Source organism: Nicotiana sylvestris, chromosome 9, assembly GCF_000393655.2.
Source record: "Nicotiana sylvestris chromosome 9, ASM39365v2, whole genome shotgun sequence".
NCBI classification, from domain to species: domain Eukaryota; kingdom Viridiplantae; phylum Streptophyta; class Magnoliopsida; order Solanales; family Solanaceae; genus Nicotiana; species Nicotiana sylvestris.
The window spans coordinates 62,753,798-62,825,886 of NC_091065.1; the positions used below are offsets into that span (position 1 = coordinate 62,753,798).

The window sequence follows — 72,089 nt, forward strand, 5'->3', positions numbered from 1 at the left end:
GGTCACTTATACAGAAGGGGTCGTTAAGGGATCCTCGATCGAAACTAATTACAACCACAAAAATAATTCATTCCCCTAAAGTAGGCTCCTTATCGGGAGACGTTCAGAGCCGGTATTAGAATTTGAAGTTTATGAGTTCTTAACTTGTCATCAAATTTATACCTTGTTTTAGTTACTGGGTTTGCAATTAAAATATTATTTATATTTAATGAATTTAATACAAGTACATGGATTAAAACAAAAACTATTGCATTTGTCCAAACCCGCAAATAATACACGTCATAATTTTGCAACTTGCAGTCTGCAGAAGAGTTTACGTGGAATCTCAAAGGATACATGCATGCTCTTACATTTTTATCCCATCCAGGTGGTATAACATTAATGCATGCAACCATACCCATTGACTTTAATTAATTTATATTAAACTATACAATAGTTTTGTTTATTCTTCAAAACTAAACAACGCAGAATTCGAAAATGTTAGGTTCATTGTTTACTCTACTTACAAGAAAATTATATTAAAACTAATACTATAACGGGAGAATTAATGGCGGAATGAGTTTGAAAAGCAAGTGAGCACATGGCATCGATGCAATAGTTGAAATATAATGAATCGTCTTTTTTATGTGGTTAACACGGAGAATTTTAAGAGCAGGTGATCGAGCACATGCATGGGCAGTGGCCGATCGCGGCGTTGGTTAATTACAATTCGAATACAAATTTTACGTGTAAATGCATGTTCTTTCTTTGCTTAATTAATATGATTTGGACCGTCCATATATAAGTTTTAATTTCCTTGCAAATGGGGTCTTAACCCTATCACTTTCTTAATTTAGAAAGTCAAATCCTTGTTCTAGTTTTTCATTTATGACAAATTGGTGAATATATGTGGTCAGTATCATAAGTACGTAAAAGGGTCAGGAAGTAGGGCATATTTCCTCTTTGGTTTGTTGCATATAGAGAATTAATGTAAGCGCGGGGCAAAATGAAATAATTATCGTTCAAAGTAGTTAAACCTCCTGATTTCTCTGTAGTAATACAATTTAAATATCTCTATGTTTAAGTGACACACTATAACTCTCACCATATGATTTTAATTATTCTAGAACCTAATAAGTCAAAAAGACAAAAATAGTGTTTGATAGGGTGTAAATATAAATATTTTCATATAAAACCTTAAAGAAACTTTATATTAAACAAGTAAATTCTTAAGTGAAATTTTAATTCGAGTCTGTGGTTTTTTATTCCTGCGTCAGAATCACCAATTGATTTGACCAAGGTATTTTCCTGTTTCTTTTTTCCCCAAACTGGGAAATAACTGAATCCTATTTCGATGAATTAATCCACGACGAATAGATTCCAAATCATTTTTTATCCAAAAAAACAAAGAGAGATTCCATATCATTAATGCAGTCAAACTTAATTTGTTTTTTTTTTAAAAAAAATTCTTACATGAGAGAGAACTGAACCTTTCATTCTAAACTTACCACAAAAATAAAAATAAAAAACACAAAAGGGAAAAGGTGCATAACTAACAAGATAACTATAATAACGGTAACCACATATTATACCAAAATGCTTAATTATTTTGGAACATGAAGAAAAGTTTGACCAAAATTTACAAAGGAATTAAAAAAAAAAATGAAACAACACATGAGACCACATGGAAATGGCATTTAGACTTCACAGCGACTATTAGCAAGAAAATAAGTCAACCTAATTATGGTATTTCTGATATACCAAACTATGAATCTAATAATTAACATGTGGTATAGCTGAAATAATCATTATGAATCATCTTAATTGTTTCATTACTAGTTCTACTTGTAATTAAGTGTTCTCTTGACCAAACCCCTTTTATTTCTTTAATTCTCCACCAAGACTCATCATGTAATATTATATAGAAAGAATTACAAGAAAATACACATGACTTTACATCATAATAAAAAATGGCCCATGTTTTTAAGTTTTATCTCACCTAGTCCATATTGTACACATTTTAAAAACACTAGCTCTTGCAAGTTCAAAATCTATGTTCTTACAACCATTGCTTCTAAAAGTTATGGAGTTAAATCTGTGTTCTCGATCACAACCATTGATTTCACTCTCTCTTCTTCTCACATCTTTTACATATGCGTCAAGGGGCCGTCCGCCATTGCTACTTCTCCCCATATATCACATGGTTGCAATGTAAAAAAATTGAAGAGTAAAAGTCCACCAATAAAGGCCATTCAAAGTTTTGCTTTAGAGAATAGAATTTTTTAAGTTTGTTAATTATTTGGATTGGGTGTTGTTCCAATTGATTAAAAATATCAAAATGAGTTCAAAATATAAATTTGAAGTGATTTGGAGTAGATTTGAGCAAGATTTGAGTTAAATTTCAGAAAAGACGCAAGGAAGAAGACGAAGTCAGTTTTTTGTATAATTATGTAATCTTGTATAATAGTGTATATGAGTGTATAAACACATCTTATACACTATTATACACTTTTATACACATTTATACAAACGTCTGTAGATGAACTTCTTCCACGATTTTCAGTTGCAATTCTTGTTCAAAATCAGTCCAAATCTCCATTAAATGACTTCAAATTTTATATACAACATCCTTATACTATTTCTAACAAGTCTAAATAACACCCACTCCAAATTTCTCACAAAATCAAATCCGGAATTTAAACCCACATATTTAAGCTTGTTAAAAATTTAATTTTCACCACCTAAATGGATTTGGTTTGTTGAACTAATATTTGAGCCACAGTTACTGATTCAAAAATTAACTTAAAAGCTTGTGAAAGCTTTTTTTAAAATTAAATAGTAATTTTAAGAACCTATTGGAGTTGGATGTTGAATCTTAGCCTATTATTTTTGGGCGAATTAAGTGTAAATTAAAATATAGGCTATAAAATTGAAAAGTGGGGAACTCAGTTGTTCTTATGTGAAATTTTCCCTAAAAATAATAACTGTAGGGCATTGTTATTTTTTTTCCTCTAGTTGATTAAGTTTTTAAAAAAAACAATTTAAGTTGCTTTCCTAATATTGACCAAGAAGTGTTTTTGGACGGTTGTGCTGGATCAGATAAAAATCCAATTTTTAATACAATGCCTATATAATCTGTGACTGGACTTAATTCTCCACAAAATAAGGAAAAGGACAATAAATATCATAAAAGAATTGGGGGAAAAAAAAGTCACCTCTTTATTGTTTCAAATAATACCAACTCAAAATTAAGAAGAATTAGGGAAACGCGGTTCGGCTCCAAACTTGGTTGGTAATGCATAGATAAGAATTAAGTGTAGATCCAAAGTACTCTAATTTAAAGAATTAATTCCAATTATCAGCTAAATCCTTTCACAAGAATAAGGTCAAATATAATAAAAATTTATCTCCTGTCAATTACATTTGAAATCAATTGGCAAAGTTTGCCAACTACAAATAAACAATGACTAGGTAGAATAATATCGACTACCTAAACTAGCTAACATCAAAATTAAAGTCACATTTATAGTACTAACAAATCTCCAGGTCCTGAAATAGAAAAAAAATATCCCAAGTCTCATTCGAAATATAAACACTTTTTGCGTAATAGAATTTTATGAAAATGTAAATTTTACATAGATGGGAAATAAAATTAGCAAGGGTGAATGTGAAAGAAAGCACACATCAATTTCGAAACAGAAAATTTAAAAAATAAGTACTTCTCAAAATAAGCCAAACAAGATGTCCATACGTCTCAAAATGTTTTGTTTTGTTTTTTTTTTTTAATTTTTTTGTTTTTTTTCTAGTGTCTTTAGTTTTTTCAATATTTTCACTGGGGGATTCGGCAACTTGGATTAATAACGAATTGGGCCCTGATACTTGACACTATAAGGCCATTCAAACTGAGGCCTACGCTGACTCTTGGTCAAGTTCTTATCAACTAATCATGATTAAGCCTAACACAAAAAGGAAATTAGGGATTAATTACACAAATAGCCAATCGGATTCACTTTCTACATTTTCTAACTGGTATACATAGATTATACATGGTTATATATTTATTATATATGAATTATACATATATTATATCTCCGCCGACTATTTTTAATTTAAGCGGCCGGATGCGGCAACTTAGGTTAATTCTTCAAGAAAGTATATAATCAGCTTTGGTTAATGGGCTTAGACTGAATTCTCTTTTGAGCGCATGACCCTAATAGTTTATGAAAAATTTTAAATTATGACCAATTTCACTAAAAATGTGGTTAGAGAAATTCATACTTTTGGATATCTTTTGTATTTGTAAGGAACGGAATATAGCGGCGGTGGATAACTAGTTTTTTGTTGTATTATATTAATCATATGGTCCAGATCCAATCTTAATGGAATGGTCCAGAAGAGCCACATATTTCCACACGAATGTGATAAAATCCTATTTTTTATATGATGAGAAATATAGTGCAGCAGATTAATTGGAAAATGACTAACCCATTTGGGTATAGAATCATTTTCAACGTTCAAAAGCCATCAAGTTAGACAAATCTCAACTCTTGTGTCGAATGCACATCCATAGGCACGAGAACAATGTAATTAATCCAAGCAATTTGTTAGCAAATATTGATTTGAAAAATCTAGTATTATCCACAGAGAATCTTTAAGTGCATTCAAAGAAGAAATTGTGGTGTGGATATCCTATCTTTAATGGGAAATGGACCTTCAAAAGCAGGACCAATTACAGGCTGTTTTGGATAACTCAGTCAGGTGAAATTCACAAGCCTTAACCCTATGGGCCGCCCCTCAATTTGTCCGGGAGAAATTCAAAAATAGTCACAGTTTCAAAAATAATTAAAATTTAGCCACTTTTCATGTAAAGATAAATTTGAACGAAAACACTGTTCAAAATCCGAAAAAATACTCCAGCATAATATACTGGAGTTCCAGTATAATATATCGGACCAGCATAATATACTGGAGTTTGGAGCACCGGTGCTCCAGTCTCCAATATATTATACTGGAGCCAGCAAAGTATACTGGTCCAGCATAATATAATTATTTTTAACAGATCAGGAAAATGTATAACTTGCCCAATTCTTTTTCATTGCTCAATGCATGCTATATCCGTTAACTAGAGATTGGCTAGTTTGTGCCGCATTGAACTGTCGACAAAGTACTAGTTATATCTTTGACAAGTATATGCTACAAGAATGTCAATTTACGATATATATATATCACAAATATCTTCTTAACGCTTGACAGAAAAGAAGCTACTCTCCACTAATTTGTAGATCGAGTGATGTTATTAGTCATGCTAATAGTCTATGTTAACTAACTCTCTTTATTTCACTTGCAATCAAATACCTTTATCTAGAGTAGGGTTTTTGTATGGGTCAAAATTAGGTCAAGTTTAGAGAATGCAAACAGACAAGCGGAGGCCGAGGTCGAAACCAAGCACAGTCCAGTGGCGAGGAGTCGCCCAGAGAGAGAGACCAGTGCTATGGTCGAGTAGAGAGCAAACAGCAGCAACTGTTAGAATATTCCTAGGATTATTAATAGGAATATTCCATTAAATATTCCCCCAATTGTACTTTTTAGGATTTTCTAGGAATATCCCTTATAAATAAGAGGAGAGAGGCAACAAAAGTGGGCTCCTGAATTTTTATGAAAGAACATCTTGTAAAGAGTTGACTATTAAGAATATATAAAAAACTTGTCTTGTCTCCTTTGTTTGATTCCATTACAAAACATTCCACTTTTATTCACAAGATCCAAGAGCACTTTGTTCATTTCATTGTCTATTGTCACACGCTATAGTTAGAAGAAGGAATCATCCATCTCATCCAATATTTGGGTGACAAATTACTTCTTATTACATTTAATGTCATTTGTCATATTTACTGCATGCTTCCATTCTCATATGTATTAATAGTCATTGAGCATTAACTTGACATTCGTTGACTTGAACACGGTCTCATACCCTCCAAGTTGTTGAACTTTAGATTTGGGATTTATTACTTTTAACTTGGATTTAACCTTTGTTTATTTATTAAATTAATTTAACAAAAAGGGCTTAAAACTTTTTGGTGAAACAGTTTTAACAGTATGTAATTAGCATTGAGACGAGAACAGATTAAGTTTTGAACTCGACTATGTTTATAATTTCTACGTTGTTTTCTTGATTGTGGATTGAAAAACTAGGAAGGTGGTCCAGTAAGTGTAGCAAATTAATATTAATTAAGGTCCCAAAACCCTCAAGTGAGGGCATGGAGTAGTGTGGTTAATTTTAATAAAAGCATGTGACACATCCTCATGGGGACCCAAAAACGCCAAAATGTTATGTGTACTTTCTTCATTTTCAGATATGTCAATTTTTTTCATTAAATTATATTGCAAATTCAACCTTGTCCTATCCACCCAATGATTATGCGTGTTCTTATAGGCAGGACCCAGGGTCTATTTGTAATCTGTGTCGGTACCGCATTGTACTAATCCCAATGCGCGGCTTATTAAAGTGGAAGCACTTCTCACTATAATTTTTTATCGCTCGAACTTGAGACTAGGGGTGGCGAACAAGCGGATCGGGTCAGATATGAGCGGGTTAAATCGGATAATTTAAAAAAAAAACGGATAAATTATTCGATCCGACCCATCTTTGAGACAAATAAAATACAGGTTTATCCGGCGGATAATATGGATATCCATATTATCCATGGCTTCTTAAATATGATCAATTATGAGAGAATTCTGAGTCTTCCAAACTTGAGGAACTCCAATTTTAGGCTTTACAAATTTAAAAGTTAAGCACATTAGTTATCCATTTGGTTAACCATTTTCTAAGTGAATAATATGGTTTTTTTCCATATTCGACCCGTTTTTAAATAGTTCATTATCCAGCCCATTTTCTGATCGACAATGTGGGTGGATAACTGTTTTCTTTTAACCATTTTGCCACCTCTACCTGAGACCTTTAGTTAAGGGCGGAAGGATCTCATCCATCACATTACAAAACCCTAAGTAGTTACCTTAATTTTTTACTTGAGCAATGATATAAAACATATAATCTACTGAACATTACTACAACTAAACTAGTCATGACTGCTTGGTTATCGATTAATCATATTACTTTATCATTTTAGTTGGGGTTTCTCCTTGGTTGGTTAATGAAGTTAATCATACACGCAAGTATAATTGGCAAAAATACAAAATCCCGTTTTAGGAATTTTAATGAATAAAAGTAACGATAAGGGCAAGAGATGAAAATTTCTACTTGTCACCCGTTACTCTTAATTCCTCCCCACCTAATCAACGAAGCCTCAACACTATTTGGGCATTTTACAAATGAAATACTAGTGGCAGTTAAACTATTTATAATATCAAAACTGTTTATAATATTGGAATAAATGAAGTGACATCAGACATGGACAGTGAAAATTTATAAAGTCGACGGGATCTTGCTTGAAATGAGATGTGACGGAAATCTGAATTAGTTTAGCCATTAGGTTCCGGATATCAAAACAAGGATGTATGTGGTTAACTAGCAAGGCTGAGAAATGAGTCATAATAACCAGAGAATAACATCCTTACAAATAAAATTGCAACACAATGTACAATAAAATCAACTTTGATATGATTCTCATAACACAATAGTTATCTGTTTCATTACATAAATGAAATTTAGATAGAATACAAAACTTTTACACCCATCACTATCTATTTTTTCCTAATAAAAGAATGCTGCTGCTCTTTCCACCAAAACGAATACAAAACTCCCACTACTTGCTGACTGAACCTTTATGCTATTGAAATTTTACAATTATAAACAAACAAAAAAAATATTATTTTACAGAAATCTATATTGGGTAAAAAAATTGAAAAGGAAAAGAGAAGAATGAATGTACAACAAATTGAATATATCCACCACCTAGGACATTTCAACAAATCTGCAACGATAATGCAAGCAACCCTCGAGGTTCCTAGGCCTCACTCGTGTAAAAATTGGAAGGCTGGATTCTCGAGAAGTTGTGTTGCAGCTTTAACATCTGCAAAATCCTTCACTTGAAGCGATTCTGAGACTTCGTCAATGGAGAATGGGATGCTGCATTAAAAGACATGTATTCGTTATAGCTAACGTTTTCACCTACTTCACATTGTTCAAAAAGGTTGCACTTGAGGATTTAAGTTGTCCATATCATGTCCAATCCAACACTGAACTGAAGGAAGGAATTTAGTCATTAGAAACTACACACTGTTCATAAGGAAAAGAACTCGTCACTAAATCTAAAATTGGTGATGTGGCAATTGTATCGATATATTTTAATTAAGATCAGTATATTAGATATCAAAAAGCCAATCACTTTTACTTCTATTGATACAAGAATACAACTAAATTTTGCACTCAGTAACTTGTTGGTACTTAAAATTGATTCACTCATATATTTATTGGAACAAAATTTAGCCTTCCATCTGCTCAAACTCAATAGCTAGCGAAAAAAAATTGACAGAAATCTATGCTTCCTTAATCATCCCATGTAAGAAGTTTTAAAAGGCCAAATACCTATACTGCCCCTTAAACTTGGCTCCAGTTTTCTTTGACACCTTAACTAAGGCTAGTACCTATTCAACACTTAAACCTTGTCTTACGTGTGCCTATTAAACACAATAGCTGACACAGCAAAAAATAGTGTATTTTACCACTCTTAAGCGCGTGAATGGATCTGAAATTATATTTTTCCTTTTTATTTAAAAAACCCCCTTTTTCTAAAGCAACCGCATCATCACCTTATTAACTCCATACTGCCACTCCTCCGTCATTAGTGCCACCATTCTCCTTCGTTCTTCTTTCTCCTCACACCACCCTCCACCCTTCCCCTTTTTCCTCCTCTCCCTACCACTGCCACCACCCTCAATCCTTTCCCTTCCCTCCTTTTCTCCCCGCCACCACGTGCCATAGTGCCACCACCACTCCATTATTTGAGGTTGCACGTCATTTGCTACATAAATTTCTTTCTAGCGCCATTCGCTACATAATTTGTTTCTAGCATCACTTCATCAAAAAAAAAAAAAATCTAGCGTCTGCAAACTTTCAGAGCTCGCATCATTGGTAATAGTTAGATAAATAGGTCCTTTGTACAAGCTCATTCAAAGTTTTCCGGAAAAAATTCGCCGGAAACTGAGATTGGCATCAGAGAAATCGAGCTAACATGAAACGGAGAGGAAAAAAGATTTAAAAAATCAGAGATGGAGTACAAGTTGACTCGGGAGGTTGAATCGATGAGATACTTAAAATTGATCAAAAATTGGATCAAAGAAAATTGGTGAAGTATGAGCTTGACGAAAAAGAAGACGACGGAGAATTTTCCGACCATGAAGCACCGCAAATTTTCCAGGAACTTCAAATCATTCTTTGTATTCAGATATTTATTTTTTAGTCAATAGAACCAACCTCATACGTCGTCAATCTGCTGCAGAGTTTGAAAGAAATCAGATTCCATTGAAAGACTCTCCCCAAATACTCGAGTTTGAACAGTTAGAATGAGACCCATTTCTCTTTCTCTTTCTTTTTTTTCTCCAGATTTTTACCTTTCTTTTTCTTTTCTCACTTGTCTTTTACTTATTGGTGTCATTTGTTCGGTCAATGGCACAAGTGGGACAAGTTAGAGTGCTCAATAGGTACTGATCTTAGTTGAAGTGTCGAAATGAAAATTGAAGCCAAGTTTATGGGTTGTATAGGTGTTTGGCCTAATAACTAACTTTGACATTTTTTTTTCCATATTTCGAGTTTAATATTAATTAGGCGAAATACATAAACGGCCCCTTTAAGTTGTCCCCAACGACCAACTGAACACTTCAACCGAGCCTTTTTCAATTAGACACTTCTAAACAATAGAACTATGACTTTTGAATACCCTTAGTTGACCTGGCAGACGCGTGTGTTCTACCAAAACTTTTAGCGCGTAAGTGTCTTTTTGTGGCCTAGAACACTTTTCTCTTTCCCTCCTTCCATGGCCGATGGACCATCTCCTTATCCATCATTTATGCACCATTTCATATATGTAAACACACCCAAAACACCACTAAACTCATTCACTGCAACCTTAATCATTAGACGTATTTCCAAGTCAAAAATCTTTTAAAAAAAATAAAAATTGAAGCTGAAAATGAAAATATTTTGACTTGCACTCTTTCTCAGCAGAAAATATGGAGATTTCACTCTTTGTCAGCGAAAAAATTTCTGGCTTGCACGCAATTTTTTTGTCTCAGATGAGTTGTGTATTTCAATAGCTAAAAAAGCAACTAAATCAAAAGTTAAAAAAAAAAACTGAATAAAAAGAAATGGGTTATTGTTGTTTGTTGATAAATTCTTGAATAAATAGTCATAAGCTCAAGACAAAGGTGAAGAGGGGAAAATGGGGTAGATGTATTGGAGAAAGAACAACAAGGTTACGGGCGGTGGGGGAGGACTTGCAAGAAGAGAAATGAGGTGGGAGGGGGGGAGGGACAAAGGGTTTAGACAAAGGGGTGAGAGGTTCTATTTTCCTTTTAAATTAAATATGGTTTAATTTTAATTCTTATTGATCGCCACGTGCCAAATATTAATTGGTTCTTAAAATAGTCTTCGAATGTGTATTACACGCGATGTAGGCTGATTGGGTCGGTATTTACTTGATACACTTTATAGCCAATAGAAGTGTCTAACTGAAAATGGGCTAAGTTGAAGTGTTCAGTTGGTCGTTGGGGACAACTTAAAGGGGCCGTTTATGTATTTCGCCTATTAATTATTATAAAAGGAACAAAAGGAGAAACTAGAGGATCATATGGAAAACAAAGAAACAGAAGAACGAACATTATTAGTCAAAAAGAGAAAAAGACAGATGTATGTAGAAGCGCTGAAAGATATCCCATTTATAATAAGCAGAAAAAGAAAATGCAAGGACTTGCTTATGCCTCAAGGATAAGTACGGAGCAGTAAACTGACATAACAGTGAATCTGCCAGATTTCAAATGCAGAAAGTTGTCTTTGACAATTAGAAGATAAGTTTAAAGAAGAAAATAGAAAGTCCCGGATAGTTTCGTAATAGAAGCTCAGAAAAGCTGTGTAAAGCACAATTTGCAAGTCAAATGAGTGGATGAGTTAATAAATTTTTCAATAGACAAAAGAAAATTTTGCCATACACATAATGGTAGTAGAGGTCGAGAAAATATAATGGTGATCACTGTAACACTTGCACACATTTATTTGCTAGGGAAGCAAATAATTATACTTATGCTTTAATTGCACAGAATTTGAAAGATTGAAACAGGTTAATTGTCAAATGAAAATATCACTAGCCGCAGAAGTTTTCAAATAGGGATGATAAGGGGAAAAACTTAATTGAATTATTGGAGAATAAGGGTTATTACCACCCCAATAAACCGAAAAACAGATTTAAGTTGGGCAATGTAACTCCACGCACTGCCACCTGTTTTTCCACATCATTTTTCCTCTTTATTTTTCCAAGACGTGATTTTTGTTTCATTTATTACTTTTCCCCCCACCATCTTCTCCTCATCATCTTTCCACTGTAACCACCTATTATTATTATTATTATTATCAAAAGACTTAAATCATCTTCGCCCCTTATCTCTTTTAGCATTATCAAAGGACCTAAATCATTTCATCAAGTTTTTGTTTGAAAATTTTGATGATTTCTGCAGATTGAGTTGGCTGTGATGACAGGTAGTATACAAGATTTGAGTTGGTTGGGTGTTCGAATTCTATACAGAAAAGGAGGCAGCGTTTACTGGAAGTGGCTCTGACACAAGCTGAGGAGTTGGATTTGAAAAGGACGAATGACATTTGCCCAACTCTTGTTCGGAAAATATCACTTTTGATGGAAAAAACAGCGTTTGACCAGAAAATATGGTGTATTCCGGCCATAAGCTGTACTCTTTTGCCCTGTCTTCCATTAACGCGCCTCAAATTGAGTTAATACACTCTATTTGCCACATCAGCAAATAAGGGGGTAATAATTCACTTCGCACAAGTTTAGGCGGTCATAGGACCCTACAAACCTTTTTTTTTTTTTTGATAAGGTACCCCTACAAACTTAAGGTGTGGAGTTGGCAAAAGAGGACAAATATTCACAACACAGAGGACAATTGCTTACCTTGAATTATCATCCAATAGAAAAGAGTTGCTCTCGGCATTGTTTGAGTCCTCTGTCATTAACACCCTCATGCTTGATATGACCTGTAACAAAAGAGAAAGGAATTTCTCAAAAAATTCAACTATGCTTGGGTAAAAACACACTGTAGGACTTCAATAAGAAAAAAGCCATCACTATATGCATATCTTACATCTGGGGAAACACTCCGTGTGTTATAGTTGTCATCCCAATAGAGCGTACAGATTCTGTAAAGTTGCTGGACACTAAGAATCTGCAAAAGAAAGAAATTCAGAAAGAGTACGTATGGTGTTTTGTATTAAACTCAAGTGGAGAATTTGACAAAGAACTCTTTCAATCTAAATGGCAACAGGAAAAAACCCAATTTTAACTCTTACTTCAACATATGAATTTCGTGATACAAGATTATTTACAGAGCTAATGCTGATTTGAAGAAGAGAGACTTACAGGACACAAGTCATTGGTGATCTCATCATAAGATATCCTATACTTCTGATGTATAACCTGCGGACAAGTAACAGGAAAAGGAAATTTTATCAGTTGTTGTAGCAATATATAAAAACAAACCGGAAAATTGATATCAATTCTGTGCTGCAATTTACATCCAAAAAGTAGACATGAACAAATTCTACTAAAGGAAAAAATGAACAATAATTATCTGGCAACAAACAAGTCATGACAGCTGTGCAAGGAAACAATAAGAACTAGTGATTAGCTAAAACACCTCGAGAAAACTTCAACAGCTAAGTCCACCACTATACATTCAATTCTTTAAGAAAATGTCAGGGGAGTTCTGTTACAGAATTAACCATGTCTACTTGCTGGAAACTTTCATCAAACTACATTGAAAGAAATTAACATACCAAGAACCCAACAGCTTGTCTGATATGTTTGAGTTCATCCCAAGAAGAACCTGCATACTGCAAGTAAAGAAAAAAAGGAAATGGGTTCCAATTTTTTTTCAAAAATAATGAGCCACGACTAGCAATGTGTAAAAGTAAAGACATGAGGAACTTACCTCTTCTTTTGCTTGGCAGCACCACAGCTCTAGCTCAGCTAAACCAGCTTTAACATATTCCCCATTACTGAATGTACAACACTCCCTTCGGAGAAGAAGACTGCAAATTGCAAATTTAGCTGAATAAGTATTTGACAACTAACATATAATAAAAACACAAACTTAGAATAACAAATTCACACACCTGTTAAAAAGTTGTACATTGATATAAGAGAAGGTCTGAGTAAATATCTTTTGAACAAGAATTGGAGGCACCTGAAAAATAAACAATAATTAGTTTTAAAATTTTATTTCACGCACCCATAGACATATATAAACTGCAAGCATTAGCTTTTCTTGGAAATATGATAAAAGAAAAAGGTTATGAGATCCATACGAAATTTTCTTTCAATGTACAGAGAAGAGAGTTGAGGCATTCAATAATCCGCTGCCAGTGATTTGTCGAAGAGTCTTTGCCAAAGGATCGCCCACTTCTCAAACTTCCTTTGGAAGTCCTTGGTGCCTGAATTTCAACATATTACTATTATTATGTAGAAGGAAGGCTTCAATTGACAAATTACTAAAATCTAGTGCTAAATTCGAACAATCTCAAGAAACAACCACAAAAGAGCAGAAGCAGATTTCTTATCGGTCTTTCACCTATTAACATATTAATGGAAAAGAATAGCTACTAGTCTAAAACTAGCTTCTCCAACAGCGAGAACGATATGTATACGTACATTCTAGGCAACAAAATTTCAGTTCTTCACTCAAGTATGCAACTTAGATACTCAGTTCCTCCACAACTCAATGTTCAACTGCATGGCTATCATGATTGTGAGAGAAAGAAGGGATGGCGCCTTCCTTTCTCACGATAGGATCGATAGTCAGTAGCTCATTACCAATAGAGGAGTTCCCGGGAGATAGCTCTGTTTCGTGTGCATTAGAAGACATGAGTGCTTGTCTTAGCACGCACTGAAGTGACTCACATAGTAATGCTAAGGGCGGCGAAACATTGAGTCCAACCCAGGCTTTGCAAATGCAACTTAATAAGTGGGTGTGGTAACAGATCATTTTATGTCAACATTCATCTCGCCTTCAGCAACTTGCATAGCCCTAGCGATACCTATGCACTGATAGCAACCTATAGTTTTATTATTTGCTAAGCAGAAACGGTTTTGCCTTAAAGGACCATTCACATGTTAGCAAGTCTGCTCCAACACCCCCACAAACATCAACAGAATATTACCTTCAACAACAACAACAACCCAGTATAATCCCACTAGTGGGGTCCGGGGAGGGTAGTGTGTACGGAGACCTTACCCCTACCATGAGGTAGAGAGGTTGTTTCCAATAGACCCTCGGCATCCTTCCCTCCAAGAACTCCCCACCTTGCTCTTGGGATGACTCGAACTCACAACCTCTTGGTTGGAAGTGGAGGTTGCTTACCATCAGAGCAACCCCTCTTGTCTGCTCAGCTTGTTTAATTCCTTTATCTTTACAAAATATTTAACACTATAACTTACAGCTAACAATCATTATCTTTGGTGAGTTATAAATATTGTTGTACCAAATAACCTAAAATGATATAAATACATGCATCTCATTTCAGATGAACTATTTCTCAAGTCTAAGATAATCAAGTAATAAAAGCACAAGTATATAGGTTTTTTTTTTTTTTTTTGAGAAGGTAACATATTTATATATTAATAAAAAGACTTCACTAAAAAAGTGAAGTCACCCATATTTACAACAAGTATATAGGTTTATAATGATATATTGAGTTTTTATATTGACTTGAGAGACGAATAACATTCTTTATTGAATTAGAGCTATACTCAATAACCTAAACATCAGAAGCATATCCCAAGCACTATCTATGAAGAACTTCAATTTGTATGACTAGCGCAAATGATCCTTTTTCTTTTCTCTGGATATGTAATAAGGAATAATATTGACAAAACGGGAGAAACAGTACACATCAAAAGAGAATTCACCATCTGACCTGGTTTGCTCTTGATCAAATTCGAAGAGAACATTAAGTGAATGCTTACAGGACTTGATATATTGCATGTAATCAATTTTTCATGAAATACATGTGATAAAGAAGGAAATAGGCATTATAATCTGTTCCCTTTTTCTCATGAGAATGAAAAACCCTATACTGAGTGACAAGGGAAACAAAAACGAAAAAGAACTTTCATGAATGTTGAGGATTCTCCTAAAAACAAAAACAAAGAAAATTCAGAGAATATCCTCTGTAGACTCTCACCTAATACCCCATGACGCATATTATGAACTATTATTAGTCATGAATATCTGCTTATGAATGAAAACTGACTGAGCATCTTTAGATAAAAGTAAAATTTAGTGGAAAAGGATTGGCAAATTATGCATCAACCTCTAAGAGCATCCAGCAGTTAGTGAATTGCCGAGAGAATTTTTCAACAAACCTGGATGCATAAGGAAAGGAGTGATCCCAACTCCTTCTTCAAGTTATCCCTAATAATTCCATAAATCTTTTCAACATATGCTGTAAGCTGCTGCTTGAAAAGCAGAGCAGGGTATTTTGCTTCAACTTGGCGTACTACCAATGCAGCTGCAGCTGCAGCAAGATTCACTGCAGAAGGTGACGAACGAAATCCCTGAAACCAACACAGCACCATCAGCAGCTTGAAAAGATATGAGAGTCAAACTACTAAAGCAAAATTCTATTACTCTTGACAGGACTAGATTACTAGAATCAAGTTTAAACAAGAGGTGAGGAAAATTCAAGAGCTTCAATACCATTGTCATTCTCCCAAATAGAGATGTCGGAGGTTGTGGTTTGCGGGTAGGAGTTGCACCAACTGCACCACCTGATTTCAGACTTTTTTGGATTAAGAACAACAACGTTGAGGTATTTGACAGCCAATATGCCATGTGGTCGTTGCTTTCTTGATTCTGCAATCAGTAGATACTTTGTTATGCTTCAAATTTGTTATAATGGTTCTAAATGCAGCATCAACCTTCAAAAATTTGACAAAGTAGGGCGGCACTCCTGTTTTCCCTGTACTCATGTCTCATGGATGAAGACTTACACCATTCAGCAGAAAGCGGAAACTGACAGATAAGTTTCTTATTCCACACTTTACTAATGATGGAAGTTACGTTGAAGTTACTAGAACACTGATATTCGTTTTCCATGTTTTGGTAATGATTCAAGTTGCCTCTAAAATTAAACACCAAGTAAATCCTTAAATGTGGTGTATCAAGTTTATTTCATACAGAAAGATATCAAATCATAATTTGAATCGGGTTTGAATGTCTAATAAATTTAAAATCTGGAAACTTCTACTTCCATATAAACTATTAAACAATTCTCCAGCTAAGTAAAATATAGGGATTCCTAAATCAAGAAGTATTTCGCATTAAATTGTAATGACCTACAGTTGTGGATGATGGTTGGACGAGACAATATAAGCAGCTGACTAAATTATACTAGGCGAAAATATATTATTCAAAAGCTGCAGCCAAATACTTTCTGTAATTCTCACGCTGAGATGCAGTTCCCATCTAGTCCAATATACTATGATTTTATAACTTCTTTTCCAACCTTCAAACCTTTTATTGCTGTCTACGGGTCTCTGATTTCCAGGATCATCTCTAATGTAACACCTCCAGATAACTTCAAAATAAAAAACTCAATTCCAGACAAGAAGGATTAGAAACCTAAGTTATCCTGCTAAAATGTGAAGTTCATGAACTTATTCAAGAGAAAATGTATATAGCTACTGACTACACCAAAATCTGTTACGTTACTGTTGCTTGTGTATACATTGTTGACATCCTCAAAAGAGAATGATATAGGTAAATAAGATGCTGAAGATCATATTGACTTCCCTCCACAGTGGTTCAAAATTCAAATAGGAATGCTATGTGCAGATTTTTTTCCTTTCCTAATCGATGCGGGTAGCAACAGCAAAATTGCTTTCTCTGTAACAATATTAAAGATAACGTATATTCATCTCCAATATCTTTACTTAAATAAATGTATGTTTATCTCCTGGTCTGACCAGAACCAGGAAATCACTTTTCACTGCAGTCAGGCAACTATTGTCCAACATTAGCGGGTTCCTTGGTCCAAATCTTCAGTTTCTCAATATCCATGAAACATGTCCATGTCAATGTAAATATAATATGCAACTACATGTACATACCTCAATGGCTGAACCAATCATCTGAATCAAACGATCAAACACACTGGTCCTCTCAGCTTCGAAGGATTTCCAATTGAGAAGGCATTTATAGATGGTAAAAGCTGCGACAGGCTTTCCTTGGCTGAACCCCACGTCCTTCATCACACAGTCAATGAGTGCATCAACATCCTCCTGTAACAAGGTCAACAAAAACTCCAGTTGACAAAACTTTCTATATCAGAAAGTAGGAAAAAGATAATATAAAGTATCCATAGAAGCACATACATGCTGTCGATCAATAGGAGGTCTCCTCAACTTGCTGTCGGGGGTTTCATAATTTTTAGACGGTGTGAAACTCGGTGCATCCTGCAAAAATCAGTCCTCGTAAGCAGTAATTAAGAGTTTGACACCATCCTGCAAGTGAGGTAACTTAATCACTACAAAAGTGTGTCTTACATTAGTCCGGTTTTCATCATTGAGATGATGTCCATTTTCAACTATCTGAAAATACAAAACATTGTCTCAGGGTTGTTAACAGTAGTTGTCAAAAGGAAAGAGAAGAATGAAAATGATGATTTTTCCCTGGTAAGTACCTTGGAAGCCGGACTAGGTGAATGATCTGAAACCCGCTTAGCAGGGGTTAACAATGCCTGCTGTCGAAGAATCTGGTTCTCAGATTCCATGTCAAAAATTTTCTCCTCAAGCCTAATAGCCAAAAAAAACAGTGATGAGTAATGAAAGTTAGCACTAGACCTAAATGTCAATACATGTGTTTGTACGACAATAAAACTTCTACACATTTATTCAATTCAAGCAACATATGCCTAAAAATCCATTCAACCTTTGCATAGTAGTCTTCAACTGAACGATCTTGGACTCTGCCTCCATTGCTTGCTTCAACCGCTCCTCACTAAGTTTATTTGTTTCTTCATATTTTGTTTCCGTTTCACCAATCTTCTTTTCTAGAGAACTTACCATACTCTAATATTCAAAGAAAATAATTATCAAAACTTGAATGCCAAGTGGCTTCAGTTAATAAACGTAGCAAGCAACAATAGACATCTGGCTTTAATGTTTCGGTTGACCTACCTTTAGGTTCTCATTTTCAATGCTAAGTTTGTTCATCAATTCATGGTCAATAACAGGGACTTCCTGTACAATAGGGATTTGCTCTGCTGCTCTTTTTGCATTTTCACGTTCTTTGACAAGCATTTCCTTGGTTTCTTTGAACTGAACTTGCAGCTCCTGAAAAGCAGATTGTAGTTTTGCATTTTCATGTGTTTTTGCTTCTTCAAGATCCGCCTACAAAAATGGAATATGAATAATAAGCTGGAAGGAAGAAACAAAATGATCACATAAGGATATAATGGTTGAGATGGGACAAGCTTATATTCTCACTAGCATTACTTCTATTCAGCATGCACAAAAGTTGAAAGTTTTTGGCACATTTGCTGAAAAACATGCATCCTTTTCAAGTTAAGTAGCTTTCAACCAGTGGGATACTGGATGTGATTCAATCACCCACAAACCACTGTTTCCAAATGATATAAAACAAAGACAGCAAGAAAGTGACCCAAATCTCTCAAGGAGCTGAAGCAGTGCATTACTTATACCGAGTCCCTCTATTCTTGTGCTTTAGTATTCGCTTCACCAAATACAATTATAGAGCTGCGTGTATCTTTTCTAGTTCTAAACACTACCCAAAAAATCCTTAACCTGATTAACAGGCAATATTTGGTATTACTTTTTTAAGGCAATTTTTGGTTTTTCTTCCCCGATTTTTAATGGATCAACAAAGGCACCTACGAAGATTAAAGAAGATTGTTCTGGGACTTGCTTTAGAGAATGCATTGATCAAGGATATTTTGTGTCATGAAAAAAACAAGTACCAAAATGTGGCTGAACAATTATGTATAAAATTTTATCTACTGACCCTCATGCGTTTCTCCAGCTGCAATCTCCAAGTTAATTCTTCAACTTGCTTCTCTAATTTATTCTTTGCAGCTTGCAGAGCCCCAGTCTCCCGTGCAGCCTGAATAGGGATAAGTAAGAACAGAACTCAGGTCAAAGAATAAATTGAATCTAGCAACCGAAAAAGAGTCATATTAGCAAGCATATTCGTATCTTTAACTATTTTCAGTTGAAGTGCACGATGCGCGGAGAATATGTATGGTTGACTTTCAATATGACTATGTTTAACACCAATCAAAAATTAAAACAAAAGGAATCTTCTATAGATAACAACTAGTTGTTGAAGTACTATCATTGGAACATGGAATAAAATCAATTCGTACAGATGTATAAAGTACTGATTTTAATGATGTATTATGCTTTTGTTGAACAGGAACCTAGAAAAGCATGTCAACCCAGCAGTAGGGAAAAAATATGCAACTTGAGTAGCTACGTGAAATACCTTTTGCAGTCCAAGACTCCAAGTGGTTGCTAAACCAAGGCCTTAATTATTAATGTGAGCCCTATTTGTAGTCTTTGATTTAGTACTATGGCTTGCAAGTTCATGGAGTTAGAGAACCATCTTAAATAACTTCTTTTATAGTGGTGGTGTTCGAGCCAACTTGCATGCACCTCGACGAATCCATCGAGTACCTACTACCTCCCACCAACACAGATACCGAGTAACTTTGCCTACAAGACTTAGCCATATCGAAGGAATTCACCAAATGTCGCCACTGTTTGAACTCGAACCTGGTTCCCAAGGTTGTCACCCCAATATTCAATTGCTATGCCATCCCTTTTGGGGTCTTTTTTTTTGTGATGAAGTCGCCCCCTTTGGGACCTTTTAGATAATTTATTTTAAGAATTGAACACTGATTCCCTTTAAAGCAGCCACTCCCACTTCCTTGGCCAAAATCATGAAAGTAACTTTTAAATTCAAGAATTTGATGTCAGCACAAGAACCATTCACGATCAGTTTCTACAGGGTACAAGCATACAGTAATCTTATATAGGAGTATCCGACAATTTTCAGGCAGAATATATAACAAAAATAAGACGGCTTTAGAGAGTGAAAAATTTGTCCAACAAAAATGATAAAGAGAGATGCAGAATGAAAAATTACCATCTTAAGTTTCTTCAGTTCCTTACGAGCAACTCTACCTCTCCAAGCACATTGAGTGGTAATTGCAGCTTTCTTGAGCTTCTTAAATTTCGAACACGCCAAGAACTTGCGACAATGGCTCTGGACATACAGTGTGAGGGTTCATAAAATTCAGCAGTAGCTTTTGAGATATGTTATTCAGTTGGAAAACTGTTGCGAATAGACTACATCTATAAAGTAGGAATCTATCTCAAAAATTTTAAATGATTATCCTTCATTTGAGATATGTTATTCAGTTGGAAAACTGTTGCGAATAGACTACATCTATTAAAGTAGGAATCTATCTTAAAATCTTTAAATGATTATCCTTCATTTAGCCCCAAGGATTGGTTCAACCATTTACAGTCCTACTATAAACCTGAAGGTCATGAAATTGAACCCCGCTTATCCATAACCTTAGCCTAAGCTTACCATTCTCCTGAAACAAAAAGAAAGAAAAAGACAGAATTATCCTTCAGATATTGAAAGGTTACCTGAATAATAATTGCTGCTTTGTTCTGCCTTCTGAATCGAAGCTCATCGCGTGCAGCCATCCCACGCAATCCTGTCTGAATCGAAACAGCTGAGGACCACAACTCTTTGTAAGCCTTCCTAGAAAGATGCATGCGCACATTTGTCTGGATTCTGAGAGAAGCTGCTTCCCTCCGCAAGCTCTCATATACACGTCGAGCAAGTTCCCCTACAATAACCAAGTGGAAATAATCAAATGACTAACATGATTCCTAATGTGCATCCTAAAGTACAAACCCGCGCATGCAGCAAATTAATTACCTCGGCACAGAGATTGTATCTGTATTGTCGACCGACGTAACAACGTAAAACTTCTCTGAGCCATGTAAGAACGAACTTTTCTCTGGATAATGCTGGCAGATCTCCCGAGCACCTCTGTCCTTCGACCATCCAGCTCTGCCATTTGACCAGCTCTTAGAAACACCTTCGTTTTACCAATCTGCAAAACCAAATAAGGACCAATGAATGGCATTCAAAGCCTAGGCGTGGGAGAAGTCTCACAAACGAAACTAGGACGAAGATTTGATATTCAAACCATATTAAAGTGTGCTTATAAAAAGAACAAAAACAACTCTGTGAAGACAATAAATACAGCATATTAGACTTGCCACTAAAGCTTGCAGCATCATGAGCAGAAAAAACAGCATACACTAGGAGAAGAAAAACTCAAAAAGTGCATTTTAGCACTCAATGGTAAAGAAGAGGAAAATGGACTAAATTCAGGAGCCCATTTGAGATCAGCCAAATCCAGAAAGAGGTCAAACAATGATTTTGTTATTATTATTTATTTGCCTATTTACTTTTCAATCGCTTGGTCAAAAATTTGCAAATCTAAACAAGTTCAAAGCACATTCATAAGGAGTCAACCAACAAAAGAGACAAGAAAGAAGATCATATATGAAATAATTTGTCAAAAGCTATTACCCAACTATAATAGGGCAATAATAGGAAGAATGAGATAATGACATAGAAGAGATGGGAGACAAGCCACAAAGGTAAAAGCAATCAACTTATGATCCTCCAAACATTTGTATTATACTTTCTTTTAAATATGGCAATTAAGCATAACAATACAAAATGGGACACAACTCACTTGATATATCTTAGTGAATAAATGGTTACATGTGTACAAGTAAATGGCTACGTTCAGAAAGTTAACACATATTTACAGCAAATTCAAATGATTTTTGTGATATTCTGAAATAATACAGAAGATAGAGAAGTACATGCAAAAGTTTGAAAGTATTTCATATCCCAAAAAAGTAATTTCAAAAAATTACCTGGTAGCCTTCAAGTCCAACTTTCTCCAAGAGCCTTTTGCATGCAGCGACCTCATCCGTACTGTCATGAATTGGTCAAACATATAAAATAAGAATCTGTTAACAATTTGAATTACACAAGGTAATAACATACCTTCCATCTAAAACTTCAGGGGAAAGGATGCCAAAGCGATCTAGAAATTCATAGAATGGTTTCCGTGTAGGATATCCAGCCATGCTTATTCTAATTGCTTCCATCACTCCCTAGAATTAGAATTAGAGTGAGCGCAAATCCAACTCACACAGGCACTAACAACAAGAAAATTCAATACTTGCTTACCCCACAGCGCAGCTGCTGCAGAACATTGTGATTCTCGAAGATAGCTGGCTTTAGCAGATTATTAGGCTTTACACATCGAATATAGTGGGGTTCTGTTGCACTTAATGTTTCAAGCAAAGATTGCAGTTGTTGCTGCAAAAATAGAACGAAACAAATCACGGTTCAACGTGCTCCCAGTGTAGTCCCACAAGTGGATAAGAGGGAAAAGCAAAAATGAGAAAAAGGAAGTGAAATTTACGTGCCTTAAACCTTGTGCCAATTGAAGAGAACTTTGATTGTTTTGAGGATTCCTCATTTGATGTTGGAAACAACCCAGATACAAAGGAACACATTGAAGCACTCAGGAGCGCCTGGTGCTCAGCAATAACATAATCTTTGTTTTTCTCCAGAAACAACTCTGTTTGATACGTGACCTGGAGAAAATAACATGCATATAGTGTCCATATTGTGTGTTAATTAACAATTCTAAACAAGATATTAGAAATGCCAAAAGAATCAAAAAACTTACATCGCCAGCATAATGGCATATAGTGAAGTCAGAACGAGCCAACTTGGGCTTGCAGAACCGCTTATGGTTTTTGAAAGTTTGATAGAGCTTTTGAGCAAACGTGTCATGAGTAGATCTAGGAAACATGCTACAAACACAGAAAAGAAAACATTGTGAGCATCCTAAGCAACCAAACATGAGCATGAGTAGCACAATTAAGTGCGACAATTGTAAGTGAGAATGGATGATAAGGCTACAGTTATTTTTTGTGCACCCACAAGGTTTTTATATGTATAGAAGATTGGGTGTTGTTCATAGAAAACCACATCGTTTGTAAGGTTTTCTACTTTTTGGTATACTACTTGTATACAGGTGTGTTTCGCCCTTCATTAATAAACTTTTATTACTTTACCAAAAACATGATAAGGCTACAAGTAAAACTTCAGCAAGTTACTTACCAAGCTTCATCAAGAAGTGCTATAATACCACCTGGTTTCTGAGCAATGGAAAAATTAAGATGTCACTAAAATAAGGAAAGAGGAAGTAATTAAGTGTTGGTCAAATGCAAATAAGAAAAAAAATAAACTGAAATGAGAAAATGAAGGGCAAAAGAAGTTATCTATGTTCTATTATTAAGCAGATCTTTGATAAGGAAGAAAATAGAAGATGTTAGCCAGTTAGCTCATTAGATTTTAGCCGACGTAATAACATGATTTTCGGTCTTCTACTACTAGAACATCTCTGTAGATTTTTATATTCTGTGCATAAGCGTTTTTGCTACATGTTATTACTGCTTATCTATGGAAAAATCATCTCTGAAGCTATTAAACCCTAAACCTGCAATAAGGAAACTCTTAACCCAAAAGGTTCTACGATCACAAGAAGTTAGCAAAACGAGTCAGAAAAACACTGCATCAGTAAATCCGACAAATGTTTGCAAAGAGAATAACATATTCCTAATGGAAGACAAGTGACTGCCAAAAGAACTGCAGAGATTTTACAAAGAGGAAAGTAGCAACTTTTCCTTTAGTGACTCAACTGACTAGAAATATATTCTGGGACATTTGCAAAGAATTGTAAAACCTTATGCACCCAAAAACTCAGCACAAACCTTTTCTATCAGATCAAGTATATCTTGATTATCAATGAACTCAATGTAGCTCCAGTTAATTTCTTCTTTTGTATACTCTTCTTGTTCCATTTTGAAAACATGCTGCAAAAACATTAGTAGGTTTCATAAAGCTGTGCATAGGACAAAAAATTAGTGCGAAAAAGATAAGGAGACAGCCAGAACCTGATTGAAGTGCTGCTGAAGCTTCTCATTTGTTAAATTGATACAGAATTGTTCAAAGCTGCAGACATAATCCACAAAAATGATGCATTATACAAAAGGATATCCAAAACTAATCAGCTTTGAGATGCAAAAAATTTCAGACACTCTGGAGTTACCAAAATGTAACAAGATACTAGAGTGTGCGTCCTTAAGCTTCCATAAATATCAGACGTATAAAGAAACCAAAAACAGTTAACTAACAACAAAATCTTAAGTCCACGTTAAATGTGATCAATGAAAGTGCACAGATAAATTCAATACAATTTCAATAAAATAAATGTGACCCTTGACACAACGTGAAATACCATGCCACTTGATTGCTTGTGGAGATGTCAAGGGAATTCTTTAATAGTTCACTCCAAGAGATAACTCATGTACAATCCAACCAAAAGGCAACAAGTAAAGCACCTGTTAGTCTTGAAACTCTCAAATCCATAGATATCCAGCACGCCAATCAAAGATTTAGAATTGGGATCTTGACCAATTGAACTATTAATCTTATCAACCAGCCTGCAAACAAATGTTGAAGGGTCTGAATAAACTGACAATTTATTTTTGTAGAAGTAAAGAATACTACAAGCAAAGAAGATAACTGAACCTGTCATGTAATTCCTGTCCAGACACAAAACTAAATCTTACCAGTCAAACAATCTTGAGTAAACAACTTTTGCAAGAGCATCTCTACTGGTAAGTGCAGCTTCTGGATCCAGCCATTTGGTGATGGTTTCGTCACGAGTTACAATAACGCGTTTGCAAAGGGAATCCTCTAGAGCCTTTACGTCACACCTATAAGTAAAATATAAGTTTAGTGGCTACTCCGTGTCTACAGTCTATATATAAATATGTGTGTGTGTGTATAAAAGAAATGCTTCAAACCAGTAAAAGAGAATAGTACGCATTGATTCAATGTTAATAATAATGCATTGATTCAATGTCAATAATATACCACTTACATGAATAGCTCAGCAGCAGTTCTCAGATGAAACCAAGATTTCTCATCTTTGGGCACAGACGAATCTATCTCCTTCCCCTTTGCAAATTCAATGTTTCCAAGATGGAGAATTGCTGCCACTACCCGAAATATTGCATCCTGGGAAGAATGCACAAGGTAACCAAGAAAGTATGAGGAAAATCCAGATTTAAGCATATTTTACTGTCATAGTAATTTCCCAAAGATACCTGTTCTTCAGAGCTTATGCCAACAACATCCATTGCCCTTCTTGTAGCCAAGTATTCTTTGGAATCATCAATCTCATCTAGCTGAAAACAATTTGTCTGATTGAGGTAATGAAATGTCCTAGGATTGTCCAATTTGAACCTTTTAATGTCCTGAAAGTGTAGAAGATAAAATAAGAAGCTTGGCAAACATGTTCATATGAGAGATTATTCCTCAATATGAACTAAGATATCGAAGAGAGAAGGACAAGGAGTTAAGCCACAGGCAAAGATTGCAGCACCTGTACTAATTATGTTACTAAAACAGAGTATTGTATCAGATTTTTTTATAAACGAATTGTAGAAATGCGAAGATGGTTTCCCTATCAGCTAGTCAAACTAAAGTATGGTACTATTTTTCTACTAGGGGCAAAGCATACTCAGGAGGGGCACAAATAACCAATATTGAAGTTGCTGGGTTATCTATAAAGAAAAAAATCATAACCGTGTATATTAACATCTTTTACCCTTCATGTCCATCGGATATTTACACTCTAAAGAAGATTTGGTGTTCAATTGGATAACCCATATTGGACTATTATTTAACTTCTGAAGCCAATCACAAAATATAAAATCAGCCAATAACATAATAAGCTGTCAGAGGAGAGAACAATTTAAAATGTCAAATCAGGTATCATTAGGAAAAAGGGCATGGGTGGCCTGTAAAAGTGAGTGCAACAGTGAACGAAAAATTTGGTTGAATTTTCCAACAAAACATAAGGGGGAACTGAATATTCAAGCGGGTAACAATATAAAATACTGCTTGTTCATGATGTTTATGCTTCCTAGAAATCCATCTAATGAAGTAAACAGTGGTCCCATTACCTCTGGCGGTGCAGCACAAATCATGTAGAAACAATGATAATTTCTCTCAGGATCAGACACCTGGCAAACACGAGATCTTTCGAGTAAATACGTTCTGACAGCAGCTCCTGAAATCCTTCCCTTCTGGTCAAACTGGATCTCCACAAACTTACCGAAACGACTGCAATCGAAATTACAACCATGGGGAAATTATTCCCAAAAAAATACAACCAGAGGTTACTATAGCACTTATGCCCTCTGATCACTTAACAAACTGAAAAATCTATCCAACCTTGAGTTATTGTTTCTGACAGTTTTCGCATTACCAAATGCTTCCAGAACAGGATTAGACTGCAATAAGCAAAAATACAGCCATCGCGAAGATCAGATTAAGATTCGATGGCAACAGATGATATTTGGTTCTACAAAAACAATTATCGGCAATCAATCGTCCACGCTCTAGGTACAACAGTGTAAGGTTTATTACCTCCAGGACTTGCTGCTCGACTGATCTACTACCTTCAGCCGCAGCTCTCCCACCCATGTAAGCAAGATAGCGCATGAGTTGCTTGGTGCTTTCTGTTTTACCAGCGCCACTCTCCCCACTAACCAATATTGACTGACTTACTCCTTCATTGATCATAAGTCTGCATCCATAGTAAATATATTTTTAAATGACAATTTCAAAATAGACTGTTTGGTTCATAAACAACAGAGAAGAACAGACCTGTATGCCGCATCTGCAACAGCATAAGGGTGAGGACTTAGCTCCCCAAAAGCTGCACCTTTATATTGGGACATCATATGTGTATCATATAAGTGAGGTAGCCTTCTAAAAGGATTGACAGCGATTAATATATTCCCTGTATATGTCTGTAATCATCATTTATTAGGTTACTTCACTAAAGACAATTACTCCAGAACATTAAAAAGAGAGATCTTAAAAAATGACAAGAAACTCACATATATTTCATTAATATCATATCTAGCCTTTAAATTATGCAAAACTCCTGGTTCGTGCAAATAAGCCAGCTTCGTCATGTCATCGACACCAGAAGGCGGAGCTTCAGCATCTTTGGCGTAGACATTAGAAGACTTAACAACAACCTGCCATAGATTTCAGCAAGTAAATGAACGAGGTTCGTCATATCCCAAAACTCTGCTTGATTACCAATGTGTTAGAAAGAGTAAGCAAGATACAACTCAATGTCCTGTTCGTTGAATGAACCAGCTCATCATTTACTTCTTTCCTACAATAAGATGCCATGTGCTCACTTACCGTTTTACCAGAAGTGCAGAGAACCTTTATGTCTGAACCATTAACCTCTAAAACTTCCCCATCTATCCAGGCTTCATCAGGATCCTCCACCCAAACAAGAGAACCAACCGGTAAACTAACGGAAGCAGCCTGCAAATACAACAATGTGGGGTTGCCCATTCAGAATTATGTATTATAGCCCATACCAATGGTTTATACTCTTTTATGCTGCCCTAAAACTTATAAGCAGACAATATAACTCAGATTGAGGCTGCCACATAAAGGTCATGATTTGTTTATCATTTTATTATGCTGCAACTCAGCTCACTACTCACACTCGTCGACCATTAAAAAGTTGCAGAAATACAAGAGAGTGCACCACGAAATTTTACTAGTTTACCAACTTTACTTTGAAAAGCATGACAGTGGCAGAAATTAAACATTAATTTCTTTGAGATTCTTAATAATGCTGATGCAGGAGATGAAGCATCAACCATGACCCTACCTCCAACCCGCTAACACAACAAGTCAATAAACTACACAGATTGAGAAAAACATTAACATACTACTTCAGCTTTACTAAACTCGTAGCGTCTAAGAATGTACTAACCAAAGCAGAAGCTTTGACAGTACTTAGTCAGTGATAGAAAAGACATAAATAAGTCTAATCACCATGACCAACTTGACCTAAAATTAACAATTCGACCTAAAAGAAAATGATACAAAGTAAAAGAAAACAACAGTCCCTTCAACATCAATAGATTGTAGCAATATATGATCTTTCTCAACCAAAGCTGAAGTTTTTACAGTACTATATCAGCAAAATAAAATGGCATAAACAAGTCTTAGTCAGCATGACCAAATTGCCCCAATGGCATAAAATATCAATCACACAATCTAATAAGAATGAGGAATACCCTTTAAATCAAATAATCTGTTCAAAAAAAAATTATATCAAGAAATGCAAATCAAACAATGCTGTACTGCAATAATAACAGATGAAGAAATAATCCAATACCATATTTTTAAATGAGTCCAATCAGATCAGATTGTTGGGCGACTTCTAAATCAGCTTCTGTATTCAAACAGATCAAGAAACCAGTGACTGAATAAACCCAATCTGATTTACTCCTCAAAATGACAAGTATAAAGCAAGACTCCACTTTTCTTCTATTGCTCTCTGACTTCACCTTGACTCAAATTCTTTTCAACTTTTTCAAATCAAGATCTAGTGAGCAAATGAACTGGGAAAAAAAAGCCCTTTATTCTGTACCAATAACCAGTCCGATTTTTCGTGGAAAATTAAAGAAAAATCAGAGAGGTTTAAAGATTTCAAGAAAATGCTCAAATGAAGAGCAAAGAATTGAGGCTTTGTTCGAGTTTTTTGGTTTTTCGTCTTGTCTTTTTTTCTTTTCTTTTCTTTTCTTTTCTTTTTCTTGCTTCTTTCACAAAGCCCACGTTGTTTGGGGTTTGGACTAAGTTATATTAATAAGTAAGTAATTGAATGACTAATTGTTGTAATTAAAGAGAGTAATAAGAATATCTGTTAAATGAACTGAATACCAAGTCTACCCTCCTAGATTCGCGTTATTACAGCGAGTACCAAAATCGAACAGGTCAGAAACGCGGACAAGATATTGTCCGTGGTCCCTACCTTTTAAAACGGCGCGGCGGTAATGTACCGAGGATATAGCGTTTGATTAGGCTATACGACATCGTATAATGTTGTCAATTTATGTTTTGTCAAATTAGGGTAAAAATGGATTCCACTAGGTAATAAAGCAACAGTCAGTTTAGGGGAGTAGTAGTTAAGCTGTTTGCCACAGTAGGACTTGTGGTCAACTTATTACCCAGAGGTAGCTGAAAGCAAAAAAGGGAAACCTATAGACCTACTCTAAATCAATTGGTCAGCAATGTCTTTTCATTTTCTACTTCCTCCGTTCACTTTTACTTATCCCGTAATCTAAAAATAAATTTTCACTTTTACTTTTCCTATTATACTCATAATATTAATTACTCATTTCAAATTATTTTCCTCAAATTCATTAAAAATATGCATCAATTAATATCTATATCATGATAAATTATACATTTTATTTATTATTTCTTAACTGATATGCAAAGTCCATAGTGGACTTTATTTACCCAATAGGAGTGTTTGCTTGGCCAAATTTCCAGGGTACCAAAAGTTTTTTTTTCTTTTTCAAAAAATATTATATTTTGAAGAGCTGAGATGTTTGACTTATAGCCCGTTTGGCCAAGCTGCAAAAATCAGCTTATTTTGAGAAGTGTTTTTTTCAAAAATACTTTTCTCAAAAGTACTTTTGGTGAAAAACAGTTTGTGTTTAGCTAATTAGTTTGAAAAGCACTTCTGAGCAACAATTAGTGTTTGGTCAAGCTTTAAAAAACTGTTTCTAAGTGTATTTTTTCTCAAAAGTACTTCTCAAAAAATTATTTTTGGAGAGAAGCTACTTTTTCTGTTTCTCCAAAACTACTTCTGCTTCTCCTCAAAAACACTTTTTTCTCTTCCAGAAGCTTGGCCAAACACCTCAAATTGAGGCCAAAAGTGCTTTTGGCCACAAAAAAAAGCACTTTTGGCCAAAAATAAGTTTGGCCAAACATGCTATTAATTTTTTAGGAATAGAGTAAATAGTTTGAGTAATAGTAAAAGTTATTTTTTATTGTGAAAGAAAACTTTAAAAAGTAGATTCACCTAAGAAGTACAAGCAGAATTAGTGTTCATTTTTTTCTTTACAAAAGTACAATACTTAAATTTCAAATTTAATAATGTTTACTCTTAAAACGAATAACAATTGAATTTATACGCGATTTTAAGGGTATGTGGATTGATTCAACAAAAATAATCAAGAATGTTAGATAAACGAATTAAATATAGAATGAATAACCAAATCAATTATGATGTTACAGTCGGGCTCGATTTGGGCTGAACAGTAATTTTGGCCTCGATCAGACCCTTGGCTCGAAGCCAAACGTATATGAAGAACAACAATAAATTAAGAACTTTTAAATAGCTAGAACCTAGAGAAATCAATTTGTATTGCCTTGGTATGCATGTTACAATGTCTTCTATTGAAATAAAAGTTTCCTCTTTATATAGTAGGAGAGTTTCACCCCTAGTACAAGTCTAATAAAGGTAAAAATCTTCCTTTCTCCTTAATTACGGACCCGTTACCGACATCGGACGATATCTACATCGTGATATCCGGTTGGACGCAGATATCACAACCCTCTATTAGTCGTGTGCAACCGTTCATGTGCTTCCCAAAGTCTCAGAACCCATCCCCGGTCCGGGGTGCGCCGTTTTATCAAGTCTGACAGCGAGCATTTTGTTCGGGCCTTGGTACAAGAAGTTCTCAGCTTTGATTCTGATCACGTGTAATCATATCCTTGCTTCGTTTGACCTATCGGAAAATTGGGGTATATGTTACCCCCGGTTTTACCTGTATACAAATAGTCCCTTCGTTTCCCAAAGAGTAGATTTGGCGAAATGACGAAAAACGGTAGATGAACCCCGGTTCCTTCCCTCGCACGTTACAACCGAGATAATGGATAAGCCGAAATGTCCCATTAGCCACGTCGTTCTGACTTCAGACACGTGTCGATCATCGGTCGGTTGCCTTCGAATGTGAAACGTTGCGTATTAGTTACATTCCCCCCAGTAAAAAGCTCCCCCTCCCTCCTTTCACTTCTTTCACTTTCTGATCCTAGCTCTTACCTTCAAACTTTACAAAGGCTTTCAACTTTCTCAAATCTTCATACCTCGCTTCTTGAACCTTCACGTCTTCATCTTCAACCTCCAAACCTTCATATATTTTCTTGGATTGTCAACCCAAAACTTCTTATCTTCACTTCTAACCTGCAAATATCCATATGTCGTCTTCAAATCTTCATACATTTTCTAGATTCACGATGGCCAAAACCTCCAAATCAGTATCACAGCAAACAACACCTTCGTCTTCTCAACCGACCGTAGATGTCGAGGCGGATGCTCTTGAGGTGCTCCCCGAGCCTCCTATGAAAAACTTCATACCCGGGGGATACTCCATCGAGGATGACTTCAAGGTCGAGAAGGCTTCCGTCGAACAAGACCGAGGCAAAAGAGTATGGAGATATATATGCTCCTTTATTGAAGATAACATTCCCATAGTCCGAGAGCACTGTACATGGGAAGGCAAGGGCATGGTCGTCCCCGAACCTGAGGACAATATTACTACCCGCGTGGAAGGGTATTTGAGTGTTTACACTTACCCATTTACGTTAAGTTTGGTTGACCCGGTAATCCTGGATTTTTGCAAGAGGTACAAAGTGTGCCTCGGGAAAATCTAACTCGTCCCTCTAGAGGATCGTGTTCCTCTTACGCCATATTGTGAACAACACGAAATCTCTTCGGTTCACCCTCGATCACCTACTCCGTTTGTACAGTCTGCGAATTTTTCTAGAGGGACTAGTCAAGCTTGTTCGCCGAGCCAGCAAGGCCCCTATTTCAAGCATCGACGAGGATTGAGACCAAGGCTAAAAAGGGCATTTTGTTTGGGTAAAGACTGAAGACTTGATCCCTCCCGAGTTCCTGATATTCCCCGAGAAGTGGAACGCATCTCATAAGAGTAGTCTTTCCTTAAGTGTCAATTTTCCTTCATTTCTTCTCTTATTGGCAGTATTTATGGTCGTGCAGCTGTTGTTTAGGTTCCTAATGCAGTCCCCCGGTTCAAGGAGTGGATCGAAAGGATCTGCTAGCAGATGTCATACTACGAGCGCACGTGGCGCAAACTTTCGAAGGGTAAATGGGAGTCATGTTCTCGTAGTAAGGCTCTCCCCTGAATAGTTATTACTATGCCTTAAGCTTACACGATGTTGACCTTCTCTTTTCCCTTGTAGGTTTGCATAAGACCATTGTACTTAGGCCGCTAGATAATAATGAGGATACGTCCTTACCCATCGAACCCTCCATTTTTTGGACAGCACTAGGCTACCATGGAGGAGAAGAAGAGGAAAAGAAAGTCATCAAGTTCCTGATCGCGAGGTGAAGATAAAAAAGAGGGAGGCCACCCGAGCTTGCAAGCCCAAGAAGAATACTAAGTCTCGGGTACCAAATTCTGACTTGCTTTACCAGCTCAGGGATGAGCCTGAAGAAGACAGCATTTTTTTTGCTTATAGACCGACCCCTGATGGGGAGCAGGCGACGATCGAGGAATTGGGCCACGAGGTCGATCCCCTTCTGACTCGAGAAGTCGAAGTGGAGATGGGGGTTTTAACCTCCCGAGAAGGCGTTTCTATTCCGAAAGAGGCATCTGGTGTGATAGACATCATCGAGACGCCCTCCTATACCGAGTCCACGCTCGAAGAGGCCCAAACGGACAAGGAAAAATCAAGTAAAGGAGCTTAGGGTACAGAGGATACTCTCCACTCCTTTTTGATGGCATAGACATGTCCACATTGGAAGATTTCTCTAGGCTGGGTCACCTAGAAATACCTAAGAAGGACATGTATTCGGGAGTTGACGGGCCAAGTACGATCCCAAGATTGGTGAAGCAATTCCCTGCGCCGAGTGAGGACCCAAATCACAAGAGGGCAGTTGTTCTCAAAGTCCCGGAGGAGGCTTGGTCCTATCCGTTCCGGTAGTCATAGCCAGCTACTTCTGATGCTTGGTGACTGTGGAGGACCGGATAAAGACAAATGAGGTGGGCACGTCGAGTCTCTTCAACGAGGCCCAACAAGCGTTGAACCTAGTAAAGCTCTAACACCTTCGGACTCCCCTTATAAATCATTTAAGTTTTCCTTTGATGTCTCTTACTTAATTCCATTGTTTTACATGCCTAGGTGCTTCACCACGAGAGCTTCCTCCAGTACCACTTGGAAACTAGCCAGCTAGAATTCGAGCTCAATGAGTAGGTCTAGAAGATGGACATGTATAAGTTTCTAAGTGAGTAATAGGATGAGACCCTCAAAAACCTCATGATTCTTCAGTCCGAACTGGAAAAAACACGGAAGGAAGCCTCGACCTTGAAATGGGAACATGCCAACCTGGTTGAAAAGATAAAGGTCTTTGAAGATAAGAACAGCAGCTAGTCGCGGTGACTAACAATTCAACTTCGCAGGTCTAACAGAAGATAGATCTGATTGATCAGTTGCGGGCCGAGATGGACGAGGTCAAGGCCTAGATCAAAGTGTGGAAGGGTAGGATGGAACCCTCGAAGAAGGAAGCTACAAAGGCGGAGTTTGCACCGATTGAGAACCAACTTCGGGTGCCAAAGGAAAAAGCTGACAAGTGGTCTAGTCTGAACGATGACCTTCGGGTACAATTGAGCTTGGTCGTAGCGGAACGGGATGCCCTCGGTAGAGAATATGAGGCACTGAAGTCCAAATTAGACACAACCTCCATTGATGCCAAGAAATGATGACCCAATACAAGGCTAATGTGCAGACAATCGAGATCCGCCTAAAGATAAAGGTTGACCAAATGAAGCGGCTATCCCAAAGAGAGACCCTCAAAGAGATTCATGCTTGAGGTTTCGACTTATCGGCCAAAATCAAGGAAGCTAAGAAACTCGAGGCCAAGGCAAAGGAGCTCTACGAGCCCGGGGATGCTCTAAAGGATCTGAGGGCTCGAATGATTTCGCTGGTGAAGACCAGGCGAATATGCCTTAGCATCTTTTCAGTTTTTGTTTTTCCTTATGTACACACACACACACACACACACACACATATATATATATATATATATATATATATATATATATATATATATATATATATATATATTGTGTCGGGACTTTGTAAATATATTTTGGAATGTATATATGAAAACATTTCCTTCTTGGCAATATTGTGTCTTTACTTTTCCAGCGTCTCCTTGCAACATCTATTCATGTATTACTTTTGATGCCTTAGCTCAAAATTAGATATATATATTGTGTCGGGACTTTGTAAATATATTTTGGAATGTATATATGAAAACATTTCCTTCTTGGCAATATTGTGTCTTTACTTTTCCAGCGTCTCCTTGCAACATCTATTCATGTATTACTTTTGATGCCTTAGCTCAAAATTAGATGTAGTTATGAGGCGTTCATTTTCTGGAAGTCCGAACAAAGCCCAACTTCAGTGGAACTTTGCTTACTCGTGATTTCGAAACCTCAGTGCGGTCGGAGGTCTTCCAAAATGCTTAAGTGTTTTTGGATGATCTTTTTGCCGATGGTAATCTTTTGGTAGGTTTCAAGTTTTTATAAAAGCCTTACTTTCTAATTACGAATTTTAGACGTCTCCGAGCCATTCTTAGGGTGGCCATAGCCTTTTTGTATTTGGACACCACCTAATAAGTTTGGTGCCTCCGAGATTCGATGACCCGGGTTGTTCGAACTTTCTTCGGGCGATAGTTCCTGAGTAGGGGTAGCCCTTAGGCTCGATAGTCCCCGAGTAAGGATAGCCTATGGGCTCTTAGCATATGGAATTGAAGAAGCAAGAAAATGCGTAATAGCAAGGCGGAACTTCCTTTAATTTCTCAATGCATAATATATATGATCGAAAGTGCATAAAAACTTGTATCATGGCTAGAGTGGACTATGTGAGCACGGTTTATATGACCGTTTGGCCATTACAATGAATCCTAACCACCAAGCCTTAGCTTCTAACATACAAGGTATTTCTTTTTTCCTTGCTAAAGCTACTATAATCCGAGGGTAATGGCCCCCAATATTCTAGGTCGAGCTTGAGAGGGCTCGAATACTATTGATATAGAGTGAACGATCATTGACTCTGATTTGAGACTGGTCTTCAATTATGAGTTAGAATGTTTTACTATTATCAAGTTAAAAACCTTGCCGAAAAACCCATTTTGGGACAAAACTGGTTCAAGGGAAAAAGAGTGCAACACATGCTTTCAGACCTAATAGCCATATATATCCTCGGATGTTTGCCTGAAAACATTAGTCGGATTCATACACAATTAAAGAGTAATTGAGCTCGTACCTCAGCATGAGTACCGCTTTAAGTGTGTCACATTCCAATTGTTTGGTAGTTGTACACTATTTCCTGCTTCAAGTTTGTACGAGCCTTTGCTGGTAATTCTAACGACTCGATATGGTCCTTCCCAAATCGGTCCCAGCTTCCCCTCGTTCGGGTTTCGGGTGTTTAATGTTACTTTCCTCAACACTAAGTCCCTAATTTTAAATGTTGGAGGTTGGTTCTTCGGTTGTAGTATCTTTTTACTTGCTATTTTTGGGCGACCAACCGGACTAGGGTGGCCTCCCGCCTTTCATCCAATAGTTTAAGGCTCATGATCATGGACTCGCCATTTGACTCTTCTATCGCATATTGGAACCTGAGGCTCGATTCCCCCACTTTGACTGGCATTAAGGCTTTGGCCCGATAGACCAATGAAAATGGGGTAGCTCCGATACTAGACTTCGAGGTCGTACGGTATGCCCACAGGATTTCGGGCAGGATTTCCTTCCATTTCCCTTTGGCATCGGTCAACCTCTTTTCCAGGTTTTGAAGTATGGTCATGTTTGTTGATTATGTCTATCTGTTCCCACTAGAGTGGTAAGGTGTTGATAGTATCTTTTTAATCTTGTAATCTTCGAAGAATTTATTTACCCTGTTGCTGATGAATTGTTTCCCATTATCGCAAATGATCTCGGTCGGTATCCCGAATCAACATATTATGTGGTCCCAGTTGAAGTCAATGACTTCTTTTTCCCCAGACCTTTTCAAACGCTTGAGCTTTGACCCACTTGGAAAAATAATCGGTTATGAATAGTATGAATTGAACCCTTACTGGGTGCCCATGGTAGGGGATCAACGATGTCCATTTCCTATTTCATAAATGGTCACAGGGACAAGACCGAGTAGAGTAGCTCTCCCAGTTGATGGATCATCGGTGTGTGTCTCTGGCAGTCGTCGCAATTTCGTATGAAGTCTTTCACATCTTTCTCCATTTCGGTCCATTAATAGCCAACTCTGATTAAGTTTCAAACCAAAGATTCTGCCACTGAATAGTTCATATAAGTGCCTTTGTGAACTTCTCTTGAGGCATATTCAGTATCTCCCGGCCCCAAGCACTTGGCTAGCGGGACGTCGAATGTTCTTTTGAACAATGTCCCTTTGACCAAGCTAAAACTAGCAGCCTTGAATGCAGGGCCCTCGATTCTATGGGATCCAAGGGCAATTTTCCGGTTTTCAAGTAGTCTATGTATTTGTTCCTCCAATCCCAAGTTAAACTCATCGAATTTACTTTAGCATGGCCTTCTTCTATCACTGAATTCATAAATTGTACTACTGTTCCCGAGCTAAATTCATCGACATAGATTGATGAACCCAAGTTAGTCAGAGCATCGACCTCGCTATTCTCATCTTGGGGCACGTGTTGCAGGGTTCATTCCCTGAATTAATGCAGTGTTACCTATAGTTTGTCTGAGTATCTTCGCATTCGTTCCTCTTTTACTTTGAACGTCCCATTAACTTGATTTACCACGAGGAGGGAGTCACACTTAGTTTCGATCACCTTAGTCCCAAGGCTTTTAGCCAATTCGAGACCTGCAATTATGGCCTCATAGTCGGTCTCATTGTTAGTCAATTTCATAATTCTAATAGACTGCCTAACTACACCCCCTATAGGTGGTTTTAACATGATGCCGAGCCTCAAACCCTTAGCGTTTGAGGCACCATTTGTAAAAAAGGTCCAAATTCCCGAGGTAGTCCCGAGGTTATTCCCTTTCGACTTTGGGTATTAAGGCCGGTGTAAAGTCGGCCACGAAGTCTACCAAAATTTTGAGAGTTTATGGCGGTTTGGGGTTGATACTCAATATGATACCCGCTGATTTCGTCAGCCCATTTGGACAACCAGTCTGAGAGCTCGGGTTTGTGCATGATAATCCTCAGTGGGTAAGAGCTTACAACACATATGGGGTGGCACTAAAAGTATGGCTTTAACTTTCTAGAGGCGCTTAGCAAAGCGAGCACCAATTTTTCTAGGTGAGGATACCTTGTTTCGGCCTCACCTAGAGTTCTGCTGACATAGTAAATAGGGAATTATGTACCTTCCTCTTCCCAAAATAAGACTCCACTTACCGCCACCTCGGAAACCGCCAAGTAAAGGTACAATTGTTTTTCCACCTTTGGAGTGTGCAATAGGGGAAAACTCGATAGGTACTGTTTGAGTTATCCCAAAGCTTGTTGGCGATCTGGGGTCCAGGAAAAGAAATTCTTTTTCTTCAACAGTGAGAAGTTCCGTTGGCTTTTGTTTGAGGACCTTGATATGAACCGACCTAGGGCGGCTATATGCCTGGTCAAGCTCTGAACGGCTTGACGTTGTCCACTACGGTGATGTCTTCTATGACTTTTATTTTGTTGGGATTGAACTCGATCCCTCAATTGGACACCATGGACCTAAGGAATTTCCCAATTCGACCCCGAATTCACACTTCTCCCGGTTCAACTTCATATTGTACTTCTTTAATATGGTGAAGGTTTCCTGCAAATGTTTCAAATGGTCATCTACTTGCAGTGACTTAACTAATATGTCATCAATATATACTTTCATCGATTTTTCTATTTGTTCTTCGAACATCCGGTTTACTATGCGTTGATAGGTGGCACCTGCGTTCTTTAATTTGAATGGTATTACATTATAATAATAGGTGCCAAATTTAGTGGTTAAAGAAATCTTTTCTTGATCGCCCAGGTCCATCCAAATTTAGTTGTACCTAGAATAGGCATCGAGAAAGCTAAGTATCTTATGCCCGACTATCGACTCGATCATTCGATCGATGTTATATAAAGGAAAAGAATCCTTAGGGCATGCCTTGTTCAAGTCTTTGTAATCTACACATATTTTTAGCTTATTTCCTTTTTTAGGTACTACCACTATATTAGCTAACCATCCCGGGTACTTAACTTTCCGAATTGACCCTATTTTAAGGAGTTTAGATACCTCGTCCTTGATGAATGCATATTTGACCTCGGACTGTGGTTTCCTCTTTTGTTTGACTGGGTGGAACTTCGAGTCTAAACTCAGCTTATGATTGGTCACTTCCAGGGAATCCCTGTCATGTCAAGGTGGGACCAAGTGCAATAGTCTATGTTACCTTTAAAAAATTCAATGAGTTTTTCTTGAGCTCGGGAGTCAATCCCGTGCCCAGGTATACCATTAGATCTGGTAGGTGTTCGATCAATATGACTTGCTCTAACTCCTCGAACGTCAATTTGGTGGCATCGGTATTATCAGGAGCTATGGATGACCTAGGAATTTCGTAGTCATCCTCCTTGTCTACTCCCTGCTCCTTCGGTCCGTTCGGAGCTGGCATCAGTGATTACTATTTTATTTCTTCCTTTATGGTCGGCTCTGGGTTCCTTGATATCGAAACTTCTAACACCGAGATTGCCTTGTCGACTGCAAATATTTTCTTTGCGGTCAGTTGCTCTGGGTAGACCGTCTTGACTCCCCCTAGCGTAGGGAACTTCAGTGCCTGGTGTAAGGTTGAAGGTACTGCCCTCATGTTATGAACCCATAGCCTTCCGAATAGGGCATTGTACTTTATGTCCCCTTCGATCACGTAGAACTTTGTTTCTTGGATCGTCCCAATAGTGTTTACTGGTAGGGTTTCTCCCCTTTAGTAGTTTCGCATTCCATGTTAAATTTGTTCAACACCCGGACCGTCGGCAGTATTTGGTCTTGTAACCCCAACTACTCTACGATCCTCGATCTGATGATGTTGGCCAAGCTACCTAGATTAATCAATACACGTTTGACTCTAGATCTGTTGATAAGTACGGATATTATCAGCACATCATTATGAGGTTGTATGATGCCCTCGGCATCCTCGTCGATGAAAAAAATGGTTCTTTCCTGGATATAATCTCGGGTGCGCTTTTCCTTCATGATGGATATTTTGGTGTGTTTTATCGTTGGTCGTTGAGGGACATCGACCCCTCCAATGATCATGTTGATGAGGTGCTGAGGCTATTCGGTCTATTTGTTGGCGTCCCTATTCCTAAAGTGCTTTATGGCTCGATCACTTAGAAACTCTGGTAGGTTCCCGTTAATAAACAATCGGGCAACTTCTTCTCTTAATTACCGGCAGTCCTCGGTCCTATAGCCATGAGTGTCATGATACTTACACATTAAGTTAGGATCTCTCTGGGTAGGGTCGGACTGCAATGGTCGAGGCCATTTGGTTTCCTGATATGCCTGATTGTTGATCCGATGTTGACAGCATCAACATTGAAATTGTATTCCGACAATCTTGGTACTTCTCTGGCTCCGAGCGGCTTATCGAAACCATTTTTGTTCATTAGGTGTTACGCCCCACAATTTACGTCGATATTACGTCCTGCAGTATTATATTACGATGATGTTACACCTTACAGTATTATATTATCATGATGTTACGCTTAGCAATATTAAATTACGACGATGTTGCACCCTGTAGTATTGTACGTTGAATTTATTATAAGGTAATTGACATCGGTCCAAAGGAAAGATCATTTGGAGATTATAAGGATTATGCTATTTCAAGCAAGTGATGACTAAATTCGTGAATGTGAGAGGCGAAGCAAGTCAAAAAAAATGAATTTTCGTCCAAGTTTGGCATGTTGGGATAAAATACGGGCCGAGCATTAATACCCGATATTTATGGACTAGTACCATACAAGGTATCATATGAGCATGATAGTAGGATGTATAGAGTGTATTAAAAATAAGTAGAATTTTAAGTAATTTGAGACAATTCTTAATTATGCGGGTAATTGATTAATTACTAGGTAGCGGGATATTACCTAATTAATTAACTAATTATTGGATAAGATTATAAAACCCCTCCCCTACCCCCCACGTGGCAGCAAGCCCTTCCTAAAGCTATGAATCTTTGCCATTCTTCAATATGTGGAAAGCTAATGTATTAGTTACACAATATTTCATTTCTAGCATTTTAGAATACTACAATCAGATGAGAGATTTAGAATCTTAGCAACAAAAGTTCTTACAAAATTCCTACTAAGTTCCTACAACCCAAAAATGTTAGAAGATTTCTTACAGGTTTTCAAACAAAATCTTGCAACCAAACGATTCCAACAAGATTTAGCAACGTAAAATTTTGTGGTTCTAAAGGAGCATGGTGCAACCTTTTCCAAGAATATCATACGAATTTTTTCCTACTCCAGGTATGTTAAGGCTAAGCCCTTCCTTTATTTTTGCATGATCTCGTCATTACACAAGTTTGATAACGAGGCATAAAGAAAAATTCATATCCCGGAATTTACGTATATTTTGCTAGTCTCGCAAATTACGTACATTTTCCTAGTTTTATAAGTTACAATATTCTCCTTATCGGGACTTCATATTCAATTGAGTATTTTCTTCTTCCAGTCAAGAGAGCAGAGAGTTTATATATACAGTATTAAAGTATTTTTATTACCATCGAGCTATAATCGATGGGCATGCCCTTATTGGGCAACCTCTGACCAGATGGTAAGTTATATACCGAGCCTACTGTGGCCGAGAACCTCTGAGCGAGCCTAGTTGGTCGAGATATAGAGCCTAGTATGGCCGAGCACCTATGAGCGAGCCTACTACGGTAGAGCAGTTATATATATATATATATATATATATACCGAGCCTTATAGGGCCGGACAACTATTTTACTTACTATATTGAGAGAGTTGAGTCAGTATTAGCAGGTAAGCATATCTTCAGATTATCTTTGACTTCTAGCTACTTGCAGTTATTATATTATCAATTCAGTTTCAGCTTTTAGTATATTGCCTTAAACACTCGGTACATTATTTCATACTGACATCCCTTTTCTGGGGGCGCTGCATTTCATATGTGAAGGTTCAGAGAGACAGATAGGTAGGCCTCCTCATTAAGTGTTGCCCAAGTTCAGCTTGATCGGTAAGCTCCATGCCTTTCGGAGTTGCCGGGTCTAGAGCCTTATGTGCATCCTGTATATATGTATATATGTTATGAGTAGATTGGGGGATGTTCTGATCACAATATATCCATCAGTAGAGGCTTGTAGGCATATCTGTCAGTTAGTGCAGTATATTGGGCTTGCATGCCTTGTATGTATATTTGGTTAGTTTGTCAGCTGTAATAAGTAGGATGGCCTTGTCAGCCCAATTTTATATTAACATTTAGTCAGCATTCACAGTTGTCTTGCAATATGGTCCATGGCCAAAGTATAACATTATATATTCAGAGTCCCTTAGTTGCAAGTTGGTACACAAGGATAGGTGAGGCACTGGGTGCCGGTCTCGCCCCCCAGGTTTGGGCCGTGACATTAGGCCTAGGCTATTGGACCCTAAATCACTTCTCTTTTCATTCCTCGTGAGGTAACGCCCAAACCCATTTCCTATTCGATCTCCATTGTATGATTGATACCGATCTAAAATTTTGGTTCATGATCGACGACTCTCTTAGTCTAGTCGTTGACTCTAACGGGATAAACTAGCCCAGAAGGGGCTCCAAGTTGGTCGTAGTCGACTCTGATTTTTGATTGGTATCTGTTATAGACGTCGGCCCAGGTTACCACCGGCTACTCTACCAAATTTTGTTTTAGCTGTTGCGAAGCCAAGGAGCTTCGAGGGTTAAGTCCTTGAGTGAATGCCTGAACGTCCCAATCATCGGCAACCGGAGGCAGGTCCATCCGTTCCATCTAGAACCTCGATACAAACTCCCTGAGCATCTCGTTATCTCTTTTTTTAACCTTGAAAAAGTCCGATTTGATGGTTTGGACCTTGATGGCCTCGGCATGTGCCTTCACCAAAGCATCTGCAAGCATAACAAATGAATCAATAGAATTTTGGAGTATGGTTTGATACCATATCATTGCTCCTTTTGACAGAGTTTCCCTGAACTTCTTTAGCAACACCGACTCGATTTCGTCATCTTCCAAGTCGTTCCCCTTGATGGCACATGTATAGGAGGTCACATGCTTGTTTTGATCCATGGTTCCACTATACTTTGTAATACCAGGCATACGAAACCTTTAGGGGATCAACTTTGGTGCAACGCTCGAAGGGAAAGACTTTTGGATAAACTTCTTGGAATCCGGTCCTTTCAAAATTAGGGGGTTCCTAGGATTTGGTCGACCCTAGAATTGTATGTTTCCACCTTCTTGTCATTGGCCTCAATTTTCTTTTCACCATATTACACCCGCTTCAATAATACCTCTAGCATTTTCATTACTTCAGGACCGACTCCGAGACCAACTTCACCTGAACTCTCGGTGGTTTGTTCGTTTCTTCGGGTGTTCTCCTGGGACCATTCGGGCTCGACCCTGCCAGGGACGTGTCCTTGATTCTGTAGTTGTGCTATCGCCTCCTGCAACATTTCGAAGATTTGTCGCAGGCTTACCCTGTCACTTTCGCCCTCATGCGTTTCTCGAACTGTTGGTTGGGGACCTCTGCGAGCGTTGTTTTTGGGGTCAGTTGGTAGGTTGACATCGATATCTACTTGTGAATTGGTGTCAATCGGATCGGCAACTGGACCCTATTGGGATCATTAGGGGGTACCTCATTGATAGGCACCAAGTTGTTGTTTTTGCCATGATGGCCAGACTCGGCCTTAACGTTCAAGTGAGCAGACTAAGAATTTGACATTTTTAAGCTGACCGAAAATGAAACCTTATAGAATAAGAATAAAATAGAGTGTGTTATGGAGATTTATATCAAACCACCACTATTATCCTTAGCCCCATGGTGGGCGCGAAACTGTTTACCCTTAAAATAGATAGCAATTGAATTTATACGTGATTTTAAGGATATGTAGATTGATTCAACACAAATAATCAAGAATGTTAAACAAGCGAATTATATATAGAATGAATAAATAAAACAATTGTGATGCTACGGTCGGGCTCAGATTTGGGCTGAACGGTAATTTTGGTCTCGATCGGACCCTTGGCTCGAAGCCAAACATATATGAAGAACAACAATAAATTAAAAACTTTTAAATAGCTAGAAAGCAGAGAAATTAATTTGCATTGCATTGGTATGTGTGTTACAATGTCTTCTATTGAAATAAAAGTTGTCACTTTATATAGTAGGAGAGTTTTACCCCTAGTACAAATCTTCCTTTCTCGTTAATTACTGATCCATTACCGACATCGGGCGAGATCTGAGCCGTGATATCCGGTTGGACGCGGATATCACGCCCCTCCGTTAGTCGTGTGCAACCGTTCTTGCGCTTCCCCAAGTCTCATAACCCATCTCGGGGCAGGGGTGCGCCATTTTATCAAGTTCGATGGTGAGCATTTTGTTCGGGCCTTGGTACAAGAAGTTTTGAGCTTCGATTCCGATCTCGTGTAATCATATCCTTGCTTCGTTTGACCCATCGAGAAATCAGGATATATGTTACCCCCGGTTTCACTTGTATACAAACAAACTATCCTAGTAGTATTGGAAAAAAAAATTAACCTCATATTTACTATCGATAACACATCTATACTAGAGGCTCATAAACATGTTATTACTTAGGACAGCTTAATAAAGTTGGTGGTTTATCGTTAAATCTTGATAAAAGACCTTAATTTAAGAAGAATAAAACTTTGTATATATTAGATATCTATTTCTTAATTTTTTGAGATGCAATTAATATATTTTTTAATTAATTTATTCTAATAATTTTTTAATTGATAATATAGATAATTCATTTTATCTCTCTTGAAATATTATTGATCTTGCATAAGGTTTTATTAATTTTAATTTTGGAAAGCTTTCTTCAGCATATGAACTATTACAAGAACTATTAATATTATTTTATGGGTAATATAGGCATTTGAAAATAATCAAGTCATTTCATTTAATTGAGTATATAGATTAGAGTATTATCTTCTATTGGTAGTATTTTTCTTAGTACTTTCAAATCGATAAATAAATCTAAATCATCAATATTATAGTGAGTATTATGTTATTTTAAGAAACTTTTGATGTTAAGACAATATTTTTATTTATTATCATCATTTAGTAATCTCAATTTTTTACCATTAAATAGAAATTCAAAGGTATTTTCATATATTTTCACGTCTCGAATTATCCAAAACTCAACGATCAACATTTGTAATAAGTCACAAGTTTATTTTTCTTTTTTATTAAAATATTTTACTTCTTTTATCCCAATTTATGAGATACTCTTTCTTATTGGATTGTCCAAAAACGAATGACATATTTAAATATTTAAAAATAATTTAATTATAAACTTTTTGTGTTATCTTTAATGAGTGATCTATAGCCACACAATTGTCTATGGTTTATTTTAGACCCCAAGTTTCATAAGTCTTTTTTTTCTTTTTTAAATTTCGTGTCTAGTCAAATAATACTACATAAAAATTGGATGAGGGAATATTTTTTTGATTTTATGATACGTTAGATTAATTAAAGATAAATTAATTCATAAATCTACTACTAATGAGAACTAGGGGCTCTAAATTTTGGGGCCTAAAGTCATTGTTTTACCTGTCTTATCCTTCAACAAGTGGTATCTATCATGAGCTAAATCTTAGTCGATCGTGACAACACTTAACAAGCTACTACACCACTAAACGGATCCTTAGTCATATTACTAAACATTAAACGAAACAATATGCATATGATATAATTGATGCATATGATATAATAATAATAATATAATAGCAAAGGAAATTCTACTCAACCAATCTCATAACCCACATAGTATATGGTGCATCATCTAATATTTGAGCATAACTAAAATTGTAACGACCCGACCGGTCGTTTTGAGAATTAACACCCCGATCTCCTATTAACTGCTTCCCCCATATCTATTTATGCTATTGTGATTTGCTGGGATGATTCGTTTTGAGTTTCGAAGTGTTTTAAGACACTCAGTCCCTAAATGAGAGCTTATCTTAGAATTTGGACCGTAGTTAGAACAGTATGAAAATGGCTTTAAAATGGAATTCTATCGATTCTGTTAGCTCCGTTGGATGATTTTGGACTTAGGGGTGTGTCCGGATTATGGTTTTGAGGTCCGTAGCTCATTTAGGCTTGAAATGGCGAAAGTTCAATTTTTGGAGTTTCGGGCCGATAGTGGAATTTTTGATATCGGGGTTGGAATCCGATTCCGGAAGTTGAAATAGGTCTGTAGTGTTGAATATGACTTGTGTGCAAAATTTGGGGTCATTAGACGTGGTTAGGTTGGTTTCGGCATTAGTTGTAGAATTTTAAAATATCAAGTTCATTAAGTTTGGATTGGAGAATGATTCGTAATTTTAACGTTGTTTGATATGATTTGAGGGCTAAACTAAGTTCGTGTGGTATTTTAGGATTGGTTGGTATGTATGGTTGAGGTCCCGGGGGCCTCAGGTGTGTTTCGGATGCTCAACGAGTCTTTTTTTGACTTAACAAGATGGCAGGTTTTGTTGGTGTTTTGTTGCAAAAGATTTGTTCTTCGCAATTGCGAAGAGGAGCTCACAATCGCGAAGAGGAGCTCGTGATCGCGAAGGTGTGGCCAGTGGGAGCATCGTAAAAAACGCGAGGCGCAGGTCTCGATCGCGTAGAGTTAAATGGACCTAAGTTGGGGCCACGCATTTGTTCATCGCGAACGCGAGTTGGGAAAGTTAGAACATCGCTTTCGTGTGGGGTTTTACGCTTTTGCGTAGTGCAGACTTATGAGCCAGCAAAGTTGTTCTTCGTGATCGCGAGGTTTTTTTCGTGATTGCAATTAAGGAAATCACCGAGCAGATTTTTAAAGTTCAAAACGAGGGTTTGAGTTCATAACTCCAAAATTTGATTGAGAGCTCGGTAGAAGGCAAAATTTGGAGAGATTTTCAGAGGAAGTTTGTAGGTAATGATTTCTAACTCCTTTTTGATTATATCCAATTTATCTATGCCTAACTTTATCATTTAATTTCGGATTTGGGGTAAAAATTTGGGAAAAATTGAGAAAAGTTCTTAGGCCGAATTTTTGAGTTTTGATCGAGATTTTAGTATCGGATTTGAGTAAAATTGGTATGGTTAGACTCGTGAATAAATGAGCGTTCACAATTTGTGACTTTTACCCGATTCCGAGACGAGGGCTGGGGGGAGGATTTTTGGATGTTTTTCTATTTTCTCACCTTAGCTTTGATTTTCATTAGCTAAATTAGTTGTTGTAGCTATATTTACGTTATGAAATTGATTTGATTAGATTTGTGCCACTCGGAGTTGGATACTCGTGGTAATTTCAACCGCATCTCAGGCCAGGGGAGGAGCACAGACTCCCGCCGCCCCCCTTTAGAGCAGCGGGTTCAGGTTGATCGTATCCCAGAGGTTATATGGTACCACCTATAGCCCCAGCTCAGCCCGAGGGTAGGGCACCAATTTCAGAGGAGGAGAAGCGGAGGCTTGAGAGGTACAAGAAGTACGACCCTCCTACATTCAGTGGTCTAGCATCAGTGGATGCTCAGGTATTTCTAAAGGAGTGTTATCGTATCCACCGCACAATGGGGCAGAGTTTGGTGGGGTTTCTTCCACTGCCTTCTAGCTTCGAGGGGCAACCTATTAGTGGTGGCGTACTTTTGATTTGGACAGTCTGGCTGAGGCAACTTCCCCTACATGGACCCAGTTCTCGGATATGTTTTTGAGGGAGTATGTCCCTCAGAGCCTCAGAGACGCATGGTGCATGGAGTTTGAACATTTGCGCCAGGGTACTATGACTATTTCGGAGTATGCTGTCCGTTTTAGTGACTTGTCTAGACATGCACCGGCCTTGGTTTCCACAGTTCGAGAGAGAGTTTGCGGGTTTATTGAGGGGCTCATTCCCAGCATCAGGTCTAGCATAGCCTGGGAGTTAGATATGGATATCGCCTATCAGCAGGTGGTGAGTATATCTAGGAGAATAGAGGGCATACTTGCTCGGGATAGGGAGGAGAGAGAGGCCAAGAGGTTTCGAGAGTCAGGCCATTATTCTGGTGCCCCTGCCCCAGCTGCAGTTTGTCATGGTAGGGGTTATGTGGGTCGCCTCGTTCATTCAGCTCTTCCAATAGCCAGTGGTATTCTAGATCCTCCTAGACCTCAAGAGTCTTATTATGCACCTCCAGTATCTAGTACGCCTCCTACACGGGGTGCTTTCAGTGGTCAGTCCAACAGACCTGGACCGAGCCAGTCATAGCTACCACGTTCTCCTAGATCTTGATGAGGGATTGCCCTAGACTTAGGAGGGTTTCACCTCCACATACTTCTCAGCCACATCGTGCTCCACAGGGTTCCCAGGCTATGATTATAGCACCAGCTGCCACCCCACCCGTTCATCCAGCTAGAGATGGAGGTCGGGGGGGTAGAGGTCGCCCTATAGGGGGAGGCCACGCCAGATACTATGCCCTTCTTTCACGTACCAAGGTTGTTGCTTCTGATTCTATCATTATAGGTATTGTTCCGATCTGTCAAAGAAATGCATCGGATCTATTCGATCCAACCTCCACTTATTCCTATGTGTCCTCTTATTTTGCCCTACATTTGGGTGTATTTCGGGATTCTTTGAGTTCCCCTATTTATGTGTCTACTCATGTGGAAGATTCTCTTGTTGTGCATCGCGTTTATTGGTCATGTTTGATTGCTCTTAGTGGTTTTGAGATCAGAGCCAATTTATTATTGCTCAGCATGGTAGAGTTTGATGTTATCTTGGGCGTGGATTGATTGTCGTCCCATTATGCTATTCTTGATTGTCACGCTAAGACCGTGACACTGGCTATGCCAGGTTTACCATGATTAGAGTGGAGGGGTACTTTAGATTACACTCCTAGTAGAGTTATTTCATTTCTTAAAGCTCAGCAAATGGTTGAGAAGGGGTGTGACACGTATCTAGATTATGTGAGAGATGTCAATATTGATACCCCTATATTTGATTCAGTCCCAATAGTACAGGATTTTCCCGATGTGTTTTCAATTGATCTTTCGGGTATGCCGCCCAACAGAGATATTGATTTTGGCATTTATTTATTGTCAGGCACTCAACCTATCTCTATTCCTCCTTATCGTATAGCTCCTCATGAGTTGAAGGAGTTGAAGGAATAGGTTACAGGAATTGCTTGATAAGAGCTTTATTTAGCCCAGTGTGTCACCTTATGGTGCTCCTGTCTTATTTGTGAAGAAAAGGGATGGTTCTATGTGTATGTGCATTGATTATCGCCAGTTAAACAAAGTTACAGTGAAGAATCGGTATCCTTTGCCTCGTATTGATGACCTATTTGATCAGTTAAAGGGTGCTCGAATGTTTTCCAAGATTGATTTGCGTTCAGTTTATCATCAATTGAAGATTCGAGAGCCAGATATCCCAAAGACTACTTTCAGGACTCGGTATGGTTATTACGAGTTCCTTATTATGTCATTTGGGCTGACCAACGCCCCAGCAGCATTTATGCATTTGATGCACAGTGTATTCTAGCCATATCTTGACTCGTTCGTCATTGTCTCTATTGATGACATTCTGGTGTACTCCCGAAGTCGGGAAGATCATGAGCAACACTTGAGGACGGTGCTTCAGACCTTGAGAGAAAAGAAATTAAATGCAAAGTTCTCAAAATATGAGTTTTGGTTGGATTTCGTGGCATTCTTGGGACATGTGGTATCTACTGAAGGGATCAAGGTGGATCCAAAGAAAGTGGAAGTAGTTTAGAGCTGGCCCAGACTATCCTCAGCTACAGAGATCCGGAGTTTTCTTGGTTTGGCGGGTTATTACCGTCAATTTGTTGAGGGATTCTCATCTATTGCAGCACCTATGACCAGGCTGACCTAGAAGGGTTCTCCGTTCAGGTGGGCGGAAGAGTGTGAGGAGAGATTTCAAAATCTCAAGACAGCCTTGACTACATCCCAATATTGATATTGCCTACAGGTTCGGGGTCTTATACAGTCTATTGTGATGCGTAGTGAGTTGGCCTTGGTGCAGTGTTGATGCATGACCGTAGAGTGATTGCATACGGTCCAAACAACTGAAGGTGCATGAAAAGAACTATCATGTCCACGACCTTGAGTTAACTTTTAATGTTCATGCCTTGAAGATTTAGAGGCACTATTTGTACGGTGTTCCTTCTGGGATCTATACTGATCACCAGAGTTTGCAGCATCTGTTCAAGCAGAAGGATCTTAATTTGCATCAGAGGAGATGGTTAGAGCTGATTAAGGAGTATGATATCATTATTTTGTACCACCCGGGGAAGGCCAATGTGGTGGCCGATGCTTTGAGTCGTCGGGTAGAGAGTTTGGGAAGTTTGGCTTATCCACATGTATCAGAGAGGCCCATGGCATTGGATATTCAGGCCTTAGCCAACCAGTTTGTGAGATTGGATATTTCTGAGCCTAGCCGAGTATTGGCTTGTGTGGTCTCTCGATCTTCTCTTTATGATCGTATCAGGGAGCGTCAGTATGATGACCCCCATCTGCTTGTCCAGAAGGACACAATTCAGCACAGTGATGCTAAGGAGGTCACTATTAGGGATGATAGTGCATTGAGGATGCAGGGCAGGCTATGTGTGCCTAATGTTGATGCTTTGCATGAGTTGATTCTTTAGGAGGCTCACAGCTCGCGGTACTCTATTCATTCGGGTGCCGCGAAGATGTATCGGGACTTGAGACATCATTATTTATGACGTAGAATGAAGAAGGACATAGTGGAGTATGTTGCTCGATATTTATATTTCCAGTAGGTGAAGTATGAGCATCAGCGACCAGGTGGATTGCTTCAGTAGTTAGAGATTCCGGAGTGGAAATAGGAGCAGATCACTATAGTCTTCGTTGTTGGGGCTCCTATGGACTCAGCGGAAGTTTGATGCAGTTTGGGTGATTGTAGATAGGCTGACCAAGTCGGCTCATTTCATTCCTGTGATGACTACATATTCTTCCAAGCAGCTAGCTCGAGTTTATATCCGTGAGATTGTCATACTTCATGGCATGCCGTTATCTATCATCTCTGATCGGGGCACGCAGTTTACATCACGGTTCTAGAGAGTTGTACAGCATGAGTTGGGTACTCGAGTGGAGTTGAGCATAGTATTTAACCCCCAGACAGACAGACAATCTGAGCGCACTATTCAGATTCTTAAGGATATGCTCCGTGCGTTTGTGATGGATATTGGAGTTTCTTGGGATCAGTTCTTGCTACTTGCGGAGTTTGCCTACAACCACACTTATCAAACCAGCATTTAGATGGCACCGTATGAGGCTCTATATGGTAGGCGGTGTAGGTCCCCAATGGGTTGGTTCGAGTCGGGTGAGGCTAGATTATTGGGCACAAACTTGGTTCAGGACGCTTTGGAGAAGGTTAAGGTGATTCAGGATAGACTTCGCACAACCCAGTCCAGATAGAAGAGCTATAAGGACTGGAAGGTTCGCGATGTTTCATTTATGGTTGGGGAGTGGGTCTTGCTTCGGGTTTCACCTATGAAGGGAATTATGAGATTCGAAAAGAAGGGTAAATTAACCCCAAGGTTTATTGGTCCCTTTGAGGTGTTGCGGCGTGTTGGAGTTTCGGGCCGATAGTGGAATTTTTGATATCGGGGTCGGAATCCGATTCCGGAAGTTGGAATAGGTTCGTAGTGTTGAATATTACTTATGTGCAAAATTTGGGGTCAATCGAACATAGTTTGGTTAGTTTCGGCATCGATTGTAGAATTTTGAAATTTCAAGTTCATTAAGATTGGATTGGAAGGTGATTCGTGATTTTAGCATTGTTTGATGTGATTTGAGGGCTCGACTAAATTCGTATGGTGTTTTAGTATTGGTTGGTATGTTTGGTTGAGGTCCCGGAGGCCTCGAGTGTGTTTCGGATGCTCAAAGGGTCGTTTTTGGACTTTAGAAAATGGCAGATTTTGTTGCAGAAGATTTGTTCTTCACGATCGCGAAGAGGAGCTCGCGATCACAAAGGTGCGGCCAGTAGGAGCATCGCGAATACGAGGAGCAGGTCGTGATCGTGTAGATTTAAATGGACCTAAGTTGGGGCCATGCATTTGTTCATCGTGAATGCGATGAGTGGTCCGCCATCGCGTAGTTGGAGAGTTAGAACATCGAGTTCGCATGGAGTTTTACGCCTTCGCGTAATGTAAACTTATGAGCCAGCGAAGTTGTTCTTCGCGATTGCGAATGTGTTTCCGTGATCGCGATTAAGGAAATCACTGAGTAGATTTTTAAAGTTCAGAATGAGGGTTTGAGTTCATAACTCTAAAATTGGATTGCGGGCTCGGTAGAAGGCGAAATTTGGAGAGATTTTCGGAGGAAGTTTATGGGTAATGATTCCTAACTCCTTTTTTATTATATCCCATTAATCTATGCTTAATTTTATCATTTAATTTTGGATTTAGGGTGTAAATTGGGAAAAATTGAGAAAAGTTCTTAGGCCAAATATTTGAGTTTTGATCGAGATTTGGGTATCGGATTTGAGTAAAATTGGTATGGTTAGACTCGTGAGTGAATGGGTTTACCTAATTCCGAACGTGGGTCCGGGGAGGATTTTTGAACATTTTTCTATTTTCTCACCTTAGCTTTGATTTTCATTAGCTAAATTAGTTGTTGTAACTATATTTATGTTATGAAATTGATTTGATTAGATTTGGGCCACTCGAAGTTGGATACTCGTGGCAAGAGCGTAATTTCGGATTGATTTGAGCTTGGTTTGAGGTAAGTGGCTTGCCTAACCTTGTGTGGGGGAATTCCCCTTAGGATTTGGTACTGTTTGATATATAAGTGCCGTGTACGCGAGGTGACGAGTGCGTACACGGGCTATTTGTTGAAAAATGCCGTTTTCATTAAGCAAATATTTGTTTTTCCTTTAATTGAGCAACACTAGTATATGTAACTATCCTATTTAGCTTAGGAAAGTATGCCTACGTGTCTTAACTGTTTTAACTACCTTAACTGCCCATCTGAACTCTGTGCAGCATATTTAGTGAAAAATTATATGTCTTCCTTGATATGAACTTAGTTTAAACTTTAGAACTCCTTGTTGAAACTGTTAATTTTTTGTTGATTGAGTTGCATATTTACTTTTGTACTACGGAATAGTCTTCCGGGAGATCCCTGTGCACGTTTATGTTCGGGACTACAGGACAGTATCCTGGGAGATCCCTCTGTACTGAATATTTACTTTGGGACTACGGAACAGATTCTGGGAGATTCCCCTACACATTTACGTTTGGGACTATGGGACAGTATCCTGGGAGATCCCCTACATATTTACGTGTGGGACTACGGGACGGTATCCCGGGAGATCCCATGCTGCTATCTTTGTGTATTGAGTTATTGTTTTTCTATGTGTCATTCTCATTAAATGTTAGTTTTATCTTTACTACGATATTTCATAATGTATTATTTTATTATATATATACACCAGTAGGCCCTGACCTGATCTCGTCACTACTCGACTGAGGTTAGGCTTGGCACTTACTGGGTATCACTGTGGTGTACTCATGCCCTTTCCTGCACATATTTTTCGTGTGCAAATCCAACGTTGAACCATGTCTATCAACGGTGAAAGGTACCTCTTTCTAGCCACATTTCTGGTGAGGCGAGGTGATTGTAGAGACTTTGAGGTATATCTTTTGCGTCCGCAGACCTAGGAGTCCTTATCTACTCTTCCTTAAGTTAAAGACTTTTCTTGTAATTTTCTTTGTTGATAGTTTCTGGAGTTTAGAAGTAGTATTTACTTCTGTAGTTTGTGACTCATGATATTCCGGGTTTTAGGAGCATTTATGTTCAGTTCGAGTATGCCGAGCGACATCTAAACTTACTAATTAAATTTACATGTTAAGTTGTTAGCTTTTCATGTTTTCGTTTCATTTCCGCGAAATGTTAGGCTTACCTAGTCATAGGGACTAGGTGAGGTCACGATGGTTCACGGAGGGAGAACTTGGGTCGTGATAAAAATATGATTTATCTCAAATAAAATAAATCAAATATAATATCACAAAATAGCCTCCATTGGAGGATAGGGGAAAGTTCACCACTATTATCATTAGGAAGAATATGAAAATTTAGACGTCTGCTAAATTATCTACATAAAGATATGTATATGAAGTAAGAGCATGAATCATCTAAACCTACTAAACATCATTGACCCATCCCTAAAAGTTTGAGACACATCTTTTATGTAAAAATAATATAAATTATAAATCAAGTGTACTAAATTGAATTGGATAATCGATGTGCCTAAAAATTACACCATAGTTGGAACGATATATATGCAATACTAAAATAATGGACGATGTCGAAGACTCCATGGATTATGTTCTTTCCTTAGAAGGAATAACTTCTTACAAATACACTCCAAAAAGTTGCTTTTACATCTCGAGTATAGGATGACTCCGCCTACAAAGCCCTCAATTGAGGAGCCACCACTATTGAATTTGAAAATTCATCCATCCCATGATCTGTAATAACCCGACCGGTCATTTTGAGAATTAGCACTCCATTAGGTGGCTTAAGATCTTGATCAACTTCGTATTTTTATTATGGCGTGCATCTACGGTCGGGTTTCGGAGGATTCAGAATTAATTTGGAAGAAAGATTCTTATTTTAGAAGCTTAAGCAGAATGAGTTGATTGGAATTTGACTTTTGTATAGACGACTCTGAAATGGGATTTTGATGATTTCAATAGATTCGTATGGCTATTTTGAATTTAGGCTTGCGTCCGAATTTGGATTTGGAGGTCCATAGGGTAATTTGAAGCATTTTGGCGAAAAATTAGAAAGTTGAAGTTTTGGAAGGTTGAGAGGTTTGACCGAGAGTTGACTTTGGTAATATTGAGGTCGAGATGAGATTTTGAGAGTAAGATTAGCTCAGTTATGTAATTTGGGACTTGCATGCAAAAGTTTACGTCATTCCAGGTTGATTTGGTATGTTTCGGCACGAGTTTTGGAAGTTAGAAGATTTGGAATTTCATAAGTTCGATTAGAGGTGCGATTCGTAGTTACGATGTTGATTGATATAATTTGTGGCCTCGAGTAGGTCCATGTTAGGTTATGGATCCTGTTGCTATATTTGGACGGAGTCCCGGGTGGCTCGGATGAGTTTCAGACGAGGCTTAGATCATTTTGGCAATTTTAGTTAAGACTGGTGTTGGGCAGTGTTCTGGTGTGTCCGCATCTACGGAGGTTGGATCGCAGATGCGGAGCTGCTTCTACGAGATTCTTGGTCACTTATGCGATATTGGTGTAGATCTTGTTGTGTCGCTTCTGCAGAGAGGGGAGCGCGGGTGCAAGCTCGCATATGCGGAAAGTCGATAGCAGATGTGCGATATGTGTTCTATGTGGTCGTCCGCTACTGCGGTGTTTGTCACACTTTTGCGCAATCGCAGATGTGATTATTGGATCGCAGGTGCGAGCTCTGGTCTGCTTAGAAAGGGCCGTAGATGCGATATATTTACTCGCAAAAGCGACATCGCAGGTGCGGAATATTTGTTCGCAAATGCGGAAAGTGCTGGGCAGAGAGGTTATATTCGAAGGTTTGCCATTTTTTTTTTCATATTTTGACTTAGAGACCTTGGATTTAGGCAATTTTTGAGAGGTTCTTCATGTGGTTATTTAGGGTAAGTGATCTTCACCCGGTTTTGATTTTATTTTATTGTTTTATCCTTGTTTTCATCATTAAATTAATGAATTGATTGAAAGAAAATGTGAAACTTTGTAAAACCTTTCAAAAATAAAAAATGAGGATTTGAAGGACGAATTGATATCGGAAATTGATAATTTTAGTATGGTTGAACTCGTATTGGAATGGGTGTTCGGGTTTCATGAACTTTATCAGGTTCCGACGTACGGGCCCGGGGTTTAACTTTTGGGTTGACTTTTAGTTCTCGTTAAGATTGAAGCTTTATTATTCAGAATTGTTTCCTATGGGTTTTATTTATGATTTGAAGTTATATTTGGCTAGATTTGAGCCGTCCGGAGGTTGTTTCACTCGAGAAGATCATTTTGAGTAACGGTCTAGCTTCTTTGAGGTAAGTATCTTACAACTTTGTGTGAGGGAAACTAACCCTTAGGATTCGAGTCATTTGTGCAAATTGTGTCATGTGAAGGCCATGTACGTGAGGTGACGAATATGTGCTCGGGCTTAATTGTGGAAATTTGACCGTTTAGGTCTCTTAGGTTCTTATGTCCATTAAATATGAAGTTGTTTTGTCATGTTCTACCGTTATTGCTGATTAAACTTTTTTGTGTCTTAACTGAAGTTGTTGCCTCTTTTATTGCCATGCTATCCTTTTCGGAATTATTTATCCTTGATTGAAGTTATTATTATCTCTTCCGTAATTCCTATCATTAGTTGAAGTTATCATTATCTTTCCCATAATTTGCTTATTCTTAATTAAATTTGTTGTATCTCTTCCGTAATTGCTCAACCCTAAATGAATGCTTGTTATCCCTCATCATAGTTAACTTATCCTTAACTGGAATCATTGATTCATGTTATCCCTCTTACTGTTGAATTGTACTTTTGTGGAATCATTGCTACACATTATCTCCTCCTTGTTGAGCTATTGCTATGTTGTACCATTATTTCATGTTTTGTCTTTCTTTATGAGCTCGTTCTTCCATTTTCTTTGTATTCTGAAGTTATTGAGTTGATTTACTTGTTGTATTCTCGTGTTATTGTCGTTGTTGTTGTTGTCTTCAGTGTTATTGAGCCGGGGGCTATGTGTGGTTGTGATTTTGAAACTGTTTTAAGGAAGTGTTGTGGCACGTGTGCACATATTGTGAAATTCATTTATTTGAGTTGTTATGTTTTGGCATATGTTTGTTGAGAGAATTGTTATGTTATTTGCATGAAGTTTCTGCCGCACGGTTGTTATTGTGTTTACACGAGGTTTCTGCCATGCAGTTGTTATTATGTTGCACGAGGTTTCTATCGTGCGGTTGTTATTGTGTTGCACGAGGTTTTTGTCATGCTGTTGTTATTGAGACGCATGCAGTGGTAAAAGGTCTGGGTGTTGAAACGCATGTGGTGAGATAAGGTGGGCTTGAAACGCGTGGCTAGTAGGGGAACTGCTAGAAGTCATACGGTGTGATAAGGTGGGCTAAAATGCAGGATGCTATTTCGAGAAAAATTGTTACACCCCATGCTTTCATACGTAGAAGTACGCCATAAGTAAATTGATATAAGCTCGGAAATTAGATGTTACATTCCGTATTTTTGTACATTAAAGTTTCGTCGTAAGCTAATCGTCGTAAGTTCGGGAATGAGATTATTTTGAGATTATAAGCATTATGCTATTTGAAACAAGTGATGAGTAAATTCGTGAAGGTGAGAGGGTAAACAAATAAAATAAAATGAATTTTATTCAAAGTTTGACATGTTGGGATAAAATATGGTCTGAGCTATAATATCCGGTATTTATGGACTAATGTCATAAAAGGTACCACTTGACTATGATAGTGAGGTGTATAAGGTATAATAAAAGTGAGTAGTATTTTAAATAATTTGAGATAATTTATAATTATGTGGGTAATTGGTTAATCATTGATTAGTGGAGAATTACCAAGTTAATTAAGAAGTTGGTAATTAAGTAAGATATTTTGGATAAATCTTGAACCTCAACGTGGCAACAAGGTGTAGTCAATCAAATGACTCTTAAATTATGTTGCAAGGTGTCATAATTTGGACATTCTTTGCCCAAGACATCCCTATCAAGTAGGGCACACAAAAATCCAATAATTTTAAGAGATTTACCTTATTAAGGTATGATTCTATGTATGCCAAGAGAGGGATGAAGATTCAATACGGATTCACAACTCTAAGAGATTTGCAACGAAGTTATACTGTGTAATCGCAACGAGATTTGCAATTCTAAAAGAGCACAATACAATCTTTCTCAAGAACATCATACAGATTTCTTCCTACTTCAATCCACCGTTATGTGTTGTCGCAATTGGCACATGTTAGAGAAATTGTCAAGATAATCGGCTCAGGTATGTTAAGGCTATCCCTTCTTTCCTTTTGGAATGATCTATACGACACAAACGAAACGAGCAAATGCAAAACTTCCAGAAATGACTCTATTTATAGAAATACTAGAGATGCCTATGTTATTGATTCCCATATGTCTTATTATTCTATCATCTGTTCATGGGTCTCAGAAAATACATAAGTTGATCAAGTTTACTTCATGATATTAATCAAAGGCATAATGGTCTTATGACACTCCGAAAGATTTATTGACGTACTTCTCATGCATTGAATTCAATACATCAACCCATGACCAGATGTCGTTATATACGCGCATATATATATATATATATATATATAGGATATGGAAAAAGTTTACGGCGTTATATACGCACCATACCTGATCAGCTGGTATACGTTGATGATTTGCCCACAGTGGCCGAGATGATATGATGGGATGCCCTCAGAGGCTTGATGATGTTATAAACACTTATACCCATGCATTATATGGCATTTATATGCATATGCATGACATTTTAAATATTAAAAGATTCACCAAGTTATTCAGACTTACATGTTGAGTCTTTTACTTCATGTTTCTCTCATATCTATTATTTACTGATTTTCATTCCTTACATACTCGGTACACTATTTTTATTAACGTCCCTTTTGCCTGGGGACATTGCGTTTGATGCCCGTAGGTCCTTATAGACAGGTTGAGAGTCCTCCAAGTAGGCTATCAGCTCAGCAGAAGGTGTTGGTGCGCTCTATTTGCTCAAGAGTTGCTTATTTGGTCAGTATGATTAGTACGCACATTGATTGATATGGCAGGTCTCTGTCCCGAACTTTATGATATTATGTACTTTTAGAGGCTTGTAGACAGATGTCCTGTATATGGATACTTGTATGACCTTATCAGCCTATGTTTTGAGTTTACAAATGATCATATTGACCTTATAGGCCCGTATGTCACATATGTAAGTTTTGTATATCAGGTTGGGTCGTTCTATGTCGAGTATTCTCTCATGTTTATTCTACTTATCTCACGATAGCCTCTCCGACTCATTTACCTATGATAGTATGACACGAAAGATATGTTACGTTGGTACTTGGTTAAGTAAGGTACCAGGTGCCCATCGCGGCCCATCGGTTTGGATCATGAAAAAAGTGGTACCAGAGCAGTTCTATCCTAGGAAGTCTACAAGCCGTGTCTAGTAGAGTCTTGTTTATGGGTGTGTCATGTACCACACTTATAAGTAGGAGGCTACAGGGCATTTAGGACTGTTACTCTTTCTTCTTACTCTAGATCGTATGGTAGAGCTAAGTTGTAAGAATTCAATTTCCTAAACTCTATCTTATTCATAATATGACGAAGCCTACACCTAGAAAGGCGGTTGGTAAGGGATTGAATGTGGCTGTGGAAGAGTTGAGTTAGAGGAACTCGATTTTGCATCATGCTTATGATGAGTAAATGTAAGGTCTTTAGCAAATCATGTGTGTACTAATATATGTAAGCTTTTGATAAGGAGCCTTAAGGAAAGAATATCTATCCACCCTTATGGTGAAAGGCAATGAGAGATTCAAAATATGGATACAAGTTTCAACAGGTAAGAGAAGCAAGATGAAGAAGGGTACGAGGCGCCCAGTTAATGAAGATTATCAATATTTACAAATTCATGCAGGGGAATATAAGCATTTTGAGTTACCTTCAACAATAACAGAGGTACGTACAAATGGCCACACCCATCTCATTTATGTCATATGGAAGTTAACAGAAGTAGTATAAGAAAAGGATGGGATATCAAGATCTGGCTGGGTTAGAGTAACCCAAAATGGTGAATGGATTGTTTGTGTTAGTGGACATTTCCGAAGGATATTATAAATGTGCTAATAGATCTCCTTGTGAGATACCTAGATGGTGCACTCTTGAATATTAAAATTATATGTGAATCCTAGCATGATAAAAAAATTCAAACGATGGGCACTGAAAACCTGGAAGGGATAAATATTGCCTTAATGTGGCTACCGTCCCTAGTAAAGCAAGAATATTGAGCAACTCGTGAGCCACTGGATGGAGCAAAGGGGAGCTAAAAGCAAAAGAATGTCATGTTGAAGTTTTTAGAATAAAGTAATAGACATAAATGTTAGCAGGAAATAAGAAGAGAGTCAATGAAGCATTATAAGTAAGATATGATACATGGATGACAACGAGATCAAAAAGATGACAATATTACAGAGTCTATAGTCAAATGAAGGAAAAGATGAGAGGTGACATACCTTGATACAATAAAAGAATATAGGCCATAAAGTTATATCCTCATTTCGAGAAATAAGTCCATGACTCTAACATGATTACCAAAATGAAAAGATAGACCCCAAAGTGATAGAAACCAGTATGGGTTGGTAAACAAGATAAACCAAACATGAATTAGGGAGTGAGTGATTTGATAATAGTCGGCATCAGGAGAATTTAAGAGGTTGTGTTCCGGTGATAATTGAACGGAAGATAGAAGAATACTTTTTAAAGGTCATTCAGGAAGACGCTTCGCTAAAGCAAGCAATATGAGCAAAGTTAAGCTTAAGGGGCTGTATGTGCCAGTTACACTAAGTGTCACATTGCGAATAAGGAAATTTCGTTATCCTTGGTACAAAAAGATTACAACACGGCAAGTAAGGGTCATATATGATATGAAAAGACGCCAAAAATGAAGAGGTAAAACATCTATAGATAGATCATCATAGCACTAAATCTTAGTACTCCCCTAAAGAGGGGAATATAGAGTGATATGGTATTAGGTAGGAGTTATGTGATTCAGGTAACTATGGAACACTAAAGGAAGAATGCGATAAAAATGAGAAAGGTATGAGATTGCACTTATTCAAAGCCTACAGATATGCTACAATTCCAGAACATTATGCAAACACGACGTCAAGAAAAGGAAGTAAGGGTCCCTGTCTGAGATGTTATTGATAGATAAGGAGCCAGTGCGAGACGTAAGTTAAGATAAAGGAAATAACCCAAGAAAGATTATGCAGAATATTGATATGAGAATGGGCCAACGAGTAGTTATTAGTTGATTCAGGAAGAGCCTAGTTATGGCTAGACAAGAGGATACAGACAAATCAACGATCTTGCAAGATAAATATAGTGAATTCAACCTCGCAGTTATGACATCGTGATCTTTAAGAAATATTCAGATAGGAGTTGGAGTAGTTAAAAGTATCGTATGAGTGTTACAGAAATAAAAGAGAGTGCCACTGGTAAGGCAATCAAAATTCAGTTCAGAAGCAACCCTGCAAGCACAAGGGCGTGGAAGTAAGTAACTACGAATAATTATTGGCAAGGAAGGACATCAAAAGGTTCGTCAGATATACAATGTTGTAAGCCTCACGGCTTTACAAGAGTCAGAGGATCCTCCCTAAATACTACAATTAAAGACTAGCTGAGGAAGTAAGGAATAAGGCTTCAACCTAAGGAGGAAATGGCCTTATAACAATAGTCTCACAACAACATTGTATGCACTCCATAAGATAATGGCACCTACCGTGGCTAATGAACGGGAAGTAAAATCAGAATATATTCAAGATCATATGAGTTGTATGGAATTCCAATGTGTGTGGGCACTAATGTAAGCTAGGGATGCACGCAACAAGGGGCAGAAAGGCCAAGGAAAAGTAATTGCTTACATTTTTTTTAAAAAAAAAACTGAGAAGGAATGAAAAGAATTATTCGATTAATGACCCAGAGTACGTTATAAATGCACTTAAGAGTTTAGAGTTTTATACATACAGCATATATGTTGACAATCATACAAATACAAACATACAAATCTCCGGTATAAGTTAAAAGAAAGAATTGAGCCCAGGGCATAGACAAATGATTGAGTTGTTAGAAGATTATATCATGGATATTCCATAACGCCCATGAAAGGCTAAAGCAATAACGAATATCAGGAGCCGCAGATGGGAAGATAACTTAAGCCTACATGAACGTTGATCAGAAGAAAGAGAAAATTAAAGAGTTATATTAAACAAATAAACCAGGAGTCTTATTATTGGACCCAAAAAATTATAGAAATCGTGATTAAGAACATTGCAGGATCACTCTTAATATCAGAGGTGCAAGAGAGATAGTATATACATACACGTGCGAAATACGTAGGGCGAACCGACAAGGTTGCTATAGACAACTATATATCTAAAACTGGAAGCTGATAAGGCCCCATACTACCCAACTATACATGACTGTCTACAGACCTCTAACAGAATATACAACTGTACAAGGACGGGACTGGGCCCCGTCATACCCATATATGTATATAAACATATCATACCAAAATTCAAAGCAGCTCCGATAAAGCCAGTTAGAAGAATACCAGCCTCATGAGAAGTCAGTATAAAGCTCCCACCAGATTGTGTATGCACCAGAGGTACAAGTGTTATAATGGCGCTCCAAGTTGTGGATGTGAATTATAACTATGTGCAAGGGAGGTCATGAAAGAAATAGAAGATAAGATGCAAGATTTTAAGGTATTAAGGCAAAGGTAAACAACGTACGAAATACTCAAATGCAGAAGGTTGTGAATAGTCCATACTTCAGATAATAAGATAGAAGCGCGAGGATTCAGTATCCAGGAATAATAGCGACATCGTCAGTAGCATATCTTCCAGCCTATGGTTTCTAGGTACCGAGATATCTAGCTAAGAGAGTAAAGAAGAGTTAGAGATGATGTGATGTTTCTCTTGATGTTCCAGAATAACATAAGGAAATCTATGGTGCAAACAAGTTGAAGGAAGGTTGCGAATAATATAAATAGATACATATAGGTCGCAAACTAAAGTATAGTAAAACGATAAGGTTTTATGACAGGAGTAAGGATAAGAGAGGGCAAGTGAGAAAGTGACGAGAATGGATAAGTACTCGGGATTAAGCCCATGAAAACAAGAGAGCTAATGGTTTCTATAAATTATAGAAAGTTCAGTATAACCTGAATGAACTCAAAGGAATATAAGACTAATAACATCTAGAAGAAATGGAATGCTACCCTGGTAATGGAATGAGGGTGTGATTGTGATAGATAAAGGATGACGTTTGGGTCTTCGATTGAGTAATGACTTGAAGAGGATTTCATTAATTGTAAGTGAGTCATATTGGTATGCTATAAAATACGGTTATGGAAGTATAGTATCGCCCCTAGGTGGATCAATCTAATTACTCTAGATGTCCTCTATGAGACGTGAGCCCTGGCGGTAGTGTTACATAAGAGATCAAGTTATCAATGGTAGATGATAGATCAACATTAAGGTGAATCAACAATGTATGGACAAAAGTCACAAAGTATGAGGTGAGATTATGTCGTCATTCTTAAGATAAACAGTAATGAAGAAGCATTAAAGGACATAGATTTATACATGTAGGATAAGAAATAAGAATAACATGGAGTTTGGTAGCATACCTCAGTAACGATAAATCGAGGTAAGTGTTATGGTATATTATGGCCTACTTAGATGCAGTAAAGTCATGAAAATGATAAGTGCATCAGTCAACATTCGAGGACTAATGTTCTAAATGGGGGAATGATGTTACACCCCATGCTTTCGTACGTGGAAGTCCGCCATAATTAAATTGATATAAGCTCAGAAATAAGATGTAACACGTATTTTCGTACGTTAAAGTTTCATCGTAAGCTAATCAAAGTAAGTTCGGGAATGAGATTATTTTGAGATTATAAGCATTATGCTATTTCAAATAAGTGATGAGTAAATTCGTGAAGGTAAGAGGGTAAGAAAATCAAAGAAAATGAATTTTCGTCAAAGTTTGACATGTTGGGATAAAATACGGTCCGAGCTATAATACCCGATATTTATGGATAGTGCCATACAAGGTACCACATGACTATGATAGTGAGACGTATAAGGTATGTTAAAAGTGGGTAGTATTTTAAGTAATTTGAGATAATTCATAATTATGTGGATAATTGATTAATTATTGATTAGTGGAAAATTACCAAGTTAATTAAAAAGTTGGTAATTAACTAAGATATTTTGGATAAATCTTGAATCTCAACGTGGCAGCAAGGTGTAGTCAATCAAATGACTCTTAAATTATGTTGCAAGGTGCCATAATTTGGACATCCTTTGGCAGAGACATCCCTATAAAGTAGGACCCATAAAAATCCAATAATTTTAAGAGATTTACCTTATTAAGGTATGATTCTAAGTATGACAAGAGAGGGATGAAGATTCAATACAGATTCACAACTCTAAGAGATTTGCAACAAAGTTATATTGTGTAACCGCAACAAGATTTGCAATTCTAAGAGAGCACGGTAGAATCTGTCTCAAAAACATCATACAAATTTTTCCCTACTTCGATCCGCCATTACGTGTTGTCTCTATTGACGCGTGTTAAAGGGATTGTCAAGATAATCGGCTCAGGTATGTTAAGGTTATCCCTTCTTTCCTTTTGGCATGATCTATACGACACAAGCTAAACGAGCAAATATAAAACTTCCATAAATGACTCTATTCATAGAAATACTAGAGATGCATATATTCTTGATTCCCATTTGTCTTATTATTCTATCATCTATTCATGGGTCTCAGAAAATATGTAAGTTGATAAAGTTTACTTCATGATATTAATCAAAGTAATAATGGTCTTATGATACTCCGAAAGATTTTATTGACGTACTTCTCATGCATTGCATTCATTTACATCGACCCATGACCAGATGGCGTACTTCTTATGTATTGCATTTTTATATATATGTATATGGGATATGGGAAAGGTTACGGCGTTATATACGCACCACTGTCACACCTCCTTTTTCCGCGCCCGCGGGGGCGCAAGGGAGTTTTTCCAATTAAAGGACAATCGAAATGGGATTTATTTGTTTATTTCAGAGTCGCCACTTGGGAGATTTAGGGTGTCCCAAGTCACCAATTTTAATCCCGAATCGAGGAAAATAATGACTCTATATTACAGTCTGCGTACCAGAAATCTAGATAAGGAATTCTGTTAACCCGGGAGAAGGTGTTAGGCATTCCCGAGTTCCGTGGTTCTAGCACGGTCGCTCAACTGTTATATTCGGCTGGATTATCTGATTTTATACAAGTCTGAACTTATGTGCAAAATTTAACTTTTAACCGCTTTTATCATTTACTGTTTTTATCAAGAATTACAACGTTGAGAAAATGTATCTCGAACCGCGTTACAATCAATGTACCCGTGGTCGTCGACACACTTTGACTCCGTTGAGATTTGGATTTGGGTCACATCAATGTGCACCCGAGTTTAAGGAAATTAAATTATTAAAAGCGCGCCTAAAGAGACTAACGTGTTGTTATTTTAGGAGGGTTGTGAGATTTGCTAAACAACCCGTCCGGGAAACTAAATGCTTCAATGATTTACATTTAACAAGGGCCCCGCATCTGCGTGTTTTGTTTATTTTCATCGAGGCTCATCTCGTTCTTATTTTAAAAGGATATCCTATAGCAACTACGTTTCTTGTCGTGTTCGTCTCTATCAATTGAAAACGGTAGACAGTCCTAATTAATTACATGATTGCGAGTTTACTTATAACAGGATTTAAAATGCTTTTACAGAATAATAAAATGTGACTGCGATTATGGATAACTAGCCGAAAATTATGGGCCCAAACCTAGCTCATGCGAGATGGCCAGACTTAGGCCCCCTTTTTCGATATGGGCCTAACTGATTTGTTTCGATTCGGGCTCGACCTTCGTGAGGTTGAGAAGTGCAGACTTGCGCTGTTTGTTTTAGAGCAATGGTTTGCCAATTATAAGGAGGCAATTTATCAAAAGGAAATGAAATTAACTAACATGGACGGTTTTATGCATTTAAAGACATGTTAAACGCAATTAGATAAAGTCTAAGATACAACCTATTGCATTGGGAATACTTTTATCTATCAACCCATATATACAAACTAACATTCTATCACCACACATTGATATCTACTAGGCATGCAGGCTAGCTTCAGTATCTAGACAAGAAAGTAAGCTATTATACATTACATGAAGTTTAATATAACAGTCTATGTATGAAATAAACATCTTCAGCTCTTCTCTTTTATATTCATGCTCAACTTTCAAGTTACATTGACACTATTAATCGTGTACCTGGTATAGCAAAGAAAAAGAAGAAGGAGAATGGTCAGCTAAGCAATATGCAGTGAATACAGCAACAGCAGATAACACCAACAACACAGCAACAACAACCAGCCACAATGATGAAGCTCACAAGTGGTCGAGCAACAAACAAGCAGTCCCAGAAACAGAATGATGAACCAACAGAAAACCAGAGTATTCAATATAACAGCACCAGCAGTTCAACAATCACAAACAGCTCGGCAAATAACCAACAACAATTAGCAAAGACAGCTTGGCCAACTTGAACTCCTAAGCAGTTTTCAGACAGTGTTTGGTTACAATATTCTGAAAATTTCTTTATGTTTCTTTCTTTCTCTCAAGACTAAAAAAAATGTCCAGCCTTTGTTTTCTCTTTTTCCCCAGACTCCCAAAATCCCCTGTTTTTGTTATCAAATGGCCTTTTTATAGGCCAAATGAACCAGTGCAGCTGAGCTGCCTGTCCTGCCAATTGGCAGAATGCCCACACCCTATAAGCCCATGCCTCAGCATCTTTTGGTGTCAGCCCCCTTTATTCCCCACGCCTGATTTTTGTTTAAATCCAGAATTATGGGCTCATTTGTTTATTCATTTTAAGCCCCATACCCTTGTGTCTTGTTCCCCATTGGTATTAGTTTAATCCCAAATTAGTACCCTACTTGTCAGCTCATTTAAACTAATTATTTCTGTTCTTTTTAACACCCCAGAATACCCCTGTCAACCTTGATTATTACTGCCCCTGCCTATTGCAGCATTAGGGCATTTTTTGCACTGATGAAAGCTCGAGCTCAGGACTGCCTAGACTGAACCCTTTTAGTCATTTTTATAGTGCAAACAAACCATTTCAAACAATGCTGGGGCATACAGTCAGTGACAAAGCTCAATTAGTCATGCGACCTTATTAGCTCATTCGATTTATTAGTTATAGAAAGCTAATCGACGATATTTATCGAGTCGACTATACTAATTATAACAGGTAATAATCAATCGCTCACATAAACAATACGTTTAGGGACCTAAAGGGCATCAGACAATTCTGTGTTCAATAACTGGGAACCTATATAAGTTTATTCATTTGACGACCAATCTAATCGAACAGGTTCATCACAGAGTACATTCAGAATACAAACAGAAGACAAACGACCAAATAAAAGGTCTTTACAGAGATGAAAGAAATCTGGATGAAAAATAACAAAAATAACAAACAAACACAAAGAGATATGCTGACAACTTATTTGGAAATAAAACAAAAGAACGGAAAACTTACCAAAACGTTTAAACCAAACAGACCCAAATCAAACTTGACTTCGAACTTTTGAGGCCGAACAAACTTTAATCAGGGTGTTCTCACATGAGAACACCTTGGTTAAGGTCTATTAGACCTCAAACCTATGTCAAAACTGGCCGGGTTCCCCAGGTGCATGTGTTTCAAAAGTCTGGATTTCCAGATCTGGATTTTTGGGAGTTGTGGGTAGATTCGGACCAAACCAAGTTTGGTTTGGTCACGAGGAAGGTCAGGAGAGTGTCTAGCATGAAGATGGGGTGGTTTGGCATAGGTCCAGGTTCGACTCAAATCTTCAAACGAAGATTCGAGACGAACGGAAGTGATTCGAGGCTTGTGGTTAGTGGATTCGTGTTCAGGATGGTCGGGTGCATCGGGGGTGTTATTTTGGTGGTCATCGGAACTGTGGTTGCCAGGCTTATGGTGGGAAACCTAGGCTGCTAGGGTTTGAGAGGAAAGGGAGCCTGGGGAAGATGGTGAATAGTGGCCGAGGGGGGGGTGTGGCTTGGGGCGTGGGGTAAGGGGGTTAGGTTTATATATGTATTGAGGGTTTAGATCCTGGCCATTGGATCAATTGAGATCAAGGGCCAGGATCTACTCATTGAGGAGGGACGACGTCGTTCGGGAGATGATAGTGGGTTAAGACCGGGTAGGGGATTGGATCGGGTCGTGTTGACGGGTTTAGAGGAAGGCCTGGATCCGTTGGATCAATGAGGTTGGACGGCTCAGATCAACTTGCCTGAAACGGCGTCGTTGAGGTGAGTTGGACAGCCTGATCTGGACCGTTCCTTTGAATCAGATCAACGGCTTCAAATGGGGACGCCGATACGACGTCGTTTGAGTCCGTGCTTGGGCAGGCTGGATTTGGACTGGATCAGTGTTGGTTTGGGCCTGTTTTTGTTTCAATTTCTGGGCCCAAATCGATTTAGACCCTTACTCTTTTGCTTTATTTCTTTCTTATCTTTTTTTTCTTTTCTTTTAAACAAAAAATAAAAATAAAAATAACAAATAATAAGGTAACGAAATTAAACAACAATGCAACATTTTAACACAATTATCACAAAAATATTTACGTAAGTTAGCTAAAAGCCTAGGGCGAACGATGCACACATATATATATTTTTTGAATTTTCTTTTACTGACCGAATTATGGTTTAATCATCCTAATACATATATTTTGTATTTTGTTTGTTAATGATTAAATGCAAAAAATGGACAGATCCACAAATGACTAACAACACATGAAAACTCGAACAATTGTACAACGAAACCATTTGTCACTATTTTTATTTTCTTTTGGAGCGATTGTCCGTAAAGCAAAAATCACGTGCTTACAGCTGCCCCTCTTTGCACGGAGAACACGAAGGGTTTTCGCGCAAAGATAAAGCGAGCGATTTTTGCCCGTCCGAATACTCCGTGTGAAGCATTTTTGAAAAAGATTTGACCGAACCTTTGCTTCGGAGGTTTCCTACATATCCTGGGCTGAAACAGGAATCAGGTCAATGTAGTTCGGGAAATTTTGGTAGCTGGGACTACCATGTGACTGTATTGCTTGCTGTTGTTGTGCGCTGTTGTACGCTGCTGTAGGATGCTATTGCTCAACCGATCTCCCTATTACATTGCTCTAAAAGGAAAAACAAGAAGCTAAGCTAAACTAAGGATCCTGAAGTCTCATCCATCTTCGACTTGTTCTTGTTGCCTTGCTTTCTTGTCGGCTATCGCTTTCCTCCGGTGCCTTTATCTTGTGCCTTTGGGAGATGATGTTGGTCCTTTGCTGACGTTTGAATGCCAGTTTTCATCACTTTGCTTGACCCGCTGGGGACACGACTTTCTTCTTTAAATCTTTCAATGGTTTCCTCAGTGGTATGGCTTTTCATCAGAATTGTTATGTTGGGCATGCCATAGCGTTCTCAAACTGCTCTTTTGAGACGCGTTCCTTTTTCCTTTTGAATTGCGCGCTTGCCTCTGCAGTTGTCTGCTTCTTGGTGCTGGGGATTTTATTATTTCCCGTTTGGGGATCTCTGTTGTACCCTTCCGTCTTCAGGTGGGGTGACTGATTCCAAAATCTAGAGCTGAATGTATTCCCGCATTATACTGGTGGGCGACCTAGAACTTAAATGTATTCCCGCATTATACTGGTGGGCGACCTAGAACTTAAATGTATTCCCGCATTATACTGGTGGGCGACCTAGAACTTAAATGTATTCCCGTATTATACTGGTGGGCGACCTAGAACTTAAATGTATTCCCGCATTATACTGGTGGGCGACCTAGAACTTAAATGTATTCCCGCATTATACTGGTGGGCGACCTAGAACTTAAATGTATTCCCGCATTATACTGGTGGGCGACCTAGAACTTAAAATGTATTCCCGCATTATACTGGTGGGCGACCTAGAACTTAAATGTATTCCCGCATTATACTGGTGGGCGACCTAGAACTTAAAAATATTCCCGCATTATACTGGTGGGCGACCTAGAACTTAAATGTATTCCCGCATTATACTGGTGGGCGACCTAGAACTTAAAAATATTCCCGCATTATACTGGTGGGCGACCTAGAACTTAAATGTATTCCCGCATTATACTGGTGGGCGACCTAGAACTTAAATGTATTCCCGCATTATACTGGTGGGCGACCTAGAACTTAAAAATATTCCCGCATTATACTGGTGGGCGACCTAGAACTTAAATGTATTCCCGCATTATACTGGTGGGCGACCTAGAACTTAAATGTATTCCCGCATTATACTGGTGGGCGACCTAGAACTTAAATGTATTCCCGCATTATACTGGTGGGCGACCTAGAACTTAAATGTATTCCCGCATTATACTGGTGGGCGACCTAGAACTTAAATGTATTCCCGCATTATACTGGTGGGCGACCTAGAACTTAAATGTATTCCCGCATTATACTGGTGGGCGACCTAGAACTTAAAAATATTCCCGCATTATACTGGTGGGCGACCTAGAACTTAAATGTATTCCCGCATTATACTGGTGGGCGACCTAGAACTTAAAAATATTCCCGCATTATACTGGTGGGCGACCTAGAACTTAAATGTATTCCCGCATTATACTGGTGGGCGACCTAGAACTTAAATGTATTCCCGCATTATACTGGTGGGCGACCTAGAACTTAAAAATATTCCCGCATTATACTGGTGGGCGACCTAGAACTTAAATGTATTCCCGCATTATACTGGTGGGCGACCTAGAACTTAAATGTATTCCCGCATTATACTGGTGGGCGACCTAGAACTTAAAAATATTCCCGCATTATACTGGTGGGCGACCTAGAACTTAAATGTATTCCCGCATTATACTGGTGGGCGACCTAGAACTTAAATGTATTCCCGCATTATACTGGTGGGCGACCTAGAACTTAAAAATATTTCCCGCATTATACTGGTGGGCGACCTAGAACTTAAATGTATTCCCGCATTATACTGGTGGGCGACCTAGAACTTAAATGTATTCCCGCATTATACTGGTGGGCGACCTAGAACTTAAAAATATTCCCGCATTATACTGGTGGGCGACCTAGAACTTAAATGTATTCCCGCATTATACTGGTGGGCGACCTAGAACTTAAATGTATTCCCGCATTATACTGGTGGGCGACCTAGAACTTAAATGTATTCCCGCATTATACTGGTGGGCGACCTAGAACTTAAAAATATTCCCGCATTATACTGGTGGGCGACCTAGAACTTAAATGTATTCCCGCATTATACTGGTGGGCGACCTAGAACTTAAATGTATTCCCGCATTATACTGGTGGGCGACCTAGAACTTAAATGTATTCCCGCATTATACTGGTGGGCGACCTAGAACTTAAATGTATTCCTGCATTATACTGGTGGGCGACCTAGAACTTAAATGTATTCCCGCATTATACTGGTGGGCGACCTAGAACTTAAAATGTATTCCCGCATTATACTGGTGGGCGACCTAGAACTTAAATGTATTCCCGCATTATACTGGTGGGCGACCTAGAACTTAAATGTATTCCCGCATTATACTGGTGGGCGACCTAGAACTTAAAAATATTCCCGCATTATACTGGTGGGCGACCTAGAACTTAAATGTATTCCCGCATTATACTGGTGGGCGACCTAGAACTTAAAAATATTCCCGCATTATACTGGTGGGCGACCTAGAACTTAAATGTATTCCCGCATTATACTGGTGGGCGACCTAGAACTTAAATGTATTCCCGCATTATACTGGTGGGCGACCTAGAACTTAAAAATATTCCCGCATTATACTGGTGGGCGACCTAGAACTTAAATGTATTCCCGCATTATACTGGTGGGCGACCTAGAACTTAAATGTATTCCCGCATTATACTGGTGGGCGACCTAGAACTTAAAAATATTCCCGCATTATACTGGTGGGCGACCTAGAACTTAAATGTATTCCCGCATTATACTGGTGGGCGACCTAGAACTTAAATGTATTCCCGCATTATACTGGTGGGCGACCTAGAACTTAAATGTATTCCCGCATTATACTGGTGGGCGACCTAGAACTTAAATGTATTGAAATTGTTTCCCCGTTCTTCCGAGAAAATTTTCGACAATCGGCAGAAAATTTTCTGCCCCGGTTTTTGGTAACTTCCATGGCATTGCATCTTGTTGCCGTCATCAATTCTTTGCTCTCCTGCAAAAGACAAAAGGATTTAGTCAGTTTTAATCGTGGTGGTAGAGGGTGCCTTTCTGGCGAGCAATTTTTCTCTCTTCCCCTTTTCTTGCTCTTTGTCCCCATAATTGGTTGGCAGGTAAAGTTGCCTGTTGGGGGTCTCTAGCCTGCTGGGGATTGGTTTTCAATTTATCCCCTTTTCTGCTTTCTCTTTAAACACATGATGTGGGAGTCTGCTTCTAACTCCCGAAACCACTCCCTTTTGGAGCTTACTTCTTCCAAAAATTTCCGGGCACAATCCCTGCATTGCCTGGGACCGGCCTTTAAGACTGTTTGTATCATCCTGCATTGGATGAATTCTCCTTTGGTTTCTGGTAGTAAGCTTTGAAAAATCCTTTCAAGACACATTTTAGGAAAAGAAATAAAGACATGGAAAAAGAAAAACTTTCTGAACCAATATTTTGTGGGAGGAGACAATCCAAAGAACTTATCTGGAGGACA

The 72,089-nt window shown here is 38.0% G+C and overlaps 1 protein-coding gene across 1 annotated transcript; it reads right to left on the reverse strand.

The window, feature by feature from the left end:
- Positions 1-7,578: 7,578 nt before the first annotated feature.
- On the reverse strand, positions 7,579-29,082 carry LOC104242311 (myosin-6-like). Its single transcript, XM_009797337.2, has 39 exons — positions 28,652-29,082; positions 27,655-27,783; positions 27,339-27,482; positions 27,103-27,248; positions 26,863-27,022; positions 26,668-26,726; positions 26,397-26,556; positions 25,536-25,685; positions 25,310-25,446; positions 24,996-25,142; positions 24,765-24,866; positions 24,318-24,375; positions 24,135-24,236; positions 23,482-23,519; positions 23,045-23,171; positions 22,779-22,949; positions 22,537-22,668; positions 22,351-22,460; positions 22,218-22,278; positions 21,199-21,376; positions 20,901-21,106; positions 20,389-20,508; positions 19,246-19,344; positions 18,402-18,614; positions 18,154-18,293; positions 17,906-18,017; positions 17,769-17,813; positions 17,598-17,678; positions 17,334-17,504; positions 15,922-16,077; positions 15,588-15,779; positions 13,532-13,657; positions 13,340-13,410; positions 13,156-13,255; positions 13,001-13,057; positions 12,585-12,641; positions 12,310-12,390; positions 12,120-12,202; positions 7,579-8,068 (listed from the first exon to the last, which is right to left on the reverse strand). Exons 1-39 carry the CDS (start codon positions 28,652-28,654, stop codon positions 7,954-7,956), a joined length of 4,539 nt encoding a protein of 1,512 aa, XP_009795639.1. The 5' UTR covers positions 28,655-29,082; the 3' UTR covers positions 7,579-7,953.
- Between the last annotated feature and the right edge of the window lie 43,007 nt (positions 29,083-72,089).

Bases quoted from the DNA above. Each gene is read 5' to 3' on its own strand.
- LOC104242311 (XM_009797337.2), bottom strand. The intron at 24,376-24,764 runs GTGCTTTACTTG...TTATGTCTGCAG, and splicing joins GAGAGTTTCAAGACTAACAG to CTTTGAACAATTCTGTATCA. The intron at 13,058-13,155 runs GTAAGTTCCTCA...CTTTACTTGCAG, and splicing joins GCTGCCAAGCAAAAGAAGAG to TATGCAGGTTCTTCTTGGGA.